We start from the raw sequence: 53,002 nt of genomic DNA on the forward strand, positions 1-53,002 counted from the left end.
AGAGTCCCCCTCCTCCTAGGGACTCTGGAAATTGGGTGAGAGCTTTCTATATTGACTTTGAATCTCAGGTCCCACCAAATATGCTAATCCCTTCATCATTCTGAATTTCAGTTTCTTTATTTGTCAAAGGAAAGTATAATTCCTAGCCCTTGGATGAGCAGGTGCAGCAAGCTGGGTCATTTCTCCCTTAAAGAAAAACAGTGAGAGGCTGAGGAGGGTGGCTGGCATCTCACAGGGAATGGCCCTGGTTATGCGGAACTCAGGGCTCCAAGATGCAGTGAGAAGAGGTTGGAGAAGGGCAGCCCTTAACCTCAGACAGCACAGGGTTCAGCTCCCTACTCTGCCACCTACTGGCTGTACTCACACTTCGTACAAGTTCTGAAGATTCTGAGACTTGATTTCCTCCTCTCTGAAGGGGGATGGTTATGGGGCCTACCTCACATGGGGTGTCAGGAGGACCCAATGAGCAAGTGTCTGTAGGGGCCTGGCCTAGAGCTGGGGGCACTGCTGGTCTCCTGCTGGTTTTGACACAATAACACATGGGCCCTGATACCAGGTGAGCAGTGGGTTTTTGGTGCACAGGGCAAACAGCTCCTCTCCTTGCTCCTGCCAGCCTAGGTTTAACTAAGCAATGCCAGGTTTGGCAACTAATGACAGAAGCATGAGGGTTAGACCTTTTTCTTTTGTGGCTAATGCATGTTTACTAGAGAACAGCTGGGGGGTGCCAAGGGATAGCCCTGGAAAATGCACTGGGGGTCTTGGAGGGATCTCTGAAGTTGGCAGCACCTGACTGAGTCTGGGGCCCCTCCTATGATGCTTGACCAGCTCAGCACTGCTTCTCTTGCCCTCTTTACCTACTTTCTCCATGGATCAGGGTTCCTAGGTGCCTCTGTTTTTGCTACTAAGAATCTTGCTATTAAAGCTTTTGTGTGACCCCCGAAGGTCACTATTTCCTAACCTGACAGATCAAGTGTTGGTACTAGTGTTCTCTAAATTTCATTTATTTGCATACTGTCTGTATTTTTGGCTATATTTGCATAGAATCTGTTCCATTATTTGCTTAACGTTATTCTTTAAAAAGACCTATTTAAAAAAAAAACTGAAGTGCTGTTATTTTAAATTTTTTTTTTCAACGTTTTTTATTTATTTTTGGGACAGAGAGAGACAGAGCATGAACGGGGGAGGGGCAGAGAGAGAGGGAGACACAGAATCGGAAACAGGCTCCCGGCTCCGAGCCATCAGCCCAGAGCCCGACGCGGGGCTCGAACTCATGTACCGCGAGATCGTGACCTGGCTGAAGTCGGACGCTTAACCGACTGCGCCACCCAGGCGCCCCCTGAAGTGCAGTTATTTTAAAAGGCAACTTCAGGTATGCCTACATACCTAAGGCATGATGAATGGAAAACCTAACATAAATAGGAAGTGTCCATAAAAATTAATACATACATTTAGAACAACTGTGTGTCCTAGACTATGCGCAATGATCCTATCACACTTGGAAAATGCAGGGCTAGATCCTATGGCTCCTCCCAGCTCCATGCTTCCCTGACCTCTGTCTCTTCCTCCTTTCCAGGAACATGGCCTAGACAGGGAGCACACCCTCACAGTCATTATTCTTTGCCCTGCTGTTATCTCTGTGGACCAATAAATCATCATTGTGGTTTTACAGAGTAAGGGACAGAGGTCTGGAGCTCCTGTGTCCAAAGAGGCTTCTGATGTTGGGACAAACAGTATAATCCAAAGAGGAAGTCCCCTTTGTTACTTAATCCCATCTAAAGAATCTCAGACATTCTCTGAAAAGAATAGCAGCAGAGATTGCATCAGGAGCCTGTCCTCAGGCCCCACCAGACACAGACATCTCCCATGCCTGTCCCCTCGGCAGCCACAGAGAGACAGCTAGGAAACCCTCACTTGGGGACTAATAACTGCCCTCACTTTCTGAGGCCCAAGAATGTCAGAAAGAGCGGGGCAGGAAGGCAGAGAAGCCAGAGACATGTGTGTGCTCCCTAGGTCATGTCCAGAGCAGAGAGGGGGCCCAGCAGAGCTATGTGGGGCTTCTCTGTTGGAAGTATAACATCTAATATTATTGATGCCCGGGATGTGTTCAGGCCTTGCTATGAATGATCTCACCCAAGCTTCATCTCAGCCCCTGAAGTCAGCCTATCAGCATTCTCTCTTTCATAGATTGGTTTGAGAAGAGAGGAGAGCTAGTGAGGGTAAGAGGGCCTCCAACCAAGGGCTATTGGAGAAGCAGCACTACCACCTGGCCTTCCTGGGCAGTGTCACTGGGCAACCTCTCTCTTCCCTTCATCCTTTCCTGCTACACTTTCCTTCTCCATCCCCTCTTAATTTATTAAAATAATTCTTGAGGGGTGCCTGGGTGGCTCAGTTGGTTAAGAGTCCGACTTCATCTCAGGGCATGATCTCTCAGTTCATGGGTTTGAGTCCCATATCAGGCTCTGTGCTGACAGCTCAGAGCCTGGAGCCTGCTTTGGATTCTGTGTCTCCCTCTCTCTGACCCTCTCCCACTCATGCTCTGTGTCTCTCGCTCTCAAAAATAAACATTAAAAGGTTGTTGTTTTTTTTCTAAATAAAAGAATTCTTGACAATTTATTGTATACCAGTACAATAGGCTTTGCGTGAGTCACAGAAAACTCCCCCTACTCTGCTGTCTCTGGTTCTCTTATTCTCTCAATTTTTAAAAATAAATTTTATTAGGGTATTTTTTAGATACTGTAGATTTATACAGAGTAAAATGTACCCTTTCTAAGTGTATGCACAGATGGTTACTCCTGGGTACCACAACCCAGATCAACATGTAGAACATGTGCATTGACCCCAGAAAGTTCCTTTCGGTCCCTTTGCAAGCCAGTCCCAGGCAAGTACGAATCTGCCTTCTGTCATTACAGATTAGTTTTGCCTTTTCTAAGGTTTCATATAATGAAATCGTATAGTATATATGCTTCTATGCCTAGCTTCTTTTGTTCGGCATAATGTTTTAGAGACTTGGTCCATTTTTATTGCTGAGTAAAACCCCATGGTGCGCATATACTACAATTTGTTTACCTATTTATCTATTGAGGATATCTGGGTTGTTTTCAGTTTGGGGCCTATAATACAGCCATCACTGAAATTTGTGTACAAATTTTTTTGTGGACAGATGTTTTTATTTCTCTTAAAACCTAGGAGTGGAAGGTTTTGACCTAAGTTGCTAGGTCATATGGCAAGTATGTGTTTTACTTTATAAGAAACTGTAAAGCTGTTTTTACCATTTTACATTCCCAGCATGTATGAGCAATGTCTGAGAGTCTTGGTTGCTCCACGTTCTCACCAGCATTTCGTGTTGTCAGTTTTTAAATTTTAACCATTCTTTTGGATCATTGCATATATAGTGGTTTCTCATTGTGGTTTTAATCCATTATTCACTGATTACTAATGACTTGAGCATCCTTTCATGTGTTTATTGGTCCCTCATAAGTTTTCTTTTATAAAGTATCTGTTTAAATCTTTTACCCATTAAAAAAATTAAGGTTGTTTGTCATCTAATTTTTTTTTTCTTTTCAAATTTTTAAATTCTAGTTAGCTAACATGCAGTGCAATATTGTTTTCAGGAATAGAATTCAGTGATTCATCACTTACATATAGGACCCAGTGCTCATCACACCAATGGCCTCCTTAGTACCCATCACCCATCTAGCCCATCCCCCACCACCTCCCTCCATCAACCCACAGTTTGCTTTCTATTGTTAAGAGTCTCTTGTGGTTTGTTTCCCTCTCTTTTCTTCCCCCGCCCTACTTCCCATATGTTTATCTGTTTTGTTTCTTAAATTCCACATGAGTGAAATCATATGGTATTTGTCCTTCACTGACTTATTTCGCTTATCATAATACACTCTAGCTCTATCCACGTCATTGCAAATGACAAGATTTTATTCTTTTTGTTGGCTGAGTAAGATTTCATTATACACACACACACACACACACACACATATAATATATACACATCATATATATATGTGTATGTGTGTGTGTATACCATGTCTTCTTTATCCATTCATCAATTGGTGGACACTTGTGCTCTCTCCATTGTTTGACTGTTGTTGATAATACTGCTATAAACATCAGGGTGCATGTATCCCTTCAAATCTGTAGTTTTGTATACTTTGGGTAAATACCTAGTAGTGCAATTGTTGGATCATGGGGTAGTTCTATTTTTAACTTATTTGAGGAACCTCCATACTGTTCTCCAAAGTTTAGCTGCACAAGTTTGCATTCCCACCAGCAATGCAAGAGGGTTCCTCTTTCTCCACATCCTTGCCAACACTTGTTGTTTCTTGTGTTGTTAATTTTAGCCATCCTAACAGGTGTGAGGTGGTATCTCATTGTGATTTTGATTTGTATTTCCCTGATGATGAGTGATGGTGAGCATCTTTTCATGGATCTTTTAGCCATCTGGAGGTCTTCTTTGGAAAAGTATTCAAGTCTTATGCCAATTTATTCACTGGATTATTTGTTTTTTTGGGTGTTGAGTTTGATAAATTCTTTATAGATTTGGGATACTACCCTTTTATCAGTTATGTCATTTGCAAATGTCTTCTCCAATTTTGTAGGCTGCCTTTTAATTTTATGGATTGTTTCCTTTGCTGTACAGAAGCTTTTTATCTTGATGAGGTCCCAATAGTTCATTTTTGCTTTTGTTTCCCTTGCCTCTAGTGACGTATCTAGTAAGAATTTGCTATGGCCAAGGTCAAAGAGGTCACTTCCTGTGTTCTCCTCTAGGATTTTGATGGTTTCCTGTCTCACATTTAGGTCTTTCATCCATTTTGAATTTATTTTGGTGTATAGTATAAGAAAATGGTCTGGTTTCATTCTTCTGCACGTTGCTGTCCAGTTTTTCCAATACCATTTGTTGAAAAGTCTATCTTTTTCCCATTAGATATTCTTCCCTGCTTTGTCAAAGATTAGTTGACCATATAGTTGTGGGTCCATTTCTGGGTTTTCTATTCTGTTTCATTGATCTATGTGTCTGTTTTTATGCCAGTATCATACTGTCTTGTTGACTATGGCTTTATAACATACCTTGAAATCCAGAATTATGATGCCTCCAGTTTTGTTTTGTTTTTGTTTTTCAGGATTGCTTTGGATATTCAAGGTCTTTGTGATTTCTATACAAATTTTAGGATTGTTTGTTCTAGCTCTGTGAAAAATGCTGGTGGTATTTTGATGGGGATTGTATGAAATGTGTAGATTGCTTTGATTGCTTTGGGTAGGATAGACATTTTAACAATGTTTGTTTGGGGTGCCTGGGTGGCTCAGTTGGTTAAGCATCCGACTTTGGCTCAGGTCATGATCTCGCGGTCCATGAGTTCAAGCCCTGCATCAGGCTCTGTGCTGACAGCTCAGAGACTGGAGCCTTTTTCAGATTCTGTGTCTCCCTCTCTCTCTGACCCTCCCCCGTTCATGCTCTGTCTCTCTCTGTCTCAAAAATAAATAAATGTTAAAAAAAAAACAATAATGTTTGTTCTTCCAATCCATGAGTATGGAATGCGTTTCCATTTCTTTGTCTTCCTCAGTTTCTTTCATAAATGTTCTATAGTTTTCAGTGTACAGATCTTCTTACCTCTGGTTTATTCCTAGGTACCTAATTGTTTTTGGTGCAACTGTAAATGGGATTGATTCTTTGATTTCTTTTTCTGCTGATTCATTATTGGTGTATAGAAATGCAACAGATTTCTGTATGTTGTTTCTATATCCTGCAACTTTGCTGAATTCATGTATTCTAACATTTTTGTTGGTGGAGTCTTCCGGGTTTTCTATATAGAGTATCATGTCGTCTGCAAATAGTGTCATCTGATTATTGAGTTGTAAGAGTTCTTTATATATTCTAGATACAAATCCTTTTTCTAATATATGTATTATGAATGTTTTCTCTTTGTTTTTAGCTTGTCTTTTCATTTTGTCAGTAGTATCTGTTGAGGAGCAGTTTTTAATTTTGATGAACTCTAAGTGATCACTTTTTTTTTTTTATGGTTAGTGCTTTATGTATCCTGTTTAAGAAACTTTGCCTGCCCATAGGTCACAAAGATTTAATCCTATGTTTTATTCTAGAAATTTATAGGTTTGGCTTTTACATTTAGGTCTATGTTTGAGTTCAAATTAATTTTTCTGTATGATGTAAGAATTGAGATGTTTGTTTTCCTTTACAAATTTTCAGTTGTTCCAACATCATTAGTTTAAAAGATGATATCCTTTGTGGCATACCAATTGACCATATATGTATGAGTTTATTTCTGGACTGTCTAACCTGCTCCATTGATCTTACACCTATACCACACTTTCTTGATTACTGTAGCTTTCTAATATATTTGAAAATCAAGTATAGTATAAGTTCTCCAATGTTTTTCATCTCCTTTAAGATTCTTTTGGCTATTTTACATCCTTAGTATTTCCATATAAATTGTAATATCAGTTTCTCTATTTCTGTAAGAACAACTGCTAGAATTTTGACTGGAACAGTATTGAGTCTATAGTTCAAATTGGGGAAGAATTGACATCTTAAAAATGTAGGGTCTTCCAACCCATGAACATGGTATGTGTCTTTGTTTTTTTAAGGTTTTCTTTAGTTTCTCTTAATAACATTTTGTAATTTTTAGTGAACAAGACATATTAATACTTTGTGAAAATTGTCTCTAAGTATTTCATATTTTTGATACCATTATAACTGGTATTTTTTATAGTTTCATTTTAAATTTGTTGCTGGTATATAAGATTGATTTTTGTATTTTGATCTTGTGTCCTGCAACCTTTCTAAATTCTCTTATTTCTTCTAGTAACTTCTTTTGGTAAATTCCTTAAGATTTTTAACATATATGAACATGTTGTCTACAAAAGAAAGACAGTTTTTACTGCTTCCTTTACAATCCTTATCCTTTTATTTCTTTTTCTTGCCTTATTGACTAGGCTGGTACCTACAATATTATGGTGAATAGAAGTGGTAAGAAATACATCTTAGGATCATTCTTGGTTTCTTTCTTCATTTCCTACATCATTCCATTGTTAGATCTTATGATTCTTTCTTTGAAATACTTCCAGAATCAGATACCTTTTACATATTCTATACAGTGAGCTAGTTAAATGTGTGGACTCTACAGCCAGAATGCCCACATTCAAATCTTGACTTTACCAGCTACTTGCTGTGTGTATTTGGGCAGTCACTTAACCTCTTTGTTTCAGTTTTCTGATTTATATAAAGAGCATGATTATTTATATTTATATTTATAATTTATTGTCAAATTGGTTTCCATACAACACTCAGTGCTCATCCCAAAAGGTACCCTCCTCAATGCCCATCACCCACTTTCCCCTCTCCCCCATCCTCCATCAACCCTCAGTTTGTTCTCAGTATTTAAGAGTCTCTTGTGGTTTGCCTCCTTCCCTATCTGTGACTTCCCCCTTCCCCTCCCCCCTAGTCTTCTGTTAAGTTTCTCAGGATCCACGTATGAGTGAAAACATATGGTATCTGCCTTTCTCTGCCTGACTTATTTTACTTAGCATAATACTCTCCAGTTCCATCCACATTGCTACAAATGGCCAGATTTCATTCTTTCTCATTGCCAAGTAGTATTCCATTGTATATATAAACTACGTCTTCTTTATCCATTCATCAGTTGATGGACATTTAGGCTCTTTCCATAATTTAGCTATTGTTTAAAATGCTGCTATAAATATTGGGGTATAGGTGCCCCTATGCATCAGCACTCCTGTTTCCCTTAGGTAAATTCCTAGCAGTACTGTTGCTGGGTCATAAGGTAGATCTATTTTTAATTTTTTTAAATTTTTATTAACTTGTTTTATTTTTTATTTTTTTAAATTTACATCCAAATTAGTTAGCATATAGTGCAACAATGATTTCAGGAGTAGATTCCTTAGTGTCCCTTACCCATTTAGCCCATCCCCCCTCCCACAACCCCTCCAGTAACCCTCAGTTTGTTCTCCATATTTATGAGTCTCTTCTGTTTTGTCCCCCTCCCTGTTTTTATATTATTTTTGTTTCCCGTCCCTTATGTTCATCTGTTTTGTCTCTTAAAGTCCTCATGTGAGTGAAGTCATATGATTTTTGTCTTTCTCTGATTGACTAATTTCACTTAACATAATACCCTCCAGTTCCATCCATGTAGTTGCAAATGGCAAGATTTCATTCTTTTGATTGCCGAGTAATATTCCATTGTATATATATACCACATCTTCTTTATCCATTCATCTATCGATGGACATTTGGGCTCTTTCCATACTTTGGCTATTGTTGATAGTGCTTCTATAAACATGGGGGTGCATGTGTCCCTTCAAAACAGCACACATGTATCCCGTGGATAAATGTCTAGTAGTGCAATTGCTGGGTCGTAGGGTAGTTCTATTTCTAGTTTTTTGAGGAACTATTTTTAATTTTTTGAGGAACCTCCACACTGTTTTCCAGAGTGGCTGTACCAGTTAGCATTTCCACTAACAGAGCAAGAGGGTTCCCGTTTTTCCACATCCTCTCCAGCATCTAGAGTCTCCTAATTTGTTCATTTTAGCCACTCTGACTAGCGTCAGTGTGGTTTTGATTTGTATTTCCCTTGTGAGGAGTAATGTTGAGCATCTTTTCATGTGCCTGTTGGCCATCTGGATGTCTTCTTTAGAAAAGTGTCTATTCATGTCTTCTGCCCATTTCTTCACTGGATTTTTTTTTTTCAGGTGTGGAGTTTGGTGAGTTCTTTATAGATTTTGGATACTAGTCCTTTATCCAATATGTCATTTGCAAATATCTTTTTCCCATTCCGTTGGTTACCTTTTAGTTTTGTTGATTGTTTCCTTTGCAGTGCAGAAGCTTTTTATCTTGATGAGGTTCCAATAGTTTGTTTTTGCTTTTAATTCCCTTGCCTTTGGAAATGTGTCGAGTAAGAAATTGCTGTGGCTGAGGTCAGAGAGGTTTTTTCCTGCTTTGTCCTCTAGGGTTTTGATGGTTACCTGTCTCACACTCAGGTCCTTCATCCATTTTGAGTTTATTTTTGTAATGGTGTAAGAAAGTGGTCTAGTTTCTTCTTCTGCATGTTGCTGTCCAGTTCTCTCAGAACCATTTGTTAAAGGGACTGTCTTTTTTCCATTGGATATTCTTTCCTGCTTTGTCAAAGATTAGTTGGCCATACATTTGTGGGTCCAATTCTGGAGTCTCTCTTCTATTCCATTGGTCTATGTGTCTATTTTTGTGCCAATACCATACTGTCTTGATGATTACAGCTTTGTAGTAGAGGCTAAAGTCTGGGGTTGTGATGCCTCCTGCTTTGGTTTTCTTCTTCGATATTACTTTGGCTATTCTGGGTCTTTTGTGGTTCCATACAAATTTTAGGATTGCTTGTTCTAGCTTCGAGAAGAATGCTGGTGCAATTTTGATTGGGATTGCATTCATTGTGTAGATGCTTTGGGTAGTATTGACATTTTAACAATGTTTATTCTTCCAATCCATGTGCATGGAATGTTTTTCCATTTCTTTGTATCTTCTTCAATTTCCTTCATAAGCTTTCTATAGTTTTCAGCATACAGATCTTTGACATCTTTGGTTAGGTTTATTCCTAGGTATTTTATGATTCTTGGTGCAGTTGTGAATGGGATCAGTTTCTTTATTTGTCTTTCTGTTACTTCATTATTGGTGTATAAAAATGCAACTGATTTCGGTACATTAAGTTTGTATCCTGTGGCTTTGCTGAATTCATGTATCAGTTCTAGCAGACTTTTGGTGGAGTCTGTCGGGTTTTCCATGTATAGTATCATGTCATCTGCAAAAAGTGAAAGCTTGACTTCATCTTTGCCAATTTTGATGCTTTTGATTTCCTTTTGTTGTCTGCTGATGCTAGCACTTCCAACACTATGTTAAACAACAGTGGTGAGAGTGGACATCCCTGTCGTATTCCTGATCTCAGGGGTAAAGCTCTCAGTTTTCCCCCATTTAGGATGATATTTGCTGTGGGCTTTTCATAAATGGCTTTTATGATGTTTAAATATATTCCTTCTATCCCGACTTTCTCAAGGGTCTTTATTAAGAAAGGATGCTGTATTTTGTCAAATGCTTTCTCTGCATTGATGGACAGGATCATATTGTTCTTATCTTTTCTTTTATTAATGTGATGTATCACACTGATTGATTTGCAAATGTTGAACCAGCCGTGCAGCCCAGGAATGAATCCCACTTGATCATGGTGAATAATTCTTTTTATATGCTGTTGAATTTGATTTGCTAGTATCTTGTTGAGAATTTTTGCATCCATATTCATCGGGGATATTGGCCTGTAGTTCTCTTTTTTTGCTGGGTCTCTGTCTGGTTTGGGAATCAGAGTAATGCTGGCTTCATAGAATGAGTCTGGAAGTTTTCCTTCCCTTTCTATTTTTTGGAACCACTTGAGAAGGATAGATATTTATCTCTGCTTTAAATGTTTGGTAATGTGGCACCTGCGTGGCTCAGTGGGTTAGGCGTCCGACTTTGGCTCAGGTCATGATCTCACGTTTCGTGAGTTTGAGCCCCGCATCGGGCTCTGTGCTGACAGCTCAGGGCCTGGAGCCTGCTTCCGATTCTGTGTCACCCTCTCTCTCAGCTCCTCCCCTGCTCACACTCTGTCTCTCTCTCAAAATAAATAAAGATTTTTTAAACATTTTAATGTCTAGTAGAATTCCCCAGGGAAGCCTTTTGGTCCTGGACTCTTATTTGTTGGGAGACTTTTGATTAAACAGCATGATTATAAGTATACCTACTTCATAGTTTGGTTTGTCGTTGTTGTTGTTTTGCTTTGTTTCTTTGTATAAGGCTTAAGCCTTGGTTCATGGGAAGTGCACACTGAATGTCAGTATCAAGTAGCTCCATAAGTGATCTCACACTTTCAGCTCTGGCCCCTCTTCAGGCTGTTTTCAACATAGAAGCCAAATGGATCCTGTTAAAAGATAATTCAGAGCATATCACTCTCTAGTTCAAAACCCTCTAGTGGGTCCCATTTCATTCAGAGTAAAAGTCAAAGTCAAAGACCTTACAATAGCCTGCTAGTCCAGGCTGAGGAGGCTTAAGGAAACCTCACATCTCACTGTTCAGACACTCCCCTCTTTAGGGAGTGGACTACGGGAAGTATAGTAGCTCAGCCGGAAGTTGCATGAGTTGTTAGGAACAGGTAAGGGTAGCTGCCCACTCCCATTGTGGGGTTGCCCTGCCCTCCAGGAAGTGTGTTCTTGCCCAGCCCCAACTCCTGTTTCCTCCCTGAGATAACAGGGACTTGCCACTGCACATAAGCCAATCTTAAAACCTAGACCAATGAGCTGGATAGGCTGGGGAGACCCAGCAAGATCAGCTACCCAAGTTAGCTGATTTCTTAATGAGCCATGTATCATGTCTAGACAGTTTTGAAGTCAGAGTAGTCTAGCTGCAGTCTCTTGGCTTCTGAGAGGGAAGGATATCTCTCTGTGCCATCTGGAGGACAGGGTCCAGCCTGATGTTTGGATGTTCTCACTCTTGTTTAGAGCCCAGAGGCAGCAATGGAGGGACCCTTGTGCTGGGTGCCAGTGATTCAGTGATAATGAGACCCAGCCCTGCCCTCACAGCGCTTATCATCTGCAGGGGAGACATACATGCAAATTGCCGGTGGGGCAAGCGCTGGAGCTGCAGGAACTGTGAGGAGGGATATCCACATAACCCTGGGGGCCTGGCAGGCAGTCAGGGAAGGCTTCCAGGGAAGGCCACAACTCAATTTCTCAGGAATAAAAGTTGTACCAGTCTCCACTGATTTCTTTAGGAATGGAGACTCAGAGGATTTTATTTCTAACAGTTCTGATATGGCAAGCACGGTCACCCATTTCTTACCACACCTGTATCAACGTCACCAGCCATCCTATGTGAGTCAGCATCCTTGGCTGGAAGCCTGGTCCAGAGTTGTAATTGTCTCATCCCCAGGAGAAGAGAATAGAAGGGGGTCCTGATGGGTTGATGAGCGTCTACCGTATGCCCCACGCTGTGCTGGGTACTTTGTGTGCATAGTCCCTTGTTTGCAGCACTGCCCTGTGAGGTCAGTATCATTATTTCCATTTTAGAGATGAACAAACTGAGGCTCAGAGGGGTTCAGTTTTTCTCAGCCATGCAGCTGAGACCAAGTCTGGATTTGCAGACAGACAAGTGTGAGTCGTTCCCACAGAACTCAGGATTTACCTCATGCCCTCTGACAGTCCCAAGCAAGGAAAGACACATTTATGGTGTCTCCCTCATAGGTTCTAGGCATTGGAAGTGTTGTAGAAGCCAGGGCTATGACTCAGTGGGTTCTGTAACTTCTCCCGAACTTCACCATTTTATGGAACCAGCAGTTTACAGGGGGCAGAGAGGTTAAGTTATTTTTTTCAAGGTCAGTATCTGATTTGAAACCAAACTGATCCAAAGTCTGTGTTCTTACCTGGGCAGTCTACACTGTGCCCATCCTCTTTCCCTTACATCATTAGGAGAAGGAGACCTAGCAGTGCTCCCAGAACAAATGCTGTACCACTCAGGGTTTTTCTCTGGACAGTGGACACTCTGTCATCTGCCAGGCTAAAGAGTCTGTGTTATATCTTGGAGACAAGGACCAGTTACCAGGACATTAATGCATTGTTCAGGAGAGATGACCATAGAGTTAGGTCATCAAAATGTCTTGTGGCTAGAGGTTCACCTCCCAGACCCACCTTCACACTATGTGTCAGAAATTGGGGACAATTATAACTGAGCCTGGGGTTCTCTGTCCTAGCTTCATGTTGTGATCCCCTGACCCGAGTCCTACCCCAGAGATTCTGATTCACTTGGTCTGTGGTGGGACCAGAATATTACTATGTTTAAAAGTCTCCCCTGCCTCAGCTTATCCTGATTTGTAGCCTAGGGTAAGGCTCCTTGCTTTGGATGGTGCAAATTCCTGCTGCCATCTGCCCTCTAGCTCAGGCTTACCTGCCCAAACAGGAGGTTCCAAACTGGAATCTAGTGGTGATGTAAGGGCCTGAGCCATGGGGCCTCTGCTAAGTGGGCTTCTAGTACCCACTCTGGCTTGCTGGGCCATCTGGAGAGCCAAGCAGACCAGAGGCCCTTGCTCTTTACACATCAGGACTGACAGCATATCCTGGGAAAGCCGATCCCAGTCCCTAGCTAAGCTCTCCTGATAGGACGGAGGAGTTTTGATGCTTTGAACTTTTTTCCTTAGAAGTCTGGCTTTGCAGGCTTCTGGGCTTAGCTGAGAGCTGTCTCCTTTTGCAGTAATGAAGCCAAGGGCCAAATGAGCAGGGCACTTCCCAAGGGCTCCAAAGGCAACAAGCGTTATCCGTTCCCTTCTTCCTCTAGTCATTCAACTTCTGTCATGCATGCCTCTGTGACAGACCTGGCGCTGCTGCTGAGTCAAGGAACTGATGGGGAAAGTGACGAAAGTGACACACCCTCATGAGTGACAGACCACTGAGTGGCCATGAGAGTGTGTGCAGGATGCAGTGGGGCAGGTGGGAGGAGGCAGGTGTGGCAGGGCCAGGGTGGGGCAGGTGTGCACATTTGCCAGGCTGACCAAATGTTCCTGCTTTTGGCCAGCCCATTCTTGGATCTGACTCATCCCCTACGTTCCCACTCTGCCCTAGAGAAACCAGGAGTGGAAGGTAAGGAGAGAGCCAGAGTTACACTAGGAGTTCATGTGCAGTTCTAAGTGTCCCTGAGTGAGATGTGTTGGGGTAGCAGGACTCACAGGGGCTCTTTCTTTGGGACCTCGTGCTCCTCCAGGTCTCCTCCTCCCTGACTATATTACCACTTTGGGAGTGTTGCCACTTTGGAGGTGGGTGTGAGAGGGTCAGAGTATCAGAGCCTCTCCAGGGCGGAGCTCTGCCAACTTTTTCATCAGTCCCTCACCTGGGGGGATTTCCTATTTGATGGCTCCTCCTCTCTGAGGGAGCACACTGGCCCAGCTGTTTGCTACAGGCAAGATTCCTGAGAAGGTCCTTTATTTCTTCTCACCTGGCCTGATATCACTATACTACCAGCCAGGCTTTCCTGGACAGAAGCTTGAGTGCTCAGAGAGGGGTCTATGGCCCTGTTATCAAGGTTTGGAAACCCTAAAACACGAAAGGTACCTTCCTACAAGCCATGGAGCTCTTGGGGCCAACCCTGAGGAGCTCTGACCTCTGATTTGGGTCCCGCACCCTGAGCCCTGATGAGGGTCCCTCTGGCATCAAGCTCTGTAACATCTTCTAAATACAGAGGCTTTAGGAGTTCCTGGGTGGCTCAGTCAGCTAAGCATCTGACTTTGACTCAGGTCATGATCTCACAGTTTGTGAGTTTGAGCCCTGCGTTGGGCTCTGTGCTGACAGCTCAGAGCCTGGAGCCCACTTCGAGTTCTGTGTCTCCCTCTCTCTGCCCCTCCCCTGCTCATACACTGTTTCTCTCTGTCTCTCAAAAATAAATAAATGTTAAAAATAAAATTTTAAATATGGAGGCTTTAGCTGTAGGGCTATGTCTTAGGCACTGAAGCTCAGCCAGTGTCTCTCACAACATCCACTTTCTGAATAATGAATTAGTAGTTGACTGGCTCTCTTCCCCCAAGTTGTCTCTCCTCCTCATTAGTCCAGGATCCCCACCTCCCTGCCCCCCCCCCCACCCCTGCTCTATCACAGTAACAGTCTCTGAGTGAGAGCCTGCTGACCATCTGTTCATTGTCTTCTGGACTCACCTTTTACTTTGAGTACTTGCAGACTACGCCCTCCTAGAAGGCATTTAAGCCCATCATTCTCCTTCTACCACATGTTCTTTTGTGCTGACCCTCCTCTCTGTCTCTTCCCATTCCTTGTGCAAGTCTTTGTTCTCTTTTCATCAAGAGCATAATCTGCAAAGGACTGGAAAGGCTCCAGCGGTTCAGCTTGGCCAACTTCCTTAGGAGGCCAGCATGTCATAGGAGCTATTGTGGGTTTGCTGCTGGGCCCTCAGGAACACAGAGGAGGCTGCCTTTTTGGATAGGGGTGCTGAAGGAAGGTCTTTCTGGGGGCTCAAAGGAGGAGAAGCATGAGGATGGAAGGGAGGATCCATGGGGAGGAGGGAGACAAAGATCACAGCCCTTCCCTGTGTTCTGGGAGGACTAAGACTGCCTTGTTGCAGATTTACATTAGAGCCAGGGGCCTGCCCCCTTCCTATACTATGTCACATGCCCACGACTGCAGGTCTGGACACAGGAGCTGGAGAGAGATAGGCAAACAGAGAATGGGGAAGGACCAACCCAAGCAAGCTGAGCCCAGGAGGGACCAGTGGCAGGTTTAGGCCATAGCCTGAGAGGCAGAGTAAGGGTACCTAGTGGATTCAGGGTTGGGATGGGAAGCTGGGGTGGAGAAAGCTGGAACATCTGAGAGGGTATATTCCTGCCTATTCCCATTCCAGTAGATTCCAAGCTTTCCAAGTATATAGACCCCCTTTTGATATCCAAAGTCTGATGTCTTTCACATGATTGACAGTATTTTTACTTTCTCTTTATCCTAAGAATTTCCAGAAAATAAATTTAAACCAGACTGCCTACTTAAGTGTGGGCTTGGGACAATATGTTCCTGAATGCTGTTGAGGATGGAGTGCTCACAACTTTTAGAAAAGCAGCTTTGTTTTAATAGGATTAATGCCTTCTTCTCAGATTCAATGTACTGTCCTAATTCTGTCAAATACATAATTATTATGTATCTGGATTTCATTAGTTGCATTATTTAAGAAGCCCAGGAATAGTACCATTTTGCTTAAAAATACTTTTTTTCTATGGAAATTTTCAGTCACAAAACTAAAGAAAATAATAAAACAAATTCATGTACCTGTAACCTGCTTTAATAATGAACATAGGAGGAATCTTGTTTCATCTCCAACCCCTACTCCTCTTTCCCCTGCCTCTGGCCACTGGATTATTTTAAAGTAAATTCCAGACTCATATTATTTCATTTGTGAATACTTCAGTATCTAAGAAGGACTCCTAACACCTAGAAGTTAACAACGATTACATAATATCCTCAAATATCCCATCTTCTTTAATTCCCCAGTTGTCTCCTGAATGGCTTTTTACAGATGGTTTGTTTAAATCAGCACCCAAAATTCACACATTGATTGCATTTGGTTGACATTTCTCTAAAGTCCTGCAATATCTAGCAGTTCTATCTCTCTTTTTATTTTTCTAGTCATTTATTTATTGGAGAAACCAAGGAATCTGTTCTATAGAGTTTCCCATATTCTAAACTTTGTTGTTTGTACTCTCTTGGTATCATTAACATGTTTCTTTGTTCCCTGTATTTCTTGTGAATGGTATTTAGGTCTGGAGATTTTTTTGTATACAAATTTTTTAAAGTTTATTTATTTATTTATTTTGAGAGAGAGAGAGAGAGAGAGAGCAGCGAAGGGGCAGAGAGAGAATTCCAAGCAGGCTCTGTGCTTCACTAATTGAGCCACCCAGGTGCCCCAGGTCCAAAGATTTAATCAGATTCATGGGCAATTTTCTATAAGAACATTTCATAAGTGGTATAATTTCTTTCTTTATCACAGCAGGAATCACATGATGTCTGTTATCTGTTTTTGTGAGATATTCATTATAGAGCAATGCACTGTAGAGTTTTCTATCAACATTCTAGCTAGTGGTTTTAAAAGGCAGCCATTAGGATCCCCTGGGTGTCTCAGTCAGTTGGCATCCGACTCGATTTCAGCTCAGGTCATGATCTCACAGTTTGGTTCGGTTCATGAGATTGAGCTTTGCATCGGGTTCTCCGTGCTGACAGTGTGGAGCCTGCTTGGGATTTTCTCTCTCCCTCTCTCTCTGCCCCTCCCCAACATGTGCTCTCTCAAAATAAATAAATGAAACTTGCCTAAAAATTAAAAAATAAATAAAAGGCAGCCATTGATGAACATTACATTGCTTAAATTCATTATTACATTAGGACATGAAAAATAGCGTTTTTCAAATTCTAGCCACCTCTTCTGAATTTATCAGCTAAAACTCTCTGATAAAGAACTTCCCTAGAACAACTATTTACCCTGGAATATGGCTTATGCAGGAATTACACTTGCTTTCCACCCATTTTCAAAATAATGAGCTGGTGTCCTAATAACTGCCAAAGGTGACCAGTGAGATAGGTGTCTAGGATCTTATCTCATGAAAACTCACCAAGTTAGCTCACCGCAGTCTCATGGATATCAGCTGAAGACTGTAACCTCTGGAGCAGAGACAAAGGACTTTATTACTCATGGCACAGCAAGCAACATGAACTTCATGTTTACTGTAGTTCCCTTTTCCGAAGTCCTATGGGACGATATGGAGTGACCCATGTTGATGCTGTACATGCAGTTGGGGTTGCATCACAGTAAGGAGTCAACTTTGTCCTGCAGGGACGATTACTCTTCCTTCTGAGGTTACTTGCTGCTGATATAACCCTGAAAAATGGCCTGGATATGGAATGATCAGGGACTTGTGTTCTTTGCCTATCCAGCAAGATCATGCAGGGATGTTCAGGGCCCATGGCCTGTGTCTGACAGTGTTTTTGTTTTTGTATTATTATGTACAGACTTAGTTATGTCTTTTTAATTTGTTTAATGTTTATTCTTGAGAGGGGGTAGGAGGGACAGAGAGAGAGAGAAGGAGACACAGAATCTGAAGCAGGCTCCAGGCTCTGAGCTGTCAGCACAGATCCCCACACGGGGCTCAAACTCACAAATTGTGAGATCACGACCTGAGCTGAAGTCAGATGCTTAGGAGCTGAGCCACCCGGGAGCCCCTCAGTTATTTTTAATATATTTGATTATTTCATTGCATTGCAGTCATTATTCTTTTTGATGCCTAAATTGTCCCATCTCTGGCCAGTGGTACTTGACTCCTGTGATCTTTTGGCATGACCCTAGTTCTCTTGGGTAGCATCCTTGCTTTCTAGTTTGACAAAGCAGTGCAGGCTCACCTTATAAGTTTCCTGCTTCAGACCTTCAGACATTTCTCCAAGAAGCTCTTTATTGGGAGATCATATTTAGAGACCATAATCTGAGTGCTAGACATGCTCATTGCTACTGAATGGATCACTGCTTCTAGGTCTTTGCAGAGAACAGAGCTAGCAAATAGATGTTTGTTTTAAAATATAAAAATAAATTATGAGTCAATATTATTATTTAAGATTAAACTTTAAGGTTACAGAATTTGATTTAAATTTAAAATTCTGTATTTGTATCTCATTTCTCTTACACCAAAAATTTTGATTCCTATTAATACATAATTACTGATATGATATTGTATATAATACTTTCAAAATAACTTTACTAATGTTATGACCACAAAATGATTACTGAAACTAATCAATTTAAGATGTCTTTGCAGTTTATTTAGCATATGCCTTATTTGGAATGTTCAGCCAAAATACTGTATTTTAAGGTCACTTTAATAATTCTGGGGGGGGCGGGCATCTGGGTGGCTCTGCCAGTTGAGTATCCAACTCTTGATTTTGACTCAAGTCATAACCCCAGGGTTGTGGGATTGAGCCCCATGTCAGCATCCGTGCTAAGTGTGGATCCTACTTGGGATATTCTCTCTCCCTCTCTCTCTCTCTCTCTCTCTCTCTCTCTCTAACCCCCCTTCCTTCCCCCTCTCTCTCCCTCTGTCTCCCCCTCCATCCCTCTGTCCCTCTCCCCCATTTGCACGCTCACTCTCTCTCTCTAAAAATAAAAGAAATAAATCTAAAAAAAATAAAGAAAAATAATTCTGGTAAGCCACCAATTTGATATCCAGTTAGGTTCATTTGTTTTATTTTGTTCTAAGTTTTTATGTATATCTTCTTTTGTTCTAATTTTCTTCAATTATTCTTCATATTTTCATTTTTAAAGAATTTTTAATTTTACGTAATTATTTAGTTAAAGCATCTATATGATTCCAAAGTCAAAACTATAAAGTAAGGTAAATTCAGAGAAGTTCAGCTTTTATTGTCTTTCCCTAACTCCTTTACATTCCTCATGTGGGAAGCTCATTTCCTCTCCAACTGTTGTTGCCTTTGTCTTGAAATGTAGACAAATATGAATTTATTTATTTGTTTTTATTTATTTATATTCCCCAAGTCCACATAAAAGTAGTATATTATACATATGATTCTACACCTTGGCTTTTTCATATAACAATATATGCCCTATGGATTTTACCAAAAATTCAGAAATTCTCTTTCTTCCTTTTTAATACCTGCATAGAACTCCATTGTGTTGACAGGGTGTGGCTTGTTAAACTAGTCCCTGATAGCTAGAAATGTGGATTTCCAGTCTTTCGGTGTTATATATGTGTGTGTGTGTGTGTGTGTGTGTGTGTGTATTATAGATATATATATAATATTATAATATTATATAATATCTATAATATATATGTATATGTACATATACATATACGGATATGTATATATGTGTGTGTATATATATGTATGTATATATACACATACATGCACACATGCATACATAAATACATACATATTTTTTAAAGTAATTTCTACACTCAGTATAGGCTTGAACTCACAACCCTGAGATTTAGAGTCACATGCTCTACAAACTGAACAAGCCAGGTGCCCCTCCAGTCTTTTACTGTTATAAACAGTACTTCAGTGAATAGTCCTACAATAATGTCATTTTGTTTTTGCTAGTGTGTCTTTGGGATAGATTTCTAGAAGTAGGATTGCTGAGTAAAGAGGAAACAGTTATATAATTTTACTAGTTATTACTAAGTTCCCCTCCACAAGGTTTGTGCTATTTTGCATTCCCATCATTGCATACACTTTAAAGAAGGATGTGGCATTTTTGTTTAAAACTTACAGTATATCAGACATTATTTACAGCATTATTTAGAGCAATTTAGACTTATGATAAGATAGAGTTAAATTTTGAGAGAGTACAGTGTTTCAAAACATTTTAAGGTTTCTTAAGGAAAAGTTTTTAATGACTAGATGGTAAACTGAAGAATGATTGCTTGGTTTATATTCATGTTGTATTCAGTGTACCTTTGACAGGAGGCATATGTCCCCATTCCTGCCTCTCCATCTATTGACTGGGTGACCCTGCACAAGTCACTTAACCTGTCTGGGACTCGTGGGGAAAACATTTATGGAAAGCGTGGGATGAGATAGTGCATGAAAAGCCCTTGGCACAGTGCCTGGGGTAGGTGGATGACCATGTGGGAGAAATTATTATTAGTTGAACTGTCCTTGCCAAGACCACACTCCCCCTCCCTCTCCTTGTGGATCTGCCTTGAGGGGGCAGCTGTGAAAGGACTGAATGGGCAGGGAGTCAGTTGAGCAACTTGTCCCAGTTTGCCCTGGACTTTTCTGGTTTTAGCTTTGACCGTCCCATGCTCTGGGAACTCCGTCAGTCTTGGGCAAACTGGAACAGTTGGTCACCCTCTTGAGGAGACAGGCCTGGATTGAGGGGCCCTGGGGCCTCCGCCAGAGGGGAGAGACAGCTCCACCCCTCTGTTCTCAGTCCCATGGCAGAACAAAACCAGCTACTCACAGAAGGAACCAGATCTGTTTTGAGGTTAAAATGGGGACCTCATCTCGAAAGGCTGAACCACCAGGGGAAATCAGGGGTACCCAGCTCCTTTCTCTTAGTCTGTGGCTGGGAATAGTTTTTTGTAAGGCCTTTGACCTTTTGGTATCAACCGTAACTGAAAACCCCCTTGCCTATCTCAGAATGGTTGAAGTTAATATTTTATTGATAACAGTAGTGAGGTGTGTAGTTAGCCTATTAGCTTTTCTGAAGTATGAATTTTAATGTAATGAAAAGAAATCCTATGAAGCTATATTTAGTCTTGTCTATTCACTGGAATAAGTCATTGTTGAATACTGACCCAAGCGAGTAAGAACACTGGTATTTGGCAGCCTGAGCTTCAGGACTCACGGCAGGAATTTTCATGCCAGATTTGTGTCACTCAGCTCCAATTATTTCAACATTTTCATGAAAGAAAAATGTCCTTCCATAGATTTCAGGGTGCCCCAAGATTACCAAGAAGTAGGCCACTCAGCCAGAAAGTCCAGGAACGTGCTGGTATCTGCCAGCCCACCTCGGACATTCTAGGACTGCTAAGCTTCCCAGGGAGCTCTCTGGTCCTTGCGAAGGGCCAAGGAACAGCCTCAGGGTGTGGCACTACAGACACTCTGAGGCTTTAGCCCTAACGGGTGTATAACATGACTCATGCAACCAAATCCCGTTAATTGCCTCTGAAAGTGTAACTTTTGTCCAGAATAGCTTCACACTTCTTCAAGACCCAGGATTCCTTTCTGTTAATAGGAAATGCATGCCATCTCCTATGGCAGTTACTCAGATGCTTCCTTTGATCTGACCATTCACCATACCATTTTTTTACCCTGTAGTTTCAAGTGCACCGTGTTCCATCATCCCTGTAGGAAATGTTCAGCCAGTTGTGGTGGCCTGGCACCTAGCAGCACCCAGTAAAGTGAATTAAGCTTCCCCGCTGTGGGCTGTGCCAGGCTCTTCCCATTATCACCCTGATGTAGCCGGGGGTGAGCACCAGACCAAGGACTGGTCAAGGGGACTGCCTCTCTAGGGACCTTGACTCTCCAACAGAGCTATGTGAGGGCTGAGTGCACATCTGGACTTGAACCCACTTGGGCTGCAGCTCTGGGAGTGGCTCAGACACAACCTGGCTTTCCAGGCCCCCAGCCTCTACAGGCTCCCATGTGTCTTTCTGCCTGGGTGCTCTGTGTACAGGCTGGAGCCTGTGGTGTGCCTGGGGCCACAGCACTTAGGTGGTACCTGATGGTGAGGAAGGCCTATGAGCCACCATGCCTGGGGACTTGCTTGTGAAACAATCTGGCTCCTTAGAGCCTTGGAATTAAAAACAATTTTTTAAATTAATTCCTTATTTTGATTAATACATAAGTCTGTTACAAAATTCAAAATGTGTAGTAAAACACAATAAAAACTAAGTCCCTATCCCACTCCTGCCCCCCACCCCATCCTGCCAGTGTCTTTGTTTCTTTCCAGAGCTAACATAGCGTCCTTTACTATGGTGACTTTTAACATCACAGATAGAGTCCACCTATTTATATACTGTCCCATATCCTGCTTTTCTCCACTAACAGCATATCTTAGAGTTTCAGCATTTCCTTTTCTTTCTTTCTTTCTTTCTTTCTTTCTTTCTTTCTTTCTTTCTTTCTTTCTTTCTTTCTTTCTTTCTTAGTTGTGAGAGAGAGAGTGCGTGCAAGCAGGGAGGGTCAGAGAGAGAGGGAGAGAGTGAACTTCAAGCAGGCTCTGTACTGTCAGCACAGAGTGTAAGATCATGCCCTGAGCCAAAATCAAGAGTTGGCTAGGCACCCTGAGTCTCAATATTTCTGATGGGAGGAAGTAACTGCGTGCTTTGTTGGAAGGAAGAGGACCTACCCAACGGATTTGTTTTAAAGTTGGAGGTTGGCTCCAGGGACCACTAGACAGGAGCTGGGTGCAGCCGAGGTTTCCCTGTGGATCTTTTAGCACCACTGCCTGTTTTCTGTTGGGAGAAACTTTTGACAAAGGCCATTGAGCTATCTCATCCCAGTGTATCTTCTCCTTGTGTGTGTGAGAGTATGTGTGCATGTGTGTGTGTGATGCTGGCTACGTGTGTCTTTCTAATGCCCACTGCCTTGTGCAGGGTGCGATGGGGTGGGGGAAAATCAGCCCTTTTTTGTCTTCTAGCACTAAGCACAGGGCCTGGTACACCAGGGGTACCTGAGAGACATCTGCTTGTCTCCTCCTGGTCCCTCAGCCTAACTCCTATACTTTAGCTAAGATGGGCCATTGTTTTCCAGCTTCCCAGTCCTTGCTCAGGGAAACTTTTGTGTTTCTTGGTCTATTTCATTTCTTCTACCTGGAATAGCCTCCTGAGTTCATTATCATCACCTGTTGAGGTTGTGAGCACTCATCCTGGTTACCCTTCTCTGGAATACTTTCCCTGACCAGCTGGGCCAGCCAAAGGCCACTGAAGGCATCCCTCAGTCTCACAAAGGATTTCCCCAAACCCTAACACTCATACACAATAACCTCACCCTTTACTGCAGTCCCAATGCTAACATTCACACCAGCAACATAATATACATGTGGAACAGTACTTCACTAGGGCATGAAGGCTCCCATTGGCACCTGGAACCAGAGGGTTCCCAACAGCCTCGGGTCTCATCTGTGGACCTGCCCTCCTTCAAACGTGAGCCATTGTCTCTGCAGCTGGGAACTCTCAATGGGTAACTCCTGCCTATTCTTTTCTTTAAACTCCTGAGAAAGATGGAGCTTGAGACAAATAAGGGAACAGATTGTACAGGCCACAGAAGGGACTTTAAATTTTGCTCCAGCGAGCTCAGAAGTGTTCCCTGGGCTCTGGAATGTTCTAGAAAAGTGACAACATCAGCCTTACATTTTAAAAGATCATGCTGCATCTGTGGAGAGAACAGATTATAGAGGGGTGAAGGCAGAAGCAGGGAGACTAGCAAGGAGGCCATGGCAGTAACCCAAGCAGAAGATGGTGCTTGGGCCTGGTGATAGCCGTGGAGGTAGTGGGAGGTGCTCTGGTCTGGACAGATAACTGAAGGAAGAGCTAGCAGTGATGGATGAGATGGGGGTGGGGGGCAGCGTGAGAGTGAGAGAGGCACTGATAGAACCCCAGGGGTTTTGTCTTGAGCACTTGGAAGGTGGGGTGGGTAAAGCTACGGGAAGGGCAGGTGCTGAGATGCCTTTGACAGGGACAGACCCTAAGAAACCCTCTCAATGTCACCATCTGACCCAGCAACACAAACCTTTGCCACAACAGGTTTCAATTTCTTCTTAATACTTGGTGGTTAGGGACGTAGGCTTGAGGAAAACCCAGTCTTGTTCCCCTTCTGGAGCCCACCGTGCAGTGCAGCTCTTACGTAAGGCTTCTGGCAGGTAGGGCATCCAGGGACTGCTCCTTTCACTCCAACGGCCTGATGAAGCCTGTCCCAGTCTTTGTAGGAAGACCATAGGCAGCAGGTAAACTCACTTGCCATATTCAGGACCAAATCCTCTAATTCAATACTAGAAGATAGTTTCTAGACTCTGCTAGATGGCTACTTTGGTTAAATGATGACTTTTGTTGTAAGCAAATAGCCCAGCCAGGCAGTCCTCAACCATAAGACATGAGGAATTCTGACCCTATCCCACCATTGTTGTGGGAAATGCCCTCTCTGTGTCTTTTGAAACAATAGAGGCTGCTGAAATGTAAACAGCACCTTTCCCATTGGATATTCCTATTGGGACATCCCTTCTCCCCTCCACCAGGGTCTCTGCAAGTTGAATAATTTCTACAAGGAGACTCCCCTTCCGAAATCTGAGGTCAAGGTTGAGCCTAGAGTTCCTGTGTTCTTCCCAGGCAGGACTCTGGCTTTCAGTGAGATGTGGGAGGGTCTTTCTGGGTCTGTAAGTTTGGGGAGTGGGCAGATCCTCAAGTGTCTGAGTTTCTGGACATTGTTGCTTGAGGCTTTGTTCTGGCCACTTAGCAGTGCCTCCCAAAAGGCTGTCCACTGCATGGTGGGGGCACTTCCATGTTCCTCCTTTAAGAAGCCATGTCAGGGCTCTGGCCTATGAACCAGGAGGCAAATAGGTGTCCTCCAGCCAATTCTAGTCTGCAGGCTTCTGGACACTGCAGAAATACAATGATGGTGGTGGCTAACATTTATTGAGGGCTTACTCTATCCCTGACGCTGTTCTAAGCACTTGATATGGATTATACCATCTGACCCTCACAATTGCCAAATGAGGTGGGTGATATTATTGTTACCATCTTACAGTTGGGGAAATCTAGGCTTGGCAAAATTAGGCAAGGTGCCTGGATCATATAGTCTGGGAGGGGTGGGGCCAGAGTGGAAGCCCACATGTCCCAATTCAAGAGCCTTCATGGTGGTGGCTGCTCTTGGTCAGAGCCGGAGAGTGCCAGTTCATGGTGGGTGGGACATCACCAGTCACCACAGGTAAGGGCCTTGCAAACACATGCAAGCCTGCTTTGAGAGTTTAAGAATGAATGAGACAAAGTTCCTGCCCTCAGGGAACTCATGGCTTTGTAGAGCAAAGACCTTGAGCTAAGCCCAGCACCCTGACCAGTGCCTCTGGCCCAGTCATTGTTTTAAAATGTTCCCTTCATGGGCAAGAGTAAAGAATCCTGTTCTTCTGGTGTTACTGAGCTGAGATACTGGTGTTTGGGGGCTTAGACATTAGAACACTCTTCCTTACAATAGTCAATGGTGAACTTCAGTGGGGGTGAACCATGAGCCCAGTGTCTGTTGTGCTCGTGAGTCTATCATGGGGCTTGGCACATTGTAGATGCCTGGCAAGGCTCCAGTGAACAAAGAGTGAATCACTGAAGACTGGGGCTGCTGCACCATCAGCACAGCAGCCCTGGCACCTGGGTTGCCCAGGTGAGACTCCAGAAGGTGCAGGTGGATTCAGTTGATGACTTCTCGGGGTCCAATCCTGTGACCTAGGAAGGGATGGTGCTTTGAAAATATTCTTTAGCCTTAGAAGCTATTGATGAGTGTGCCACTGAGCACCAGCCCCAAGTCGGCCTGAGTGAGGCTCTTTGTGGAGTGTGTGGGAGGCTGGGCGAAGGCTTCAAAGGTGGATGGGAAGAGTAGAGGACCGTTTCATGCCAGGTCAAGATTGTCACTCCCTGACCAGAGGATTTGGACCAGGAAGGTGTGCCTGGGATGTCCAGAGGCTCTTTTGACGGAGTCAGTCTCCTGTGAATGGATGTCCAGGACTTCCTCGGGTGGGAAATAACCAGCCAGGCCAAGAGCAGCATGGAAGCACAGGGCAGGGGCTCCCAGGACAGCATACCTGCCTTCCCTTCAGAGGTGTCAGAAAGAACCTTCAGTCCCTTGAAGACATTGGGAATAAGTCTCGCTTTCATTCAGTGATTATTTAATGAGCCCCTACCTTGTGCCAGGCACAAAGCAGACCAAAACCTCTTCTCCTATGGAGCCCACACTCCACTGGGATGATAAACCCTCTTTCCCATACATTGAGAAGGCTCTCTCGGAGGGGTCTGTGCCTCTCCTGAAGCCAAGAGGGTGGCCAAGTGGCATGGACTAGAGATATAAAGTCAGGCTGTCAGAAGCATCATGACCAGCAATCAGGCCAACTGGTTGCAGACTTTCTTAGGTACAGATTTCTTTTTAAAGAATCTTACCTGGAACCCCACGTAAACAGTGTTTTACTAAGCATAACTTTATTTATTGCTTTCCTATTTGTTGTGTGTACTTATCAAGTCTATTGTTGAGAACAATCAGGCAATTTGATCAACATAACCACTTGAAATCCAGGGTTCTAGAAATCAATCAGAATCCAGCACCTTCTGACATATCAGGGTTTCTCAACCTCAGCACTATTGACATTTCTGACTAGATATTTCATTGTGGGGGCCTGTCCTGTGCATTGTAGGATGTTTAACACCAGGCCTAGCCTCCACCTAGTAGATGCAAGTAGTAATGTTCCCCTCAGTAGTGACAACCAAAAGGGTCTCCAGATATTGTCAGGTGTCCCTCAGGGGGGCAAAATCACCCCATTTGAGAACCACTGCCATCTGTTTGTGTAATATCAAAAAAATCCTGTTTCACATGGAGAAGTACTTATATTTGGTAAGAGTGTTTTTGGTTTTTTTAAAATCAGCTGTCTACATTTAATTAAATAGAAGTTTTATTCTAAGGTCTCTACAACAACAACAACAAAAAGTTAATGCAGCAGCCCAAGTTAATGTGTTGGTAGTTTTCAATATACTAACATTTGTATGTGACACATTTGTGTGGGTGTGTTGTTTTTATTACAGTTTTGAAGAATAGGAAAATCTTCATATGAAAGCATTCAGACCAAATGTTGGCACATCCCTTGAGCCCTTTGGGAGCAGGTTCAGAGATGCTGGATTCACATTAGGAAGCAGCTGTGGAGAGGCCAGAATCTGATGACTGAGCAGGAGGGCAGGGTCATGATGCCCCTCTGCTGCCCCAGAGATCCCAAGACCTTATCAGACAATGCCTGGAGGAGGCAGAAAGGGTTTGCAGGGGCCTGGGGGCCTCTCCAAAGAGAATCCAGAGTTGAAGAGAAGAAAAATGAAGACTGATTCAGGGGGTGAGGCCTCCCACAGTTCTAAGAAAGAGCCCCATATATTTGGTGACGCAGGGCCAGGAGGTTAAACCCAGAATAATCATGATGAAAACAATCTGTTTCCACAACTCGATGCTTCCACAAGTTCTCAGGAGCAAGTCCAAGGTGGAAAACCCAAGCAGAAGTGCTGCTGGATGGAACTGAGCAGGCGGCGGTGGTAAGATGAAAGGCTGGGGGACAGCATCTCTCCCAGCTCCCAGGGATGAGGGCACCAGCCACCCTGGGGATGACGCAGTAGGGGCCCACAGGCTGCAGGAACAACAGCTGGCTTTAATGTTCCGGCAAAAATAGTCCTTCACTGGAATCTGCTTTTTCTCCCTCCTCCCAAATTAGAAGCCAATTTCAGGGCTCGCTCCTTAGAAATTTGCCTCAAATGAAGTGGGACAGCTGACTACAGGGCACCCTTGTGGGAATTGATAATAGGAAGGGCAAAATGTGGCAAAGGCCTGGCCTGGGGACCGACAGCCACCCCGTCGGCTGTGTCCTCAATTTCTGGTGGTGTTCTTAGAGGGGGCTGACCCAGCTGCCAGGACAAGCCCACTGGAGCCTGGAGTGCAGAGGCACCAGTCAGGGCACCCTTCACTTTGGGGAATTTTGTTCTTGTGATATGATTGACCACTTTCAACATGTTTGAATTTTGGTGCTGACAGAGAGACCTGAGAGATGACGTGGTCCAGCTCCTCACTTCCCAGACGGGGAATCTGAGGCTCAGCAGGGTGACTTTTCCAAGGTCTCCCACCCAGACATCCTGACCATCAGCTCAGTGCTTTTTGATGGGGGAAAGTGACTTGTCCAGATCCTCTCAGCTTTTTCAGCCAACCTGGTATCTCCTGAGAGACAGTGGGAGTGGGAATGAGCACATGTACGTGTGCACACTTACCAGTGTGTATTCCTAGCACCACTGAGGGAGTGAATGTACATGTCTACACACGTTTGTAAGTTGCTGACTGCTGTCTGTCTGGACACTGCGTTAAGGGTTGGGATCAGGGTAAGGGCTGGGGGCTGGGGTGTGTGGGTGGGCATTGGGAGTCAGGCAGTCTGTGTGGGACTGAGGAGAGTCCTTAGAGGTTTTTTGCTGGGGCGGAGCTGAATTGAGCTCAGGCAGGTCAGAGAAGGTGTCCCAAGAAACGAGGTCCATGAAGGATGCTCACGACGTCAGCTGGTAAAGAGAGCCCACAGAAAGAATAGTGCTGCAAACAAGAGGCATGTTCGGGAAAGGCCGAATGGTGCATATTGAGCATGGGGCAGGTTTATTTGGAAAATAAATAGCTGCCAGACATTTATTGAGCACCAGCTGTATGCAGGAGGCTTGAGTTGAGAGTTTACCAAGTTTGTTCTGCTCCTTTCCCAGCAAACTTACAGAGGCCCTGCTCAGTGGCACGCATTGTGGCTTCTAGGAGGATGAAGTCCACATCCTTGAGAACTCACTGACCACAGGGAAGACTTACGGGGGTAAGGGGGCAGACACAAAATGCAGTTCAGAGTGCTGTGTGGGCTCCTGCCTTGTTCTCAGTTCCCTGCCTAATCCTGACTCCTACACACCCACCTCCAGGGGTCCTGCAGCCAGGATTCTTATGTATCCCCTGCCCTGGGAATTCTCTGAGCCTCTAGAATATTCACGTGTGCATCCCCCCACCCCCGTGGCAGATTCTCAGAGGCCTCCAGTGAAGAACCACTGGCCCCCATGCTTGCCCAAGTCTCGGTATGACAGGGGAGTGCAGAACTCAGTTTATCTGGGGTAAAGCACCTCAGGGCACTGTACTTCAAAATCAAGGATGCAAAGAAAGTCTTCAGACTTCGCCTAACCTCCCATTCTGTGGGTCCTGCTGTGCTCTTGGAAGCTTGGCAACTTCTGTGTTCCACATGAGGGATGTCACTTGTTTACCTCAGTATCTCTCCACAGGGTGACTGGACACTGATGAGTCTCACCTCACATTTGGGAAGCACCTTACTACGACCTCAAACCTCTTTGGGGGCATTAAGCAGAGCAACCATGGTTTCCATTTATAGGTGAGGTCATTGAGGCTTGGAGAGGGTGAGTGGCCTTCTAAGGGCCTTCAAAGTTGGTGCCCTTCCCATACCCGGGCCCTGCCCTGTAGGTTCCTCAGAGCCCCCACCCCTTCCAGCCACTTGTGACTTCCCTCTGGACAAAGGCCATGTGTGCTCTGCTTCCAAAACCAACTGTGAAGTTTCCTGAAAAGTGCTATGGGGCCACTGGCTTCAAGGGTGCCGGGAGGCCCTGCCCAGGAAGCATTGAGCCAGCACTTCCCTGGCTGTGTACTTGTGCTAACCCTGGCCTCAGGGGCCTTCCTCTCCTCATTAGGGAAGGATGCTGGGGAGGAGGACAGAGGTTTGGGAGAAGCCAAAGCCCTTCTGGGAACTATCCTAAGGGAAGTGGATGCTCCTGTGTGGCCCTGGCTAGCACTGGACCGCACCCACCCTTGGCTACAGCAGAGCTCTGGTGCTGGAAAGAATGGGTCTCAACCCTGGGGCTTGCAGGAGGCAGAGGTCAGCACATTCCAGGGCTCCACCTTTCCTCCTTAGAAAGCTCCGGCACACAGAAGGCCTGGGCCTCCTCCCAGGCTGTACTGGAAACCTGCAATGCACGGGGTGTGGGGACTAGAAACCTCTTCGCTGCCAGCAGAGATCTTGGAGCTGCTAGTCTCTGCTGAGTGAGGACTGACCTGGGAACCTTCCTTCCAAGGGTAGTTCAGGATCCCGGACCACTGCCTGGTCACAATGGCTGGGTCCCAGCCATTCATCCAGCTAAGGAAAGGGCCTATTTCTTTGCTGGTAGACAAGACATACCAGTTCTAGTCCTAACTTTCTCTCCAGACTTTCTTTTTCTTTTTCTTTTTGAATTTTATTTATTTTTGAGAGAGAGAGAGAGAGAGAGAGAGAGAGAGAGCACAAGTGGGGGAGAGGCAGACAGAGAGGGAGACACAGAATCTGAAGCAGGCTCCAGGCTCTGAGCTGTCAGCACAGAGCCTGATGCAGGGCTTGAACTCACAAACTGTGAGATCATGACCCGAGCCAAAGTCGGACGCTTAACCTACTGAGCCACCCAGGAGCCCTTCTCCAGACTTTCTAAGTCCCCTACCTGGTCTCCTCTTGAGGCACACAGGCCTTCTCTGCCCCTCACAGCTCTGTCCCACTTTCTCCCCCACCAGGAATGTTCTCTCCTCATGTCTTCCCCTTGCTGACTTATGCTCATCCACCAGCTCCATTTTTCCCCTCACATCTTCAGATACCTTCATGGACCCCGGGATGGCTGGTCTCTCTATCCCATAACCTGAACTTTTCCTCCAGAGTGCTCCTTATGGTCATGGTTAATGACCTGAAATTGAGCCCTTGACTTCCCCTCACCAGCCACAGGAGGGCTAAGATAGTGCCTGTCACTTGTGTGCCAGACCAAATAAAATGGGAGCACCCCAGCTGTGTTTATTGGGCAAAGTGAATGTTTGAGCAGGATTGGGGGCATCAGAATGTACTGCCATGTGGGCCTGCACACACCTGAAGTGGGAGGAGGCAGGCATGGCCCAGAGAAGGTTCTTTAGGACAGAGTAAGGGGCATTACGGGTCTCATACGGAGAGCACAGGTGAGGATAGGGTGCCAAAGGGTGGTGCTGGGCAAGAAGATTGAGGGGGAGTGGCTTGTCTTATCACTGGTTTACAGAGGAAGGAAAGACCTATGGAAGGGGCAGTGCCCAGTGGGGGACAGCCAAAGGCAGATTCTGTCAAGCCTTCATGCAATGTCACCAAGGGCCCCCCCACCTTACAAGAGAACTTCCTCCTTGTGGGGTGGGGGGAGGGGGGTCAGCAGTGGATTCAGAGACCATGCATTCACATCTCCCCACCCTCTCTCTGGAGCCCCACTCTCCTCATCTGTAGAGTGGGATGAGAAGACCTAGCCGATGGGATTCTTGGGAGGTCAGTTGAGGGAAAGGTGAATTGAACGTCATTTTGCTTTTTCTTTGTCTGCAGAATCACGGGCCAGAGGTGAGGGTTAGGGGAAGGTCTATTGGAAGCGGTCCTGCTCCTGTGATTCATGGCTCTGAGAAAAAAGCAGAAGTGGATTCCTGCAAATTTGGAGAGGTGGGGAGAGTTTTTCTTGCCCTTCCCAGCCCCATTGTTCAACAAACATGTACCAGGCTCTTATAAAGGACCAGGCACTGTGCAGGCACCAGGCGAAAACTCAGATGGAATGACATAGCTCTGCCCTCAAAAGTCTCCCTCTCTAGGGCTAAGGGAGGCCTGACCCCTGAATGAGGGGCAGACTTGGGAGCCAGGGTACATTTTCTAGAGAGCCCTAATGACCTGTTAGTGTACGAGAGCCAAGGCCTTGTTGTTACCTACACTCCTTGGGGGAACTGTCCAGTCCCTGGCTGTCAGTCCTTCTCTGTGTATCTCAGCCCAGATGCTCTGGAACCCCAGACTTGGATGGCCAACCACCACCAACCCTTTCCCACCCAGGGACCACTCGACAGCTCGAACACATGTCCAAAGCTGAGCTCTGGAAGCTCTTTCCAGCTTTGCTCCACCCTTACCTCAAATTATGGCAACTACAGCCTTCTAGTCCTGAGGCCAAAATCTTGGTCACCCTCTCTTTCTCCCACAGCCCACCCCCAATCTGCCAACCAGTCCTGGGAGCTCTGCCTTCAAGTAGAGCAAAAACTAAATGACAGTGATAGAAAGCAGAATGTGGTTGCCTGGAGTGCGAGGTGAGGGAGATGACAGAGGGAGGGAGATAAGGAAGTTTCTGGAGGTGATAGTTTAGTGTCAAAACACACCAAATTGTACACTTCATGTGCAGTTCAATGCATGCCTATTATACCTTAATAAACGTGTTGTTTATTTTAAAAAAAAAACAGATGTTTCCAGTGACCTCTGTGAGTCCTGGACAAGTCCCTTCCCTCTCATAGCCTCAGCTTTCCCACCTGTAAAAGGAGGGTCTCTGAGGGACCTTCCAGCTGGACCATGTAACCTCCTGCCACTGTGACCATCCCCCTCATCTCTTAGAAGCATCTCACACCTTGAGGGGAGAGAGTAAGGCTGTGTGGTCCAGGTTTGTCCCAGGACTCTCTGACCCCACGTCAGATCACCCGTCCTCCATGTAGAATTGGCTCAGACCAAGTTAAGAGCTTAGCTGGGGAGAAGTGGATGCCAGGGAATAGGGCCAAGTCATGTAGGAAAACAAGGAAGTGAGTAAATCCATGACTCCACAACTGCCTGGGCTCCTCTTCAAGCCCAGAAAACCACCAGAAAGCTGGAGAGAAGCACAGAAATTTTGCCAACATCTGCATTTGTCGCATGGGGAAACTGAGGCCCAGAGAAAAGTCATTTTTCAAGTATACGGAACTAGAAACTGGCAGAGTTGTTATAGAAATACAGGGTGCTGTTAACTAGACTTCTTGTGGTGATTATTTCACAGTATATACAAATATCAAATCATTGTGTTCACACCTGAAACTAATATAATGGTATATATCAACCATATCTCAAAAAGAGAGATGCAAGTTGCTGGACTCCTAATCTAGTGCTCATTGCAGACTCTCCCCTGAGAGTCAGAAGACATGAAGTTCATCTGTGGTTCCCTGGGCCTCCCTAAGCTGCTTCCCCCTGTGACCTCGGGCTCTGCCTCTGGGGCCTCACAGGGGGTTGCATCCATTTGTGAGCACTACCCCCCAAAGGAGGGAAAGATTGCATAGTGGCATGTGCCCTGAAGTCCTTCCATTCTGGAGGATTCAGAGAATGATCTGTCCCTCCTTCCATTTGGGGAGCAGGAAGGCAAGGGCTTGGAGCCCTAATCTGAGACAGGATTCAGGACCTGGAGTCTGGAGGGCCTGCAGAGAGCCCTCTGTAACTGAGCACCTGTTACTCAGCACTTCACACCCATCGTCAGAGGTAATTCTCAAGTAGCCTTGTGAGGCTGGCATTGTTAGCCCTGCTTTGCCCTGTTTTCTAAACAAGAAAACTGATATCCAGAGAACTGAAACAGCTTTTTTGGCCTCAGAACTGCTTATTGGGACCACCAATAAATCCCCACACCAGCGGGGCTAGAATGCAGTTGGCCCCATTCCACAGACTTTCCAGAAAGAAGGAGGAGGAGAAACAGCAGCAAATGGCAGCAGAGGCTGTCACTTTCCACACCAGGCCCACCTTGTCCAAGCCACTGTCTGGACTATTTCGAAAGCGTCTTAACTGATGTCTCTACTTCCTTTTTGTTCCCTTGCAGTCAGTTCTCAGCACAGCAGCTGCAGTGATCTTACTGAAAGGTAAGTTGGACCACACCCTGCCCCACCTCTGCTCAGAACCCTCCAGTGGTCCCATTTCTGAGAGTAAAGCCCAAGTCATGGCAGTGGTCTGTGAGCTCTACAACAGCTGGTCACTATTCTCAACTGATTTCATCTCTTGCACTCTCTTCCTCTCCACAGCCACCCAGCCTCCTTTCTGTTCCTGCAGTACATCAGACACACTCCTGCCCCAGGACCTTTGCACTTGTTCTCTCTGCTTGGAATACTCTTCTCCAGACATCCACATCGTTTAATTCATTCATTCCTTCAGAGTCTTTGTTTAAACATCACCCTCTCCATGAGGCTTTCCCAAACCAACCTATTTAATACTGCAACTTGCCCTCTCCCCACCCCCAGCATTCCTGATCACCTGACCCTGCATCTTTTCTTTTTTCCACAGCTTATCACTTTCTAATGGATGACATAATTTACTTACTCATTGTATTTATTGTTTGTCTCCCTCTGGGTGACTGTAAGCTCCATACGGCCAGAGATGAGTGTGTGTTGTGATGAATCCCAAGAATCCTGAACAGCACGTTGAACAGTGCCTGGGATAAAGTGGGCCCTTAATAAATACACAAATTTTTTTGAAGGTCACAATCCTGTAAACAGCATAGGCTTCTGAATTACCTTTATCTGAGTTCAGAGCACTCCTCCAGCACTGACTAGCTGCTTACTTTTATCTTCTTATGATTTATTTTGAGATGTAATACACGTGAGTTGCCCAGCAGAGTGAGAGAGCCAACTGCAGGGAGAAGTGACAAATAAATGTTATGAGATGAAGCTCTGGCAAATTGAATAGGACAAGTAGAGTGAGCACCCATGAACTTGATTGGGGCGTGAGACTCTTCTCAGAGGAAATATTTTCTTCCCTCCTTGGCAGGAAGTGTTCTGGCCCCAGACAGTGAGCTAGGAGAACTCAGCCCTGCTCACTCACTTGCTGGCAGAAGCACTCAGGGCCCCTGGCTTCACCTCTCAGGTGTCTCGTTTATAAAAATAAGACAAGATGAGGCACCTGGGTGGCTCAGTTAGTTAAGCGTCCCTCCGACTTGGGCTCAGGTCATGATCTCATAGCTCATGAGTTTGAGGCCCGTGTCGGGCTCTGTGCTGACAGCTCAGAGCCTGGAGCCTGCTTCAGATTCTGGCCCCTTCAGATTCTGACAGTACTCTGTCTCTCTCAAAAATAAATAAACATTAAAAAAAAGTTTTAAATAAGACAAAATTGCCTTCTCTGCTGACTTTGGGGGGAAGTAAAGGGATTGAAGGAGAAATCATGTGTGAACATGCTTTGTGGGCAATGCAGGATTGCCTTTATGAGTGTGGTGCATAACTGCCCATATGGGATAAGGTGCTTGCTGCTTCCAGAAGGTGTTATGGGCTGGATGGTGCCCTCCCAAATTAATATGCTGAAGTCCTCACCCCCAGGATATCACAGAATGTGATATTTGGAGATGGGGGTCTTTAAAGAAATAATTAAATTAAAGTGAGGTCATTAGGGTGGGCTCTAATCCTATGTGGCCGGTGCCTTATAAGCAGAGGCATTTTGGACATGGACACACACAGAGGGAAGATGATGTGAAGACACAGAGAGAAGATGACCATCTAAAAACCAAGGAGAGAAGCCTCTGAAGAAACCAAGCCTGCTGACACCTTGATCTTGGACTTCTAGCCTCCAGAGCTGTGAGACAATAGATGTGTGCTGCTTCAGCCACCCAGCCTGTGTTACTTTGTTACACAGCCCCGGGAAACCAATAGAGTGGGCCTGGGTGGGATTCATTGAATGTTAGCAAGCCCAGAGAATGGTGCTGCTCTGTTTCTCTCCTACACACACACACACACACACACACACACACACACACACTGGCCCCAAACATTAATCCCCCAAGGGCCCCTTGGTCCACCCCCTGCCTCCCTGGGTCCCAGAAGAGTAGCTCAAGAGGAGTCCTGACAGTACCATGGGGGCCATCTCTGGGTGGAGACCCTCAGGAACGTACCCTGTTGAGGTTCCACGAGGAGGGGTTTCTGGAAGGGTGTTGGTCCCATCGACTGAAATGGAAAATGCAGCTTCTCTCCTTTTTCCTGTTAGCAGAGGAGAGAAAAGTCTGTTCTCTGGAAAGGGCTGGGCGAAAATCCAGGGCCCTGTGCCCAAAGCCCCTCGTCCCTCCACATGCTCCGGAGGTCCTGTCTGGCCATTCTGGGCTGCCAGGTTTGGGAGATCTGTTTTTGTCAAATGGTTGCCTCTGAGCTGTGGTGTCTCCGATCCTCCCAATGAGAAAGCAGGGCTCCAGGAAGCTGCTGTCAGATGACCCTCTCCTCTCCTCTCCCCTCCTTTCCTCTCCTGTCCTCTCCTGTCCTGCACTAGACTTATTGAGTCATGAGATATAATCCACTGGCCTTCCCCAGAATCACCTAACCCTGTCCCCCTTTCAGACCAGGCATCCCCTTTCAACTGCTTTGGTCAACAGTCAGGCTAAAGGTCAAAGGAATGAGACCCACATATCAGTGCCGTGAATACTGACCCTCTTGGAAGGGTTTCCAAGTCAGGTGCTGGGGTAGAAATCCTGTTAAAACCTTGGTAGAAAGTCTCATTTCTTCTGCAGAGTAACAGGAAAAAATAAACAAAACATGGGTTTTCTCGGCAACACAGGGCCACCCACACACACTCCCCTTAAATCTAGGCCCGCCGGGTGTAGCTGTGAGTGCTGCTCTGTTGTCATGTAACTGTCGCACTGCAGCAAGTGCTCTGAGGCAATTTCCTCGTTTGACTGGCTCCTGGCTTAGGAAAATGGGAGCTCCCAGCCCCTCCCTGGCTGACGCACCCCGGGGGCCTCCAGGGAGAAAGCTCTGAATTCCAGCCCTGAGGCCTTGCTCCCAGTAGCCTCTGAGTTGAAAAGTCAAGTTCAGCTCCCCTTGGTCAGCCAGGGGGTCAAGCCCCAAAGGAACAGACTGTCCTGCAGAAGCATTGGCTCCACGGTAGCTGCTGGCATACGGGGTTTCAGATCCACAGGGAAATCCTGTCTGACGTTGGATGAGTTCAGAATTCAGACTGCAGCTTTGGGTGTGAATATTCAGTCCCTATCAAGTATTTATTTTTTAGTTTTAATGTTTTTATTTGAGAGAGAGAGAGAGGGGGGGGGCGCGCTCCAGTGGGGGAGGGGCAGAGAGAGAGGGAAACACAAAACCTGAAGCAGGCTCCAGGCTCAAAGCTGTCAGCACAGAGCCCAATGGAGGCTCGAACTCACAAACCACGAGATTATGACCTGAGTGGAAGTCAGACGCTCAACGGACTGAGCCACACAGCCGCCCCTCAAGTATTTTCAATGATGAGTTTTGGACTTTTGCTCCATCCTTCATGCTTCCCCAGAAATATGGATGTTTTCTTACAGAAGCCAACAACACACAGATGTCAAGGTCTGTGGCCTCTAATCTCTTTGTGCAAAGGATCAAACTAAAATGGGCTTTTCTTGACAGTTCCAGGACTGGATTAGCAGCCTGTGCTTGTGGGTGTTATGAGGCCAGAGTGACCCAAGAGCCCCACCTCTGTCCTGTCAGCAGAGGAGGCTCCTGGGAAGGGAGATGACTGAGGAGATGGCTCAGGTCCCCACATGTCTGAGGAGTCCCTGAGGCCCCTCAACAGCCTGAGCTGGAAGATCCATAGGAGGAAGCTGCATCCCCCGGGGCCTGCCTGCATTTGCAGCTAAGACCATGATGCCTGATTTCACAGGAACCCACTGCCAGGGAATTTCCTTCCCATTGTTGCCTCCACATTGAGGTGAAAGCAAATAACCAAACAGGAATGCATTTTTAAAAGATGTTTAGGGAGTTTCCTGGCTGTCACCATACATGAGCGCTGTCTACCTCCTACTTCTGCAGGCTGATCCAGTTGGAATTCAGAATAATGTCTCAGGAATCATAAAACCCTAATTGTTTTAAAAGTTCAATTATGCCTACTAGATGAATCTTACAAAGTCAGGAAATGAGAAATATGTTCAGTAAAGATTTCCAATAAGCCACAGTGGACAATCTGTGGTTGGTAGAGTGTCTACTCCACCCACAGGGTTCTGATGTGGACTGACCATAAGCAGCTGCCCTGACCACAGCTGACTGTCTCCCACCCGAAGGCAGCTGCTCCCTGGTGAGAAGGAAAGGAGTCTGGCGCGTGGGTCCGGCCCGGCAAGTGCTTTGCTTTCAGAGTGGTTCCACACTGACTGGACCCCAGCTGACCCTGAAGATCCTCTCTCCGGAAGCTTTGAGTCAGGACATGCAGAGAAGAAGCAGGGGAAGATTTTCAGGAGGAGAGAGAGATTGAGAAAGAGAGAAAGGAGAGAGGCAGAGGTGTGGGGAAGTCATCTTGAGAGAATAGCAGACCCACCAGGGCAGGAGAGCATCAAGACAGGGGGTCACCTTGGCAGAGTGGTTCTCCTGTGCTACATTGCTGGGATCCTGACAGCTTGGGTTTGCATCCCAGCCGTGCACATGCCAGCTGTAGGACTCTGGACAAGTCAGAAATCTCTCTAAGCCTTAACATCCATCTCAAATGGCAGTAATGGGACTCTACAAGGCTATTGTGAGAATCACATGATAATGGGTGCATCTAGTGTTGTGTCTGGGACCCAGGTGGGCCAAGTGCTCAGTAAATGCTCACTATCATCATTATTAAGGCTGTCTTAATACTAAACCATGAGTCCTGACTATAAGACGGTGCTGGAGCCCAGCCCAAGTATCTCTCTGTCTGTCCTGTTTCTTCCTTTCCAGCAAACAGCCACCACTCCCACTAACTTGAGCATGTCTGTGTTTTTTGCAGCTTAGAAGAACTTCTCTAATGTGAAAATAAGAACTGTATCGATATGCCAGAGCTCAGATGGCCAGGATGCCCAGTTCATCCAGTAACTCCAGGTTATACATGTGGGGAACGCAGATTGTGGGGGGTGGCTTGGCCTTTAAAGGGCTAAGTGTTGAGTGCCCTTTGGGTCAGTGCACAATGACATGCAGTTATGGGGCACAGCCTAGCTCATGGAGGAGAGGTGGTGAAGGTCATTTCAAGACTGGTGTGGAGGGAGGAAGAGGATGTCCCAGGTCTGTCCAGGGGCTTGATGTCCCTCAGCAACGAGGCCATGCACCAGGGTATGTGTGTGTGAAGTGGGTGTATGTGTGGACAGGGATGGGTGGATAGACAAGAGTGCAGCGTGTCCCATGTCCACTGATGCATCTGTTTGCCGGGGTGGATGTGTGTGAAGGCGGGCTGCAGGGAGGGGTATGTGTTTGCAGTCTCGTACCTGGGGAGCACTATGGTGGGGTGTCCTGAGTGTGTGTACCTGAGGATGGGTGACGTGCTCAGGTGTGAGGGTGGCCCCGTGTACGGGTGAGTGCGGGGTCACAGTGCGCTTTGTGTATGGACAATGGCCGTGCATGCCCAAGTGTGTGTGAGATTCTCTGCATGGTGGGTGTGTGAGGAAATCGCCTTCTGTCTTCAGCAGCCCTGCTGGCCCTAGTGCAGGATGGGGCGGGGCAGGCTGCCTGGCCACCTGGCTGACAGGACTGTAATGACAGCTTTTATGGGGCCTGCTGTGTCCCGGGACCTGCTGACAGAGGACGAGGAATGAGGAAATCCCACAGACTTCTCTGGGTTTTCATTTCATTTCAAGAGGCACAGAGTGACCTTTGTCTCCACCACTTGGGCTGGTGTCTCCCCCAGAGAAGGGGAAAGGTCAGGTTTCACTTTCTTCCAGTTGTTTTCACTTTCAGATCCCCTTGATTAAACACCAAGAAAGGTGGGGAAGCAATGACATGACGTGTGCCGGCTCAGGCGCCTTCATGAGAGGCCCTGGCCAAGACGGCCATCCTGCACAGAGACTGGGGCTCAGGAGCCACGATCCGCCAGCCCAGCCCACCTGAAGAGAGGTGCTGTGACCCCCCAGAGCACACCCACTGTAGCTGTCTGGGCCTCCTTATTTGTACTGCTAAGAAAACAGCTCCTGAGAGGAGGCGTGGTTGCCCACAGAGACGCAGGCACTGGTGCCAGAGCTGGGACCAGAGAACCTGCTGTCAGGTCTAGGATTGGTGGAGCACTGCTGGTTGACTGGCCAACAGCAAGGAAAGGCGGGAGCAAAACTCCTGACCCACGTCCTAACAGTCTGTGCCAGACAGCATGGCTTCCAATACCTCTGTCCACCCAAGCCACAAAGTCACAAGGGGTGACTGGCCCTCACTGTCTCCTCCTACCCAATCTGGTGGCAGGCCAGGCAGGCCCTGACTACTCCGACTCAGGCCTCACTCACCCCAGAGACCCTGGGGTCCCCCCCAAGACTTCTGAGCCTGAGTCTCCTATTCTTCAAGCAGGTCTCTCCCATGGGACTGGCCATGACCAGGCCTAGCTTTCTCTCTGGATTACCAACCCCCAGCTTCCCATGTCCCCTCCCACATGGGTCATGCCTGCTTTGCCCTTGACCATTGCCCTCCCAGGTCCTGGGGCTCTGCTGGACAGCCACTGTGGGCCCCTATTCTCCAGAGTGCCCCCAATAGCAACAACGCACATGCACACACATGACCAGACACCGTGCATCCTTAGGAACATCTTTCCCGGTCAGCACACTGCTTGTCTGCCCACAGCTGGCCCTGCTTCCCTTTCATGGCCCCTGTAAACTGGTCCAGTTATGCCTGAGGCTTACTCTCCTGGTCCCTTCACCTGTTGCCCGCCCCCCACCCCCCCCCCGCCACCAGGGGCTCCACCTGTGTTGTATGTGTCTTGGTGGATGCTTGACATTCCTCAGGAATACACAGTTCTGCATTTCAGATAAAATAATGACAGTCTTTTCCCAACTCACAGAGCAAGTCAACAGTGAGAATGATCTCTTTTAAGTCCTTCTCCCATTAAGCTTTTGACATCTGTGACCTCAAACAAAGAAACAATAACACATTTCATATGAAGTATCTAGATTCAGTTTGTCACCCTCAATCTTCGCATTAAATGTGGCTGTTGCTTATTTTTATCTCACTGAAATGCTTCGTGTGTCTGAGATGAAATGCTAGTACAAGGACACATGCTTATAGAATGGATTAAATGAACCTGTTCTCTGGGAGGTCACTCAAACGTGGCTTTGCTGCCACCTGACCAGTGGGCACCTCCAACCTGCATTAGCTTGTATAGTCTGGAGAGGCCTGGCTGGCCAGGCTGGATGCTTGTCACCAGCACCCTGGACTTAGTCTCTAATGGCCCTCAGCCACCTAGTGTAGCGTTGCTAGATTTATCAAGTAAAAATATAAGCGCCTACTTCAATGTGAATTTTCAATAAATTACAAATTTTTTAGTATAAGTATGTTCCATGCAATCTTTTTTTTAATCAGAAATTCACATTGAACTGGGCATCCAGCATTTTATCTGGTAACCCTGACCTGGTGCTTATATCCACTGGTGTATGCTGTCCACATCAGACTCTGCAAGGAACTTGTAACTAGTAGTAAAGAACTGAGGTTTGTCAAAGATCCACACATGAGGGCAGATTCTGTCCTCCTCTGGCATCATGCCCCTTTCTCAGGTCCCACAAAGTGCATGCAGCCTTTCGCCAGTCTTACTGATGCCCAGTCCCTAGCCCCACAGAAGTCATATCAGTGCATTAGCTTGTATAGCAGTTACCATCTGCACAGTGCTCTGAGCTTATACTTCAATGGTCTCTTTGGGTTTTCTTTCTTTTCCCATTCTAAAGACAATGTTTGTGTCCCCCCAAAACTCATATGTTGTGACCTAATCCTCACCATGATGGTGTTTGGAGGTAAGACCTTTGGAAAGAGATTAAGTTCTGAAGGGGGAGCCTTCAAGAACAGGATCAGTGTCCTTATAAAAGGGACCCTAGAGAGCTCCCTCACCCCTTCCACTTTGTGAGGACACAGTGAATAGACAGCTATCTGTGAACCAGGAAGTAGGTTCTCACCAGATACAGAATTTGCCAGTGCTTCAGCCTTGGGCTTCCAGCCTTCAGAACTGTGAGAAATAAATTTCTGTTGTTTCTAAACCAGGCTATTCTGTCATAACAGCCCCAAAGGACTAAGATACACATGAATACTTAAAAAAAAATTGAGGTATAGTTGGGAGTACGTGGGTGGCTCAGTCAGTTAAGTGTCCAGCTCTTGACTTCAGCTCAGATCATGATCTCACCGTTTGTGGGTTCAAGCCCCACATTGGGTTCTGCACTGACAGTGCAGAACCTGCTTGGGATTCTCTTTCTTTCTCCCTCTCTCTCTTGTCCCTCCCCTGCTCATGCCTTGTGTCTCTCTCTTTCTCAAAATAAATAAATACACTTTAAATTGAGGTGTAGTTGACATACACTATAATGTTAGCTCCAGGTGTACAGAAAACATAGTGTTTTGACATTTATATGCATTATGTAAGTCTAGTTAGCCATCTTTCACCAAAGTTACCACAATATTATGGGCTATATTCCCTATGCTGTACTTTACTTGGGAGTAGCTTATTTTTTAAAATTTTTTTAATGTTTATTCATTTTTTGAGACAGAGACACACACACACAGAGCATGAGTGGGGGAGAGACAGAGAGAGAGGGAGACACAGAATCCAAAGCAGGCTTCGGGTTCTGAGCTGTCAGCACAGAACCCGACGCAGGGCTTGAACCCATGAACTGCAAGATCATGACCTGAGCCAAAGTCGGACGCTTAACTGACTGAGCCATCCAGGCACCCCTGGCTTATTTATTTTATGACTGGAAGTTTGTATCTCCTAATCCCCTTCACCTATTTCACCCCCCACATACTCACACACATCCTTCCCCTCTGGCTGCCACCCGTTTGTTCTCTGTTACTTATGAGTCTGTTTTTGTTGTTTTGTTTGTTCATTTGTTTTGGTTTTTAGATTCCACATATGAGTGAAATTATATGATATTTGTCTTTCTCTGTCTGACTCATTTCACTTAATGTAATGTCCCGTAGGTCCACTCATAAACACGCTTTCAGAAAGGAAGAAAGGCAAGCCCGATCGAAGACACCCACCTCAACATTGCACTTGGGTGAGGATGACGCAGTGAACATTTTTGTGAGTGATTCCCACGTAAGAGCAGAGCTGGTATTTGCTATGACACTGTCCAGGTTAACGACACCATTGTATGCATTTGTAAAATAAATAATAAGATTTCTTTATTCTTAGACATCTACAACACTTGCAAGCCCTATTAATAATACTTGTGGATTGGAGATATGCCAGCAAAATCAATATTTATTGCAAAATATTTGATATTTGAAAACAGATCAGTCTTGTTCATTTATCCTGTAAAGTGTCACATTTTAGACTAATTTGTTTACTCATATGCTTGTGAAATGCTTTGGGACGAACACTGCTCCTAAACACAACGTCTGGAGCGTGCTCTGCTTCGCCTCCCTGCACAGTGTTTTGGGGATGTGTTGACACCTCTGTTGGCCTTAGGAGGGAGTCATGGATTGGGCTCCTGCCCAGCCCCCAGATTTAGGCGGGTCAGCAGCCACGTTACCCTCTACATCAGCCTTGGCTAAAATAACTGGCAGGTTGAGGCAAAAACCTGCTAGAACCTCATATTTCTTCTCATCGTGGTTTCCCTACAGATGCCAGGTCACAAGCTGGACCTAGTGTTGAAAGAATTAGCAAGACAAGAGGGGAGTTGCATGGCTTTTGGTGTGTGCAGGCTAGGGGCCGAGCTGGGGGGCAGCAGGCAGACCCCAGCCTTGGTAGACTTGAGGAGCAGGCTTCTTGCTCACTCTGCTTTTAGGAGCTCCTAAAAGTCATTTTGGCCTCTGAACCCAGAGAAGGAAACCTGGGGCTGTGACTTTGGATCACGTGACCCAGATGGGCCACGCTGTCCACCCCCAATCCAGCATGAGCTGTGCCCTGCCTGGCTGGACTGGGAGACAACAGTCATCCACTGGAGCAAGGGATTCTCCCCCGACCAGGAGCCTGGGCAACACTGCCCAAGAAAGGAGCATATTCCATGGGGGTGCTTGAAATGATGTTCGGTACATAAACTTTAGCATTTTTGTAAATGGCTATGAATTATTTCAATCTAAACATCAAAGTCAGTAATCATTTTATTATACCCTGGTGTGCCCTAGGCTGACTTCTTTAACTTATGCCACATCATCACATTATTTAGCCATTTTAAGTAAGGTGGCTTTGTTTTTTTTTCAATATATGAAATTTATTGTCCAATTGGTTTCCATACAACACCCAGTGCTCATCCCAAAAGGTGCCCTCCTCAATACCCATCACCCACCCTCCTCTCCCTCCCACCCCCCATCAACCCTCAGTTTGTTCAGTAAGGTGGCTTTGTCCAGCAAGACTGACTTCCCTAAGGGAAGACCTATGCCTGAATTTGTTTGGGCTGAGAGTCCCATCAACAAAGTGAGCCAGGCACGAAAAGAAGCCGAGCTGTGAGCAGATCTTCCCAACTCTCAGCTCTGGGCAAGACAGGTTTGTTTACATTTGGTGACCAAATCAACTCTTTAAAAAAATCTTTCCTCTGCCTTTTATTGACCCTTGGCCCCATCCCTGGCCCTTCTTTGTTCTTTAGTCCTCTTTCAAGGTCCCAAATCTGAGGCCTGGGAATTGGGAGCATCAGTTGATGAGGAATCTACAAGGGAAGGGATGCCCTCACAGCAATCAGAGGACACCCTGCCCTTGTGGATTCCTGGATCTTTTATCTCCAGAGAATGGGAGGCAGCTATGGATGCTGCTTCCAGTAGGGGGGCCATCAGAAGGTAGTTGAGGGTTTCTTCTGGGGTGGGACCCATGGAGGGGAGAGCCAAGCTGGCCAGGTGGACAGGGAGCCTGTGGCCAGGGGACTTTCATTTGTGAGCTGCTGAGTGACCAATCCATTGTTCCCAAGCAGCCAGCTGCAGGATGGAAGAGGATTTGTTTTATGCCCCATCTGAGAACTTTAAGAAAGAAAGGATTAAAAGAAACAGGAAAAACTCAGTTATAGAGGAGAGTAGCCAGGACCGTGTCAAATCTTCAAGAATGGACAGATTATCCTGGAATAAATGCGTTCATTCATTCAACAAATATTTATTGAGCATCTTTTGAGCAGCAGGCAGTGATCCAGGCACTGCTCCACCGGCTTTATTAAAACATGGCTGTTTTAAATCAGATCTGGGTCTTGGTAAGGAAGTGAGTACTGTTTTATTATAGCATTTGCCAAAAAAAATATCAAATACTTTGAGGCTTCATCCAGAGAAACTCAACCCCTGCCTCAGCAGCTTCGTATGTTCTTGAGCACATACACCTCAGCCCTCTGAGAATGAGCCCCCTTCTTCCTGTGCAGATATGATCAGCCCTTGCTGGCTGAGGGAAACAGGGGAGACATTTGGCTGGGGGCTCAAGGTAAAAGCTGTTTATGTAGTCCCTCCTGCAGACAGAGGGCAGAGAGGAAGGAGCCGGGGAGACTCTGAGGCTTTGCCCCTGGGGATCAGTGCTGGCCTGGGTTGAGGCTATGCTCATGCTCTGACCTCAGCAAATGTGTTCATTCCATTTCCTTTCCAGGGCTGGCATCTGCCCTGTGTGTAAAGTCCTTCTGTGGGTACTGGTCAGGGAGTTCAGAGTGCCAGAGGAAACAGAGAGTATTCTAAATGTAATTGATAACATTTGTCTACCTTTGCAGAGGCATGGCTTTGTGTCCTTTTATTTTTTAATTTTTAATTTTTTTAATTTTTTTTTTAACGTTTATTTATTTTTGAGACAGAGAGAGACAGAGCATGAACAGGGGAGGGGCAGAGAGAGAGGGAGACACAGAATCTGAAACAGGCTCCAGGCTCTGAGCTGTCAGCACAGAGCCCGACGCGGGGCTCGAACCCACGGACTGTGAGATCATGACCTGAGCCGAAGTCAGACATTCAACCGACCAAGCCACCCAGGCGCCCCCTTTGTGTCCTTTTAAAACTCCCATGGTTGGGGCACAGAGAAAACACAACAGTTAGAAAGGAATATCTGAATCTAACCTGAAAACAGGCAGAGCACCCTCTGATGGCCATCACTACCACCTACCTATGGCTGGCACACCATTAACAGCGATTGATTCCTCTTTCTGCTCTCCAGACAGAGTAAAATGACACAGAGGAAGTTAGGAAATGAGCCAAGAGTGAGTCCAGGCACAGAACCAAGCTGATGTCAAGGGATGCACGACTGTCAGCTGAGCCAAAGTGCAGGGCCAGACCATCCCTCCAGTTTGGGTGGGAGTGGCCTGCATTTGTATGAGCCTGCTGTATTGATGAGGGATTCAGGATAAGGTTGCTGCACTTACAGCAGAATTACCTGGGAACTTGTTAGAAATGCCAGTTCTCAGGCCCCACCCCAGATCCATTGCATCGGAAGCTCCAAGGGTAGGGCCCAGTGATCTGTGTCTCTGATACACCCTCAAATATGAGAATCTCACTGCTTTACATGGAACACCTCCATTCATCTTCTTTACATCTGCACAGGCCAGATAAGTATTGTGGTACCTAACCTACAGGTGAGAACACCAGATCCCACTGCTCATTGAGTGGCCCAAGGGTCTGGACTCCCCAGTGTCCTGCTGCTGTCACTGGTTTCTCTCTTCAACTTCCACAACAGGCCCTCAATGGTGGGGAAGACAGAGCATCAGAGGTGAATGGAACCCAAAATGTGCTATCATAGAGACCATATGGGCCATGCTTTCATATGGCCTGTGACACTCTCTCAGAGACAGGTGGAAGAAGTGTTTTGCAAGGTAACCCGAGGTTACGTAAGGGACAGATGGCCTGCTTGCATAGCAAGAGCAGTTAGGCTAGCTAAGGGAATGAGTCTCACATTAGTAGCAAAGGATGAACTTTGGCACATGAGCTACATTGAATGTTTTAGGTCTCCAGACATACCAAAGTGGGGAGAAGCAAGTTGCAGCTGGAGTGGAGGACATTCTTATAGTTTTCCACCCTCTACCATCACTGTGAGTCTAAATGACTCCCCTCCTCCACCATAGGGAAGCTTTTTGTACAAAATGGCCAAGACTCACGTCCCACAGCAGAGTCTGTGGAAGTTTACAAGGGCATGAAAACATGGAAGTTGCTAACTTCTGAAGGAAAATGGAAACTTTAGGGAGATAGAAATAGTTCTAAAAGACAGAACGAGGGAGGGGAGTGATTGAGGGTGGCATGAGGTACAGAGCAGGGAGCCCATGTGGTCACATAATGTGCATGGTGGGGACATCTTCACTGTCTGGGTGCCGAGACTCCATACTCTTGGCACTTTAGCCTGGTTCCAGAAAGTGATTTATCTCCGTCTGGGATGCACAATACCATGACCCTTAGCCTTCCTATTTGCTGCTATTATAACTGTTTGGCCATCAGGAGTGAGAGAGAAGTCTAGCAAGATTCAGAGATTTCTGCCTTGGAGTTGGTGGGAAACAGGTGAGCAGGATGATAAGGAGGTTTTGGGGAAAGATGGATGCACTCACCTGAGTTCCAGACATCTGTGGGCTATCCAGACGAGCAGGCAGGGACCACCGGTGATTTGGAAGTTGGAGAGGATCCAGGTTACAGAACGCTGGTGTGAGTGACTAACAGCAGCAGGTGGCAGCTGAGGTCACGGGGATCACAGTGGGGAGAGGATCAGAGCACTGGAGTGCTGGCATGTGAGAGGTGTGCGCACCATGAGGGTGCTGTGGAGGAGCCTGAGAAATAGGGTCAGGGTGGGAAAGGCAGCAGGGGCAGAGTGGGTAGGCTACGCAGGGAAAGAGTGGTCGAGGCTGCCGAGAGCCCACCAACAGCAGAGCCTAGCCCCTGTTGAACTTGTCAAGGGTGACTCCACTGTGATGGTGAAATCTCCAAGCCAGCTAGTATGGGTTTGAGCCGTGAATGGTAAGTGAGAAAAATAGAGACAATGTCAGGAAGCCTGACCATAAAGGAGAACAAAAAACAGGACAGTGGCAAGGGGAAGCCAAGGAGTTGTTCTGTTATTAATGTGGAGAAACAGGAGAGCATAAATAAATTTCCTGAAGAGAGAGAAGAGAGCAAGAGTGCAGGGGAAGATGCAGGGAGAGGGAGGAAAATTGAAGGAACAATTTATCTGCCTGAGAAAGCTGAAGGGAATGGACCCAGAGCACAGCCCAAGGGGTTGGTCACTCAGTCAAGAAGAGGGACAGCCCTTCCATGGAATTGTCCAGGCTGTGGGCTGGAAGGAAGTGGAAATAGGTGGGGACAGACAGAAGGGAGATTGAGGCCATTAAAGCACTGTGCGTCTCTGTGAAGTCAAGGCCAGCTATGGTTGAGATGTGGCCAGAGTAGAAGTGGATGTTCCAGAGGTGGATCAACTCCTGGTGGAGGCAACCCCCAGGTGTGGACAGACACGGGTGACTGATGTGGCTGAGAGGGAGAGGCCACCCTCTCCTGGAGAAGGTCAGGCACGGAGGATGTGGGGACAGGAGGGTGGTCATGTGGTATGAATGGAAACCAGAGGAAAAGCTCTTGAGGATTGAAGAGAGGGACCTGCAGGGGAATGGATGACAGAAACAAGAAGGGGGCTGATGGGGGCTGGGTTGGATATGTGAACCTCATGGTAGGCAGGGCCCAAGAAACAAGGGTGGCCTCAGGGACCCAGGAGAAAGCCTCCGGCCACTCATGTGGCTCTGGGTGTTGGAGAACGGGCAGCTCCACTCAGGAGAGCACAAGTAGGCTCTTGTGGGAAGCCAGTTCCAACCAAAGGCAGGAAAAGGGAGCAGAGTGGGGCAGAGGCTAAGGAGGTGGGGGATGGAGAACATGGATCCAGGGCTCAAGGTGGGGTGGGAGGAGCTAGAAGGGCAGGGCAGTGGGAGCAGTTAGGTCTGGGAGGAAGCACAGGGGGGACTGGGGATGGAGAAGGCAAAGGATCAAGATCTGAAGGTCTTGAGGGTTTCGCCATGCCCCATGCCAGGGCAGGGGCTTTCCTGCTGGCCTGGGTAGGCCCAGAGCTGACTGATGTTCTTCAGGCTCTGAGGCTGAGGGATGAGGCAGGGGCAGAGGGGCAGTGATCACATTCCCTGAGTTATGTTGGGCACATTCCCAAATCCAGCTGCGGTTGGTGATGTTCTCTTATTGGCTTTGATGCCCTCCTTCCTCTCTCTCTGCCTGGATAGAACCTACCAACCCTAATGCAGCTCCTACTTTCTCTACAAGCCTTTCCCAATCATCCTTGGCCTCTGAGCTCATACCACATTCATTTTAATCAAATAACTCATTTTATTTACTCATTTTAATCCTCAAATAACCTTGAATGGTTATTTTATAGTTGCACGGCTATAGACTTAGAAATACAATTGGTGAATCTTCGCTGATTGCACCCTAACTAAAGATTTATCACATACGTTTGTGTGGATGTTACTATATCAAGATATCATGCATATTATCAATCATAAAAATAGAAATTAAAAATTATGAGACAGAAATAGCTATAAATAGTTGTGATATATTCTGTCCACTACACTTGGGATGGTCCTATGCCCCCAATACACTCCCCTTTGAGATCACAGACCTGTGTTATGAGCCGGAGCGATATGCTGGTGTCTTATATTTCCTCCATGTCTCCTTTGTGAACAAGAATAGTGTCATCTGCATAGCAGGTGCTTGGTAAATATGTGTGAAATGGGCAAATAAACAAGTCACCCAGGAATGTTTGGGAATAGAGGTGGCATCACAGCACAGCCAGTGGCTTGAAATCAGATGAGCTGCAGTTCAAGTTCCAGCTGTGTCCCTCACTAGCCCTGTCACCAAGGGCAGGTTCTTGGGCTCCCTGAATCTCAGTGTTTTCCCCAGTGAAAGGGGCACAAGTGACCAGAGCTCCCCTGCAGGCTGTTGTGGGGGTGGAACATGCAGCACAGGGTCTGGGGTCAGGATGAGGGGGCACTTTCGTCTGCTGTGAGTGCTCAAAGCAGTTGAGCTCTCCTATGAGGGTGTGTGATTGTGAATTTTGACAGAGGTCAGTGAGTGGAACATTAACATTGGGAGCACCTTGAAGCCACCCACATACCCTCCCATTGTGCAGACACAGTGAGGAACAGTGAATCTCCCTCCCCTAAGACCACAAGGCCAAAGCAGGGCTAGACCGAGGTATCTTCCCTGACACGCATCTAGACAAGGGGTTGATGGAGATTTAGTTTCAATTCTGAAAGTGGTGCTTGTGGAAAACTATTTTGTGGCCAAGCGATTCTTCTCTTCTTTTGTTTTTTTATAAAGCTTATTTACTTTCTTATAAAGTAATATTCATCATTAAAATCAGAAAGACGTAGAAAAAAAACAAAATTTTTTAAAAACCCTCACATTCCCACTGTGGAAAGATCATCTCTATTAACATTTTGCGTTATATTCTTTTAGTCTTAAAAAAATTCCATGCACCAGCTTTTTGAAAAACATAAATTGAAAATATTTTATATAATGTATGTGTGTATAATCTATAGATTTTCCCTATTTTTTCTTTGCCATCAGGACATAAGCTTTTTCCTCACTGTTCTTCATAAGCATGTTCTCAGTGGCCATGTTCACTTTTTCTCCACATGTTTTTAGAACCCTTTGCAGCTCAGCTGTCTCCCCAGGGTGTCTCCTCTGCCCTTGCATCCTCAGCCTCCAGGGCCTGACTCCAGCAGAGCATAAGTGGCTCCCCCTACATGAGACCCAGCAGAAGGACAAGGACAAGATCCCAGCAGAAGACCTGGAACCCAGGCCACACTGACCTCTCACAGGGATCAGCAAGCTCTTGACCTCCAAGCCTTACTTCCTCGTCTCTGAAATGAGGATAATAACCACTGGATCCATCTCACATGGCAGCTGCAAGGTCCTGGCCCTGAGGTCACTCTGTGAATTGCCTGGTATTGTCCAAACCTTGGCTTATTGGATTTATCAGAAACTTCAGATGCCAGCAATAGGAAATCCAACTCAGCACAACTTAAACCATAAGGAGAATCTATTGGCTCACAGAACTGCAAAGTCTAGATACAGAGGCCTGGTGGGACCCAGAGTATGACGGACTTGGTTACAGGCCTCAGTGACCTCCATCCCACATTCACTCCTCTTCCCTAGAGTGCCCCAGACCCCAACACTGAGGGAGATGCCCCTACTTCTGGCAGCCTTGAGAGAGGGCATGCTGTCCTGACTGAGGGACTGTCCAACACAGGACCAGAATGTCTGGGCCTGGCCCCCATGCCCTCCCACCCTGCTGAGAGCCCACCAGGCCTCATTACCAAAGGAATGTCAAGTGCTTCCACCAGGAGCAGAACACTTTCTGGAAGGGGCCAACACCAGATGTCCATTCCTTGGCCATCATCCTACTACTGTGGCCAGAGGGAAGTTCTTGGAGCAGGTGAGGCCAGGAGCCCCTGCAAAGGTTAGTTCCTGAACACCAGTGTGAAAGAGCTGTGGTCTCCCCATCTTCACATCAGAACCCACCCTAGTCACCCTCCTTAGCCTCCTCTCCTGCTGGCTGCACAGGCAGCCATGAATATTCTCTTCCCGAATCCCCAGCAATGTGTTCCCTCCCTGTGACCCATGACCAGGGAGGAGGCCTGACTTCCAGTGACCTCATCAGGTGACTCAGTGCACAGCGAACAAGGCCCAGGGTGTGTTAGGGACCCCAGGCCCAGGTGCAGGGCCACACAGAACTTTACAGGCACTGAACTTTACAGCTGAGAAACCAGTTGATGCTGCCTAGGAGAGCCAGGCTAGGAGTGGGACAAAGGGCAAGGACAGAGCAGCAGAATAGGTCATCATCAGAGCAGTCATTGGCTGCCAGCACCCACCCTCATCCCAAGCATTGTTCAACTGGGAAATAAAGTGTGTGACAAGCATGTCCCCACCAGTCCCTTCTGCCTGAGAGGGGAGAGGCAAGCTCTTCTGACTGTCGTCCCTGCTCTGTCTCCAGCGTGTGGCATCCTGCTATCTGTACTTGTGTTTGAACTTGGTCCCTGCCCCGAAGGCTCACAATCCACTGATATAGGGTCAGTCCAAACAGTGTAGGGAGGGTGTGGCCTGCCAAGGCAGGTCACCTGTTCCCTTTCCCCGAGTGAGAGAAACAGGACCTGGGAAGGCAGGGAGGGCATGCAGAGGTGCATAAGGGAAGGAAATAGAGCAGAGACCTTTCCTGTAAGTGAAGAGGCTGCAGACCTGTAGAAATAAAGGAAAGGGAGAAGGGGAGGGACAAGAAGCAAGACAAAGGGAAAAGGAGAAGATTCCTTCCAGAAGCGTCAGAAGCGAGGGTGGGTCAGGTGGGAACATGTGCCCAGACCTAGATTCAGAACCAGGGAGAGGGCACAGGGCCGGATACAGGTGGCCCAGAGTGATTACCAAAGTACTACCTACTGGCTGTGCGGGAAATTTACAGAATGGAAAAGATGCTTCCCTCACGAACTTCCCTCACAAACGCTTCCATGGACTGCCCCTGCTGTGGACAAGGTGAGGGAGAGGTGAGGAAGGGAGGGGCGCCTCCAACCAGGAAATGCCAAGAAGGCTTTAAGGAGGCCTGTCCATGAGGGTGTGAGGGTGTGTGTGTGTGTGTGTGTGTGTGTGTCTGTCCACACTGCAGCCACAACAGAGCCCAGGACTTGGGCTCCCAGGGAAGAGGCGTGGAAGCCAGGGCTGGGACTGGGACTCCCAGACTCTCCCATGTGAATGCAGAGGAGAAGTCTCGGGGAGGAGAGAAGACAGCAGGGCCTGGGAGGAGACCTAATCCTGGCGTCTCTTCCTGGACCCACTGTTAGGTGAGAACAGGGCTCCAGACAAGCTCACTTAGGGGGCTGGATTGTCTCCCAGGTTCTACTGAGCAGAAGCCTTTGGGAAGATGTTGTTATGCAGAAAGTAGGCCCTCCTAAGGAGAAAAGTGGGGGACAGCTGAGCAGGAACAGGGACCCATGAGGGAAGCACTGCTGAGTTAGGACAAAACAACATTATAACAGTGATCATTACTGAGGGCTTGTGAGTCCGGTTCACTCTTCACACACCTCTAAGTGGCAAGTGCCTCCCAGAGAGGTTAAGTGACTTGCCATAGGTCACATAGCTAGCAAGTTGACAGAGCAAGGAAAGCATAAGAGGATAACCCCCCTTTTGACCATGAAGTCCAATACCCTGATTATACAGATGAGGGATCCAGCAGTCCCCAGGAAGGTTCTCATACAAGGCCTCTGACCTATAGTCCTGGGTGCTGAGTTCCTTTTACAGAACTAGGGGTAGGGAACAGGATTTTGGATCAAGGCAGCCACACCTCATAGCACCCTTGGATCAGCTTCTGAGTTGGCTCTTTGAGCTCCAGGCCTTTGTCTGGGCTGCTGGGGATAAGGAAGACCCTGGGGTCCCCAGTGCCTAGGTAGACTCTCCAGCTGGAAGAGAGTGGTGCTGGTCTTCCTCTACAGGGGCTGAGAGGGGTATCACTGCGGAGGAAGAAGGGACCTAAGTAGTAGAAATGCAGCATGAGGACTGATTTTGAACATTGCAGAGGAAAATATCTAAATGTGTTCAAATTACACTGCTTGCAATCAGTCCCAAGGCAAACTTTTTTTTTTTTTTTGCAAAAAGTTATGCAAGTTGT

The 53,002-nt window shown here is 46.3% G+C and overlaps 1 long non-coding RNA gene across 1 annotated transcript; it reads right to left on the reverse strand.

Annotated features, from left to right (window-relative positions):
• Positions 1-7,817: 7,817 nt before the first annotated feature.
• On the reverse strand, positions 7,818-35,687 carry LOC128777322 (uncharacterized). The gene is made up of 2 exons (XR_008422583.1): positions 35,466-35,687; positions 7,818-10,958 (listed from the first exon to the last, which is right to left on the reverse strand). It is a non-coding gene; the product is annotated as an uncharacterized LOC128777322 (long non-coding RNA).
• Between the last annotated feature and the right edge of the window lie 17,315 nt (positions 35,688-53,002).

This window comes from Panthera pardus, unplaced genomic scaffold, assembly GCF_024362965.1.
Source record: "Panthera pardus isolate Hobbes unplaced genomic scaffold, ASM2436296v1 HiC_scaffold_16, whole genome shotgun sequence".
Classification (NCBI taxonomy): Eukaryota; Metazoa; Chordata; class Mammalia; order Carnivora; family Felidae; genus Panthera; species Panthera pardus.